The sequence below is a fragment of the Brienomyrus brachyistius genome, chromosome 14, assembly GCF_023856365.1.
Source record: "Brienomyrus brachyistius isolate T26 chromosome 14, BBRACH_0.4, whole genome shotgun sequence".
NCBI lineage: Eukaryota > Metazoa > Chordata > Actinopteri > Osteoglossiformes > Mormyridae > Brienomyrus > Brienomyrus brachyistius.
Window position 1 is genome coordinate 18,103,780 of NC_064546.1, and position 57,666 is coordinate 18,161,445.

A 57,666-nucleotide genomic window follows, 5' to 3' on the forward strand; every position below is an offset into this window, starting at 1 on the left:
TAAATCGAATAGAAGTGGAAGAGAATATTACTCCATTCAAAAGACTGATCAGTTACTTCTCACCATGGATTAAGTTAAAAAGAACTGTGGTGTAGTTCCAGAAGCTTAAAGCCTTATTATGGAGTCTGTCAAAAACGCAAACGGCTGTGTGTGACCAATGCAGAGGATGGCTTAGATCGAGGTCAATATCTGATCCAAAGTCAGATGGACAGTTTCAAGGCGAGTTTTAGGCATAGACAACTTGCAGTGGAAGAACGGGATCAAGTAGAACTTGACATAATCAAATTCTGTCAAAGGGAGAAATCTTCAGAAGAGATTTCAGATTTACATAAGGGGCAGAATATGTAATGTAGTAGTAATTTGTACAAGTTTAACCCTGTACTTCAGGATGATCTGTTGCAAGTTGGTGGGAGATTGACTCGGACAGCTATGTCATTAAATAGCAAGCAGCCTGTCATCTTGTCCAGAGACTTTCACATTGCTGATTTAGTCCTCCAACAGATACATAAAGCGACTGGGCACAGAGGGTGCAATCACATGCTCTCTGTACTGCGCCAGAGATTTTGGATTCTGAGAGCCAACGCGGCCTTTAGAAAAGTTATTGCAAAGTGTGTGACATGTCGCCGCTTGCATGGAAAGGTTGGAAAACAACTAATGGCTGGTCTTCCACAAGAGCGAGTAATGCCAGATGATCCACCTTTTACCTGAGTCAGTGTAGATTATTTCGGACCGTTCGAGATGAGTCCTGCACATGTGATTAAACTAGAGTCTGAATATATTCCATTACCAGTAAGTCACAATCCAGTTACCAAAACAGAAAATGAACATGGTGAATTTGTGGTAATGAACATGGTGTAGAATCATGCAATGAAAGCCCTAAGGATCATCTTTATTTTTTAGAGCAGTTCACTAGTGGACAGCCTAAGGAGCTGATAAAGAGTTGCCTTCATATGCAACTACATGAAGGCTGCCACAAAGCCAGACAGTTACTTATTTTGCACATTACAAAATTGCCGTAGCCTATATGAACAAAGTCTTGAACTGGACACCTATCAAGCCAGAGGATGCAGGAGCTCTGAATACGTTCTCACTTTTTTTGACAGCTTGCCGTAACACCATGGTTGTGATATTATTATGTAAGTGACTTACATGGATGAGCTTGATAATGTTGCAAAACTGAAAATCATTGTAACATGATTGTTCCATATTGATCATTCATTGGTCATTGATCATTGTTCCATATAAGCGACGTGACAGGAGAGTGAAGTTTAAGGATTTGGTGGAGTTTATTAATAAGCCAAAATTGCACTTCATCCAGTCTTCTACATCATCTACAATTAAAGAAAGTGATAACAAAGAACAGAAAAAGGGTGTAATCAAGAAGTCATTTACCACGAGTGCTATACAGTTGAACAATCGGGAGACAGACATAAAGCTAAAGGAAAACACAAATTCTGCGAAGACAACATCTTTTGTGATGTTGACCATCCTATAGCCTTGTGTGGTAAGCTTAACGGCAAGACACACGATGAAAAGATAGAGTTCTTAAAAAGAAAAGGACTTTGTTTTGGCTGCTTGTGTTATGATCCGAGGGTTGAACGGGCAGACTGGCAGGCAGGAAGCAGGGAAGGAAGAGGCAAGCTGGCAAAATACAGGGAAAACTGGGAATTTTTTGAAGGGGTGACGCAGGGAGACGGCTATGAACATCACACAACGTTAATGACAGACACCCAACTGAGGAAGGTGTGGACTGATGGAAGACAGGGCGAAATAACAGGGAACAGCTGGGCATAATCGGGGAAGCACACGTGGGTGATGAGGGAGCGTGGCACACATGAGGACTGGACGCGCAGGTCATGAAAGAACCTCTCCACAAAGGCACACACTCCGGGCGTGCCCCAAGGGGAGCAGCGGACAGGACAAGACCGGAAACACAGGACCTGGAAAACAAAAGCGAAACCATCAACGAGAGACGGGGAACAAAACAGACACATAGAACAGGCACAGGTGGAAAAGCCAAGACAGGACCTGACAAAGGACATGAAACACAGACAGACAGATGAAGAAAGGAGACACAGAGTAAACAGGCAGAACAAAAGGGCCAGGAGTGAACGGGTAGCAGCTGGACAGGCCGCAGGCAACCGAGAGGCCGAAGCAGGAGGGGACCTCGGAGGGTCTGAGAAGGCAGGGCGAGGGACCGGTGAAGGGGGCACCAGGTGAGGTGATGAGAGAGCTGAAAGGGACACCGGCAAAGGCAAGGAGGGAGGGGGAGCCACAGCCGGCCAAGGCAACGTCCCCCGACACGCCGGAGTAGGGGGACCCACAGGCAACAGAGGAGCCACAACGGGGGAACCCGCAGGCGACTGATGAGGCATCGGAGGCGGGACCGAGGCAGGGTGACAAGGCGTCGGAGGTGGACACGTAGTCGACCGCCGACCCGGATCCCCGGGACCTGTAGGCACCCCCCGAGCCCTAGCCAAAGGGGGCAGGGTGGGTGGGACCCTAGTCCTGCGCCTGTGTCCTCTTCCCTTCCGGAACACAGACATGCGGTGATCAGGCTGGGGTCGACCTCGCTGGGGCGAGGGAAAGGAATTCATCAGGGAGGTCCCTGAGGGTTCCCACTCGTTCTCCTCCTCCTCCAAGGAGGAAGGAGCAATGGTCAGATTTTCTGGGAAATCCTCGGGGACTGGAGCTGGAGGGACTGGAGTAGGGTCAGGGACCGGGACAGGAGTCACAGGGGTAGCCGGCGGAGCTGAAGGCGGAGGCAGAGGCTCAGGCATAGCAGACGGAGACAGAGGCTCTGGCGGTGCTGCGGGCACAGCGGGCAGAGGCGGCAGCTCGGGCGGTGTTGCTGGCGGAGGCGGTGCCTCGGGCGGTGCTGTAGCCGCCTACTCGGGACCGGCAAGGGGCGCCGTGGATACGGGAAGCTCAGGCAGATCAGGCGCCAGCAGGACAGGCAGATCAGGTGCGATGAAAACGGGGTCCTGGGGATTCATGGAATGGCGTCCCACATGGCTCTTGCTCCCCGATTTGCCAGCCGCGCTACGCGATAGTGCTAAGCCGCCAGAAGCGGCGGCTGCTCTACAGCGGCGAAATCAGGGATGAGCCATACCGGTGCATGGATCAGGAGGAATTCCTCCCGATACTCGGCCAGGCAAGGCATAGGAGGAAGGCAACCCAGGAGGATCGTCAGGTCTTCCACTGGCCTCCACTTCAGTCTCCTCCTCCTCTTTTCCGGCCTGCAGCGGTTGAGAGAGGCTGCGCAGTGTCCTCCGGGACGGGAGGTGGTACCGCAGCCACCGAGCGGTTAACTGAGCTCTCCGCTCGGTTAGCCACTGCAGCAGCCACCGGAGATTCTCGAGTACCTCCGCCAATAGGTACGTGTCTCCAGCCGGGGACGTCCGCGCCAGTAGGTCCTGGACCTCGGGCTGTTTGAGCCAATATATCACTTCTTGCAGCAGACCGAGACGTTGGCTCTCGGTCTGCTGCGGCATATTGGCTTGCTGGTCGGTCATTCTGTGAGGTTCCAAGGGGGACTGGAGGGGGCAAAGGACGAGGCAGACAGGCGGAACACACGCAAACAACGGTTTAATAGGACTGACGGGGGGTATAGTAACGCACATAGCCACAATGACCAACCTCAGACAGGGCAAGACGTGGACTGATATACAAAAGACAAGCCAAAAATAACTGGAAACAGCTGGGCACAATCGGGGAAGCACACGTGGATGATGAGGGGGCGTGGCACACACGAGGATCGGATGAGCTGGTTTAGCCAGTATATTACCTCTTGCAGCAGACACCGGTTCTCGGTCTGCTGCGGTGCTTCTTCTTGTGGGTCCGTCATTCTGTCATGATCTGAGGGTTGGACGGGCAGACTGACAGGCAGGAAGCAGGGAAGGAAGTGGCAGGCAGGCAAAATATAGGAAAAACCGAGGATTTATTGAAGGGGAGACGCAGGGAGACGGCTATGAACATCACACAACGTTAATGACAGACACCCAACTGAGGAAGGTGTGGACTGATGCAAGACAGGGCGAAATAACAGGGAACAGCTGGGAATAATCGGGGAAGCACACGTGGATGATGAGGGGGTGTGGCACACACGAGGACTGGACACGCAGGTCATGACAGCTTGCAGCAAGGTCACATGGGCAAATTCTATAAATAAAAGGTTAGTTGTCAGCTGTGTTCTCTAACTCATCCTACACTGCTGGATATTAAGAAAAGGAACATAGCTGCTGAAACAGAGAAGAAGACTAAGAGCAGCGAAACTCAAACAATCTTCAGTTCCTTCATTGCTGCAGAGCTTGATGGTTGTGACCTGACTGGGGCCGGGGAAGACGACTGCACCCTGGCGATCATTCCTGTTCAGGTAAAAGCCAAGAGGGGAAGTGTAGTGGTGCAGACTTACGCCTTTCTGGATCCAGGAAACTCAGCCACATTCTGTACAGAGACTATTCGTTTTGGAAGTATCCTACATGACCGGTGACATCTCTTAGTATCTGACATCCAAAGGGCGTCTTTGATCTTCCCGGCCTGTGAATGTGTCCACTGCCGACCTGTTGGCGACATCTTTCCATTTTTTTCTTTTTTTAAATGATAGTGATTGAAAATTACCACCTAGGAGGATACCATCTGCGCTGTCCTTTCACAGCTTATTAACTTGCTTTTTTTAAAGTTTAGCGGCGACGCAGAGGCTGCACGCGGGCAGGCGCGTGCCCCCCGAGCGTTTCCAAGATCTGCCGAGAAACAAGCTGTCTGCAGTCGAGATGGATAGACGCTAAGATAGAAAGACGGAAACAACCGTAAGTTGCTCTCAACGGAATATTGCGTTTTACTTTTCAATGCGGGACTATACTATAATATACGGGACGTTCGGCGACTCCACGAGACACGCCAGTCCACGCACACGTGACGATGATTCGTAAATATCAATCCACCTATACTGGTAGGAAACCAAAGTGATCGTAGTAAACACACTTGAACGTGCATCTGCACCCCCCCTCCCCCCCCCCCCCCCCCGGAGCAGGACTCGGACCCACTACCCTGGAGCTGCCCGGCCACCACGTTCCATCACTGCACTGCCCCAGATGGCCTCATATTTAATTCATGCTTGCGTTTAAAAATGATATGGCATACAGTACAGAGCGGCGTGCATTAATCTCAGCAGCCAGGCGAACAGCCCCCGGAAAGCCTCAACCTTCAGCATCCCTGATGTTATTAGCCATAATGTTGCGGTTAATTGCCATCCAGTCATGTGATGCATAGCTACCAGATAACATATTTACCCAGCGAGCGTTAGCCATGCAAACTAAGTGTGAGAACTAAGATACGGGATTTTATCATCTATTTGTTGGATGCATGAGACCCTTCTGAAATATATTCTTTTTTTTCTTTGGATGTCTGCGGCAGAAGCTATGCAAATGAGAGAAGGTCATTCCTGAGAGGGAGGTGTGGGTAGCCCAGGTCGGCTTTACTGGGCTGCGCCGCCGCCGCGCGTCGGCCTCCCAGTCCGAGAGCGGAGAGCAGAAGCTGTCATCGCGAAAGCCTCCTCCTGCTTCCTATAAAGTTTCAGAACTAAACTTACACAAAACGCCTGTCTTTTGTTGGCCATTTGGTATCTACATCGTTCTGCAGGTTATTTATAGCAATCATAAATTACACTTTAAATCTGTATCCAGGAACAAAGCCTGCGGAGTACGAGAATGAAGAAAATTATGAGTACTTTATATGCTGATCATTATGAAGAAAGTATTTATTTAACATCTACTGGCAGGATTAGTTTGCCAGAGACATCATGCGTGAAGCGTGTAATTAAACACACGTCAGTAGCTAAGTGCAGTATGTAGTTCATATATGAAAAGGAAATGTATGCTATAGACAGGTAAAACTGCCGGAATATGACCCCCAACTCCTTCGCCATCTGCATTAAGGGCAGAAGTAAATATTCCCATATTTGGTCGTATTCGGCTCCAAAGTGTTCAGGTCCCTCCGTTGGGGTTATAAACACAATCTGCCAGCCGGGTTGAATGTGAAGAGGTGGTTCATCTCAAAAAGGCTCTTTCATCCGCCTACCGTTGCCACAAAGAACGGGTATATAATAATAATAATGACAACAACAACGATGATAATTATTATTTTCATCACGATGTAGCTTGTCTGGTAAGGAAAAACATTTATCATACAAGAAAAAAGTTACTATTTAATTCTAGTTATTTTTAAGAACCACAAACAGCGCCTATTGGAACGACCGCTGAATCGTGCAATGACATTTTCTATATAAATTTGTCCTAAGTCAGTAATCCGTGGTTGATTAATATGAGTAGAGCGGGTTGCGATGTCTAGACAATCTTTTGACCGCGATTTCATCTGCAGTATTTTCTGTGCGATTAATACAGAATAAACAGAATGAAATGGTGAAACACAACATCCTGTCTTTGGGTGCAGCGGGACGGGGGGGCTGGGGGGTATTGAATTATACCTGGTTTCAGGTGTGGTCTCTGCGTATCACGCCGCTTCAGAATTCCCCTAAAAATGCACGTGTAATAATAATCGAGACATTTAATATTAAACCGTAAGACACCTCCGCCTGTCACTTTTCATCAGGAGGACAGTGAAGTGGCCAAACGCACCTAAACGTTCATTGACTGAAGTTTGTGAGCGACGACAAACCCTTTTTTTTTTTTTTTTAAAGCGATTAAAATCGATAACCGGGAAATAAAAGCAGGACAGACATGGAAGCCAAGAGGAGCGCACAAAAGCGAATTGCATGTCCTTGCTGACGAAGTGCTACTGCATTACCATAACAATATGCCGTGGCAATATCAGTGCGGCCGCATCAAATAATACTCTACAAAGCATATCATACACTGTAAGTAGGCAATACTAGAATCAAACCCAGCTTCTTTTCATTTTAAGCAAATATATATATAAAAAAAAAACGCGACTACGTTGCGCGATAATGCATGATAATAAAATTCCGGTGAATGACGCCTTAATTACACGCACGCCGTATATGAGCGTGTAAATTCCTAAGTGAAGGTTTCTCTTCATCCACTTAGACACAAGTGAATGGATAATCCTTTTTTCACTGCACATAAAACACACGAAAAAAGTTGTTTTTCTTTGTTCTTTAGAGTATTGGGGGTTATATTAATATTCAGAAATGATAGTCACCATAGAGACATGACATATATAGAATGTGATTATTATTGTAATCCCCAGGAATGTGCTTATCAAGAGATGAATTCTATCCAAAAGTCAGAATAGTTTATGTTGATAAAGGGGGTATTGTTTGGCATTTTTACATTTCTGGAACATGATATTAATTTAAAATGAATAATGAATCAGTCACATAAGAAATCAAAGTAAAATATAAAAAATATCGCAATATGATATGATGGTGCGGAGTCCGGTGGGGGTTTAGGGAAGCTGTCATGCCGGCTGAAAGTGCCAGAGACTAAGAGAGGCCCGATTAACTGCACGTACTGGCTTGTGCAAAGATCATTAACCCCCGGCCCCCAACCAGGAGGTCCCAGCTGCCTCTGGTCGTATCTCCATTTTGGCAATGACATACCATGGCAAAAAATAATCAAGAAGTCTGAAATAACAAAAAAAGGAAGGCCTTGACCAAATTACAACTACATTAATACTACAGTAAACTCCTACAATGGTTGATTAAATTAAGCTTCCTTCTTTGCAGATTGGATGCAGTAAGAAAGTAAATTATCCGCTCCTTAGACAGACCCTTGACAGACTTTACAGGATTTTGCTCATGTTCAGATACATCGAAACGATCTGCAATGCTGTGAATGTAAAGCTCAGCTATATCTGCTAGTTTGTACACTGTGGAAAAACAGCCGGAAGCAACATAAATATGTAAAAAATAGTTCAGGAATGTGAGGGATGGCACCAGACCGCTATCCTCATGTACGGGGTCCGTACCGTGCGTTGGGAACATAAAACCCGTGTTTTTGTTTGTGATGGTTGATGACGGGGACAATTCCTGCAAAAACTGAATTATTCAGTTTCTATTAATAATTACCTGGGTAAATTATATTGGCATTTTATTATACTAAGGATTTATTACAGATATGAATATTTATGAACGAAATATTATGGATGTACATTTATTTAATTAGCGAGAATGTAAAAAAAAAAACATGGTTTATACCTTTCATTTTGATTGTTGTAGAATCGTATAACATTTTAATGCGAGCAATTCCTTCACATAGCGATATAACTTCACATTGAAATAGCACTTTGCTGCCATCTGCTGGAGATTGTAAATGTTGCTGTTCGCATTCAAATATCCTTTACGCACGTTTTTCACGTGAACCAAACGAAAATCGCATCAAAGCTGGTAAGAAAACCAATTATAAGCCTCACCAGGTGGTTGGATACTAAGTTATTTGTACACACAAGTGAACCTCTCATCTCTTCTTCTGGACGTCTTTTTTTCCCCCAAAGTTTGGAAGTAATCGTGGCGACCCAGATGGTATGATACACGAGCAGACCCCAAGACAGGATAGCAGCCCTCCCTAGAGCTATTATGAATCCGTATGTGCGGCTCTGAGTTCCAGGAAGAAGAAGTAATGACATCGGTCAGTGATGGCTCTGTGCCCAGGCCGTGATCTAACACCGCGCCGTAAGGCTGTGCAAAGACATGGCTGTAGGGGGCGTGATTCTTCAGGAAGTTTGTCAGCAAGAAGAAGTTCAAATCTCAAGGGGGGCTGCTGTTAAATTTTTAGAAAAACTTTTGGATCGTTTTAGCCAATTTCAGTCTGCGTTAATGAATTTGTAAAAGTGAATCTTTAAACAGAATTGCTTGCTAAGTGAAAAGATGATAGAGATATTTGAGATGAAACTGTAAAGTCTTCGAGAGATTAATTAAGCTCCTAATCACCTGAAGCGCTCTTCCCTGTCACACATCGTTGGTCCTTAAACAAGTAGCTGAAATGACTCAGATTCTGCTAATCTGTGCGGCTCAGCTCAGAACATCTTTGGGATAATTAAAGCTTATCAGCTAATGAAGGTTGACGATTGGCATGACGCAAAAAATACGTGACGCTTGTTAGCCATGCAGAGGTATCATGTATACCCCTGATTCTCCACCCCACATTCCCCAGTACGTACCTGCACGTACCTGCACGCAGATATCATCCAGCCCTATTTGCTGCCCTATGTAGCGCCCCCTTGTGGTGGAACATGGAATGCCGTTGCTCTGACGTAGTCTCGCCTTAGAGGGTATATAACCTGCCAGGAGTTAATCAGAAACACAAACTCGGAAGCAAGATAACTGCAGAGAAAAGGGAAAAAAGTCAAAGACAGATTATTTTACTTAGTAATTAACACTAAAGGATACTTGTAAAGAAATGTAAAAATGAGACTACAGCTAAATGTGAAGAAAGGTTATGATGACAGGTAGATGGTGAAAGACCCTTTATAGACAGATTTCGCCTTTTGGGAACCATGTTGTCTTCCACAACGATCCAGCTGTCAAGAGATACGTCAGAGATTGGTGCTTGGCAGAGTTGCAGTGAGGGAATTAGAGAAAACATTCAAGAGTACCGATGTACTGTTATACTATCAGAAAAAGGGGTAAAAATGTTTTGCGTTGCTTGTCACTGGGACTGTACCCATTAAAGGTACAGATTTGGACTCTGAGGAACATCCCAAAGATACAAACAGCATTAATGTCCGCTGATGGTACAGATATGTTCCTCAGAGTCCAGTTATGCACCTTAAAAGGTACAGATATGTACAGCTAAGGGTACATTTGACAGACCCTTGAGGGTACAGCCCCAGTGACAAGCAAAGGTACAAATGTTTTCCCGTCCTTCTGAGAGCATAAGAGCAGATTGTTTAAAATGTGCCATTAAAGAACACTATGGATGAGTAGGAAGAAGTGAACTTTCACCACAATGACATGATTAAAAGATGCAGTGCATTGGCGGTGTCATGCCCCCCCCCCTCATTTGGGAAGGGAATCACACCTGACACATTCCCTTTGTAATCCTGGGCTGCCTCACACTCAATACCAGGTATTGTTGATCCATGTGGCTACTTACTGAGCTCTCTGGTTTCTGCGTGTCCCTCGTAAGCCTGATCCGACCGGCTCTCCGCCTCCAAATCCCTGTTGGGTGTCCCTCCCCCGGCCCCGTGTAGGACTGATCTCGCCGGCTTCCCGACTTACCTGCTCCGTTACCCCAACCAAGTCTCTGGTCCTCGATTCTGTCTTTGACTGCCAGCTCGCGTCCCCCTAGCACCCCCTCCCCGAGTGTTTCCTGGTGTAACAGGAGGAGACCATAATTCTCGGAATCTAGAAGGATCGTCAGAGCAGCAAGCGTCTTTGTAATGCCTGAAGGCCCAGTCAGGAGACAGAAGACTTCAGAGGAATTATGTCTACGAAGTGTGCTGTGGCAGAAAAAAGGTTGGGAGATGCTGGTCTACAGTGTCACCAGGAGTGAAGATTGACTTGATGGCACCTAACCGTAAAAATGAATTTGACCAAAATGGTGTTAATACTGAATGAGTGTTTCAGTAAAATTGCTAAATAAAACAAGCCAGTATTTGTAGTAGAAGTTGCACAGGCATCTTTCTGAACACTATTTTATACAGTAACTTCAGGCTACTGACCTCTGGTGGCAGGCATTGTGGGAAGATTAATGCACAGCACAAGACCTGACATGCACTTAGAAGCTCCAGAGACCGACGAAGCATAGATGACCTGGCCCAGCCTTTACAGATGTGGCCCTGCTCGTCTGTATTGTCACCGTGGTAACCCACGGAACCTTGAGCCCTGTCGCCATGGTGCTCCCAGCTGGCCTTCCTCGTGCCCTTCGCTCTCATTGGCCGATTCCCCTGGCAGCTGGGACGAGGTGATTCATGGCCGCATCGTGTGTGACACTTGCGCCTCCATTGTCTTATTTGGCCGGTACTGTGGCCCAACATCTGGCATGGAGGAAGGAGCCTTCTAGGGAGAGGCACAGGTGCAAGGCTGACAGGGACTCGACTCACATGGGGTTAGGAGGTGCTGACAGGATGGGAGCTAGAGCAGGTGGGAAGGCAGACATCGCTCTCCTGAGATTAGGCCCATCTGGTTATATATAACTTTCTATGCTCCTACTTCTATGCTCGTAATTGACTTGTTAAATGCAGAACAAATGAGGACTGAAGATCTGAGTGGCTTTGACAAGGGGTAGACCATTATGGTCGGAGTGGGTCAGAGCATCTCCAAAATGGCAAGGCGTGTGGGGTGCTGACGGGCAGCAGTACCTACTGAGGGTGGCCTGGGGAAGGAAAAAAATCACGGACAAGCGATAGGATGTTGGGCAGCCAGGATTTGTTGAAGTGGGATATGAATGAAGGTGATCCTCTTTGGTATGAACCTGCAGAAGGACTACTGGCACAAATGGCAGATAATTCTGATGATCATGGGAGCGATCAACTGAAAGAACAAACAGATGTTATCTTACAGTCTAATATAACCCAGACTTTGACACTTGGCGTTTTTACAACATAGTCAACATGATTCACTTCCTGTGGGCGTGGCCATAATGTTTTGTCTCATTGATGAAATGAAACTGAAACACTGGCCAAAATAGTGTTTGAAAGATTCGCGCCCATATATGCCTGGACTAGTGGCCAATCTTCACTGATTGGTCTTACTGATGGAATGTGTAGAGTGTGAAGGTTGAAAGAGCAGGGCGATAGCACAGCTGTACATAAAATACTGCAATCCATGCAATAAAATGAGAGACATATCAGAGTTCAAAACAGGACAAATTGTTGGTGCATGTCTTGCTGGCACATCTGTGACCAGGACAGCAAGTCTTTGTGGTGTATCGAGAGCTACGGTATCCAGGGAAACATTAGCATACCACCAGGAAGAATGGACCACATCCAACAGGAGTAACTGTAGACACATGAGGACGCTGTCTGAGAGGGATGTCTGGGAATCCAGTTTGTATCCAGAAATCACCAAACTTTACATTTGGCACGATACAGTCAGGCAGGTAACGTTCTCCTGGCATCTGCCAAACCCAGACTTGTCCATCAGACTGCCAGACAGAGAAGCATGATTCGCCACTGCACAGAACACATTTCCACTGCTCCAGTGTCCATTGGCAGTGTGCTTTACAGCACTCCATCCGACGCCTGGCATTTTGCTTGGTGATGTGAGGCTTCCATGCAGCTGCTCGGCCATGGAAGCCCATTCCACGACGCTCCCGGCTCACAGGTTTTGTGTTGGGATTAATGCCAGAGGAAGTTTGGAATTCTGCAGTTATTCAGTCAGCAGAGCACTGGCGACTTTTACACACTATGTTACTTTACCTAGTCTGACTTTCTGTTGTTCCTAAATGCTTCCACTTTGCAATAATACCACTTACAGTTCAGCAGCAGAAGAAATTCACGAACAGACTCATTGCAAAGGTGGCATCCAATGACAGTGCCACACTTGCATTCACTGAGCTCTTCAGAACAATCCATTCTTTCAGAAATGCTTGTAAACCTGCATGGCTCGGTGCTTGATTTCATACACCTGTAGCAATGGGTCTGAATGAAATACCTGAATTCAGTGATTAGGAGGTGTGTCCCAATACTTCTGTCCATATAGTGTGTGTGTGTCTATATACATTCGTACACACAGTACAGTGCAGGTCGTAGGCAGCCAAAGTAAATGATGTTTAAATGATGTTCATGCTGGTGCAAGACTATGATATTATGTCTGTCAAAGTGTGTCAGCTTAGCCGTTTCAAAAAATCTACTAAAGTCACCTCACTATTTGCAGTAACCATCCAGTGCACCTATGATTTTCTTGGCTTGGTCACTAGCACACCTTGTGTAGCCACTACATTTCTCCTTGACTTTTTAAATAAGCTTATTTGTTAAAATTTTAACAAATACTTAGGATGGCTGGGGTGCCGCTGAGGAGGTTTGGGAACTGAAGCGATGTTCATCTAGGTATCAAACAAGATATCAGCAGCTTTTTTGGAGAACAGACGAAATTCTTACTAGTTTTTTATTGCGTCGGTGTTCATTTGCGCATATCCTGATGCTAAATTGTTTTTCCTGTTCAGAGCATTTGGCAGCAATGCAGTTACTACCCAAATAAATAGCTTTAAACATTTCTTTGACTGCCTAAGACTTTTTCACAGAAAAATGTGCCCCATCCATTCAGATAGTACCACACTCTTTAGATATATATATATATATATCATCTTTTTAATATCACAGTGTTAGTGCCACAATAGAAACATGGAAATAGTTTTCCTTCAGAAGGAAATACATATCTTATATATACAAGACTTATCAACACATGCCAATATATGACAACATAGTATTATTATTATAATTATTATTATTTTTATTATTTACAGGTAAAAGTCCTTCCCATGTGCTGAAAGTTCAGACTCATTTACGCACGTTTCTTATCTACACAGGACGAGAACAAGTCAAAGAAAAGCTTTGTGTGACAGGCTAATAAATTAGCCAATAAAGTACTGGAAGTCTCTGCATCAAGATCCAGCACAATCAGAATGCAACCTCTATGGCCTTAAGGTACTTTTTCGTTTTTTGGTTCTTTAAGCATTTCTTACGGATACGGCATTTTGGAGACCCGGTTTACTTTAATGTTTACTGACTAATTTTAAATATATTATCTTAAACCCTTAACACAATCTCATTTGATAAAATTAACTCCATTTTGCTAAATTCTACATGTATTCTATATATTTTTTTTTAATCACCATGAATTGTTACACAACTTCACAAAGAAATTCTTATACTAACCGATAGCATTATTATTTCTGATGGAATTTCTTGGTCATTAAATTGTTCGACTTTTTTAGTATGTGCCAAAATTGACAGTAGTCAAAATCGAGGTATTACGTGTATTCCGATTGTGGAAAAGTATTTTATACTATAGGGGGAAATGGATCTATACTTGTTTGTAAATTTTAATCATCTGAATAATGTGCTTTTTTACATAATGTCACCCCTGCTAACTGAGGAATTTTGCGACACTAGCCTGAATGTAAAAAATTGCAAGGATGTTTTCAGAAACATACAATAGTGTGTGTGGTGCTCATTGCAGAAACATCTGAACTATACAAACGGTGCAAACGTAGAGTCCTGGGCTGATCCTTTTTAACAGGAAGAGCCAAAATGCACATCATCCACCGAGTCATTCCCATCATCACCGCCAATAAGATCCGCTGGCAATATGGCACTATCGTCAACCCCAATTCATACAGATTAGGGGCCACGTTAACATGTTAATCTTACAGAAAGATCCCGTTTTCCGTGGCTACAGGTCTCCAAGGCTTTGCCTTTCGATCAAACCGATGACAGTAACTGGATATTTTGGATCAGCATGGCTCTTCGGTGCTTTGTGTGCCCTTGGAGAAACAAGCTTTCCGGTCTATCCCAGCTGTGTCCTGCGGCACTGGGGTCTAAGCGTCTCTACAGTCCCTCCTTATTACCACTAGGCAGAATAACAGGAATTTAATGCGTCTGCTGGTCATGCAACTGAAAGGAAATCTAAGGGACTGCAACAACGGTGCGTTTGAGACTCCGCACAAAACCTGGAGATGTGTCTCTTACCTACAAAACTACATTTAATATATAAGGTCAAATATATAGTAAACATACTAGAAATTGTTCTAAGGAGCTACACATGAGCTGTGAGGGATTAAACGCAATAACATGAAATAACAAATTACTTGGCACTTTAAAAAAAATAATAAATCACCACCCGAAAATCTAAACAAATGCATACCGGACATGGGCTCCATGTTTGGAGGGCAGCCTGAACAGCGCGTGCAAATCCGGTAACACAGAACAGGGGGAGAGACCCGTGTGCTGCAAGTCAGGACCTGATTGGCTAAGTGAAATCCAGAACGTGCCCCAACTCCCAAATGGAAAAGTCTGGCAAGCTAAGATCGCGCTAATATGCTCACAGGCCAGGGATTCGAATGGGCTGCACTGCTTTGCATAGTAAAAGTGATGCAGATCGACAAAAAAAGGTCATTTCAGTTCTTTCCAGCTCTCTCTCTCTCTCTCTCTCTCTCTCTCTCACACACACACACTTTAATCTGACAATCTACCATGCAGGGGTTCATCTGCAAAATTTCGTCCTGTTTTAAATATGTGTACGTTTTTGCTCTTCCCCAGAATTCCAAGATTATCGAACCTTTCAGTCGTTTTTTTCTTTATACAAGCCCAGTAATTTACGCAAATGTTCAGGGTCAAAACGAATTAGTTCCCATACAAGGGTCAAACTCGCATTTTGAACCAAAAGTTAGGTCTGACTTGTGGTAACACATACCCGTTTCGGGGAACATTGCAATATCGAGAAAAAGAGATAATTAATAGTTTAATACAGACATAATGGCTAAACCTGGGGTTAAAAATAAACCGAAAGCAAACACAGAAGGACAATATTTGCATTCACCATGTGTAGTATCACCTGGGGGGGTTAGACTGCCGGCTCAGGCCGTTGGCTTATTTTACAGACAGCAAATAATGTCACCCGTTTTCCATTCGGAACGTCTAGCTTAACACCTCCTATGCTCCTGAAACAGTTACACCACTGCCTGCTTTCTAGGGCTGAAACCGGCCACATTGTGGTCAGATTTCGGAATGACTGGAAAGCAGGTAGGAAAATATAAACCGGTGGCCGTCAATCTTTGAGAAAGGGGTGCGGTCTTCACAAGTAGGACGCCGTGCGCTAAGGACATGCATCCGCGTCGGGGGCGGGGGCGTCACCGCCATCTTCTGGATCTGGGCCCCCACCCTCTTCTGGGAATTTAGATGAAAGCTAAAATAGTGCCGGGGTTACATCTGTCTGCACGGGACGACAAGGGTGAGGGGAGGGAACGAATACGGCAAAAACCGCCCCATCGGTGGCGTGGAGGAAGCTCCTCTCTTCTTTGTGGTTTTTTTTTAGGTGGGCAGGGGGTCATCGTCCCCTTTACTGCATTTGCATTTACAGCACAAGACGAAGGGCGTGGCGAGGAGGAGGAATGGTGATGCCACCAGGAGGAGAAGCCCGAAGCCTGCAAATATCCCCACCACCTACAGGGGGCAGCAGGAGAAAGAACCAGTCAGTGGGCGACACATCGGTCATAAACCTGGATTCCTTGATACAGCTACTTCAGCTACTGGGGAAAAACAAGGCTGCCTTTCCGATTAAACGGCATCTTCGAGTAACACTAGGTAGGGTTATCGTCGTTCGCGAAAACGAAAACGGTACGGAGACATTTTCGTAAATAAAATAGAATAAAACAACAACTAAACAAAAACTAAAAGAACTGCTTGCAAAACAAACTAAAATGAAACACAATCAAATACTTTGTTACCATTTTCAAATAGTAGTTTGCTAATCATTTGTTTATCTTTATCATTAATAAATGGAACACTTTGCCCACTTTGAGGGCATTATTACATAATGTGCTCTGTGTATTCTACGTGAAGTTACTAGAACTTTAACTGAAACTATAATAAAAAAAGAAAAACTCATAAAATTATTAAAACCACACAGAAAATGAACTAAAACTAAACTGGATTTCAAATCAAAATCGAAAATATAAAAAAAAACAAAAAAAAAAAAAAACTATAATTGCCCCAGGGTCATGCAAGACGAATATTAAAATGTACAACTGGCCACTAGGGGGGGCCACTGTATAGGAAATCATTTCCCGTTGCATGAAACGATTCCACCGCTAACATGCAGATTACTTTGTCCAGTCAGCAATTCGGGTAACTTAAGCCTATCCCTAATGGATGTACTGGACTTGTTCCCAATTTTCGACGAGTGGAGCTGAACGTTATCAAATTCTGCACTGGCCAATCTAAATAGCCTGGCAGTCAGCAACAGGAGAGCTTTGTTTAGATGGAGTCCATTTACAGTCATTCGAGCAAACAAATGTCGATGAGTCGGCCTTTTGCATGCTTGGTCACAGAAACAGCACTGGCACTATGCTAATCACGTTCACTGGCAGTACTGTGCATATGTAGGCGGGATCATCACCCAAGCCGAAGAACATGAGTATTGGAGTGCATCACTGTGATTCAAAGGTCTAATTTTTCACCCGAAGGAATTATGAGTAAGATTTCGATATGGGTAAAATCCCGAATTTGCCTCTGGGGATGGATGTATAGATGGACGGATGGACAGTTGGACAGACGGACAGATAGAATGATTCGTAGCTCATCCATCCATCTTCCAGACCGATTCTGCAGCACAGGGCCATGATGAACAAGGATGGACAGAACAAGGGATCGGACACCAGCGCATTGCATTATGGGAAATTTATAGACATCAATTAACCTAACTGGACATTTTCAGACAATGGGACTGAAACTGAAACCTGATTGGCCCCAGGAGTGCTCCTTCCCCTTTCACTCACTGATTCAGAACACATCATTGGCTGATGATAAAGTTGGTCCCTGTCAATTATGGCCCCTCCTTAAAATAATTCTAGAATCGCCCCTGTGTGAGACCATGATCATTCTTACAGAGTCGCGATTTAAGTTACCTACCTGTGTTCTGTGCCAGATGACAGAAGCCCTCGAGTGGCCTAACTTGTTGCGACAAGGTCCTTTGTCATAGTGAATCAGCAGGAAATCATCCTGCAGAGGACAGGAAGTACCGTCAGGTCATGACCCACCACCAAACCATCACTGGGGTGCAGCACGTTCCACTGAGGCTTGTCAGAGAGCTAGAGAGGCGTTCCCCACCCTCCCAGCCAGGGAGACTGCAGATCAACACAAGGGCATCACCTGCCCCCCCCCCCCCCCCCCCCGGTATCCATGCATATGCAATTGCGGTGGTTTATTCTGGGTAGGGTGAGGAACCCCAGAGACCTGTTGGTTCCTCCCAGTTCTACCCTTTTCTGTGATGCTCAGCTTGGAGTGGGCGTAGGGGACTGCAGTGACCTCATACTGACCGCCCCCTCCCAGTCACCTAGACAATGTCCTAGAGAGTTTCTCCCCACTAAAGGAATAGCACTCTGGCTGCCAAGTCTAGTATATTGGGGGTGGGATTTGGGTCACAAACAGGTGCTCAGCCCGGGCAGTGGCTCACGTCTCCAGATGGGGGTTGGGGGACTCACATCCAGCGATTCCAGGCAGTACCAGCAGAAGGCGTGCTTGCAGTTCTTGCACATCATCTGTGCGCAGCCCTCGTCACGCTCGATGTACACCTTGCACTTGGGGCAGCGTTTGATAGGGGCGTCGTCCTCGTCTGTCTTGTACAGAGCACTAGTTAATCGGGGGGGGGGGGGGGGGGGGGGGGGGGCGGCGGGGAGGTGCAGAAATGGACCGATTAGGATCTAACCATCACCTTCCGACTGCTTCTCCTGGTCAAAGTCACAGTGTTAGTTAATTCTTTCCATCCATCCATCCATCCATCCATCCATCCATCCATCCATCCATCTAACCTGATACATAACAGGAACAAACCCAAACAGCTTCACGTCCCAGGTGGCACCTCTGATACACGACACCTACAAGGGGTTCATGCGTGACATTTGGGATGTGAATTACACATCTTACAGACCTTACAGAGTTTGGAAATGTTTTTCCCCCCTAAAATAAATTGTCTAGTGGAAAAGAGAAGGGTGGATTCAGACTCCAATCCCTTTATTATGTTTAAACAACCGAAACAAGTAAAAATGCAGTTTTTTTTTTTTTTATTAAGTTCAATTTAACCAAACTCTCCTTGAGCTTTACAGTGCTATAGCTGAGCCATGTAGCTGTTACAGTATAACATTACAGCTCATAAAATCCACTCTGAATTATCATTCTTTTTGCTACTCGCAGTATAGAAAAGGCACTATATCTCAAAGGGATTTAAATAACGAAATAAACATTTCCCAGCTCTGGAAGGTTCGTGTAATTCATACGCCAAATTTCACCAAAATCAAAATCAGTGATGCAAAAAGGTTTCTGGGAATTTGTGAAATGAAAATGGAACGACCCATAAACGTTTGCATAACCCCCTTGTCTTCAGTGTGACATGCGTCCTTATTTGAGAAGGAAGTCTTCTCTCTTTTATTCTATTTCCTTTTCGTTTTTAATGACGCCAATCCGGCTACACCAAAGGGCACTGCCATTGCCGTAACTGGGCTGTCCGTGCTGGAAGCAGGTGGCCCACCAACCTAAGCACACCTTTCACAAAACGCCCACAATAGCTGACAATCTGAGGGCCACTCTACTTGCTTGGGTCATGTGACCGAATGTCGTGTATCTATGGTAACGGCACGGTCCCCTTAGGCGCCCATAATGGGGACAAAGCACCCAAAAGGCCAAGTGGACCACAGCCATATTGGGTCAGGGGGCCTCACTTTAGTCCGGGCTTCATGGATCGGGACACTAAAGCCAAACCATCCCAGGAAGATGGAAATTTGAGGAAAGACCCCCACCCCTGCCTTTATACTCCCACAATGCCGAGCTTTCCCGTAGGTCATCCAAAGCACGAGGTGCTTGACATCTTTCCCGCGGTGACCTTGGCAATGCAGACATACGGCGTCCCCCCCCCCCCAGGCAAGATTCCAGCTCATAATATTAATCTTCCTGAAAAGTAATTTGTGTTGAATAAATCCTAACCTTCTTTGTCTGTGAATCTGCACAAAATATACGCAAAAAACTGTTATTAAACAAGTGAAACACCTTCACATCCGGGAAATTCCGGGAAACCCATCACAAAAAAATAAACCTTAGCTCACTGATGCCCAATCCAGCATTCCGAGTAATTAATTCATTTATCTCTGCTTTCCTAATAATGTACCCAATCAATCAATCAATCAGTCAATCAATCTGTCTCTTTTTTCCCAAATGACTTATTTTGCCCCCAGTCTAACACTTGGCGTTCACTTGCATATTTATCTCATGCAGGTATTTACGCATGCGTACCAGTACCAGTAGGGGTCGACGGCACACTGCGGTACGGCAGTGGATCAGAATGATAGCGGTCACCATATGCAGGGTTAGTAACCGGGCAATTATGGGTAAATTATTAATTATCATGCTGCTTAATTAATGCATTCATAGGAAAAGACATAAAACTATCAGTTTATTCAGGATGGCATTTCCATTGGTGCTTTTTGGGTCATTAAGGCAGGGTCCCCTCTGGGATTTGAACCAGCAACCTTCAGAATATGTCCTTAGCCAGAAATATAAACATCATGCGCAATAATTTCCTGAATCGTTACCTCGTATTCCTTCAGTGACTAAGGGTGAACTGATCGACGAGGATGATGGTGGTTGGCATGAGGAGGATGATGAGAGGGCAGAGCCTACCTGGTCTCTCCAGGGAGGAAGGCGGATATAGGAATGCTGTCCTGGCAGGCCTGTCCTGGGTGCCAGGTGGCCTTGCAGGTGGAGCAGAACTCCAGGCCGCAGGCAGTGCAGTGGACCATTTGGGGGCGCCGAGCTTCTGTCTCCCTCAGCTGGCACACAGCCTGGCAGGACGAAGACGGGCACCACGTTCGGCACGGGTCCAGCAGCACCTCTGTTAGTGGGTGAGATGAAGTGGTGTTACTGACCCCCTGCACTTCAGTGTACGTCCTGTAAGGGGCGATCTCCACAATGGCTGGCTCTGTGGTCTCCAGAATGGGTGAGGCCAAGCCGGTTTGCACCCCTCCCCCTAACACTGACCCCACTGTCTGCCCGCACAATGTGCCCGTGTGCAGGATTGCACCCTGGCATGGGTGCAGGGGTCCCGACAAAACACAACCAGCTGTGTTCTTCCCCTCCCCGGCCCACTTAAATGAAGTCACTGGCCCCCGAGTTTGGCGTGCACGCCATGATCGTGAACAAAAGAATCACTACAGGCTGAGAGTGAGTCACTAGTCGCTGGGTTTCCCCATGTCAACCCAGCGCCGCTGGCTTCAAACCTGATCCACATGTACAGAGGCAACGCCCCCCCCCCACCCAACCTCCAGGATGCCCATCCCCCAACATGCCAGTCAATTGGGAACTCCCCCCTCCTTTCATAGCTTCCCCCAAAGCAGAGGTAAACATCATCTATCAGGTGTCACCTTCTGCATTTACTTATCTAGGGGGGTGACTCTCCAGGGCCATTCGGCAGGGGGGCACCCCACAGCACATGCGGCCCACAGGAAGCAGTGCAACGCGCCTAAAAACTGCACGCTCCGCAGAAAATCCACACGGGAAACACACAGCGGGACCCGAGAACAAGCTGTTCCGGTTGGCTGCTTATCGTCACCCTTTACTCAATGTGATTTAAGAGCCACGCTTTCACATGCGCGCGAGCCTTCTGACTCACGGCCAGAGCGGCTATATTTAAACGCTGTTTCACATATCCCTTTAAATTGTCCAGTATTGAGCACTATCTGGACACAGTGCGGTGCACAGCAAGTCTTTAGAAGATATACAAGTTATCCCTACAAATAACTACCTGCATGAATCTGTTCTTTTCTATAAGCTCTAGGGAAAAACTCTCCTAATTTATATTTTTTTAATACATAATTTAAGTGCTGGGATGGTAAAAAGCATACCTGTGATGTCATCTTAAAGCCCTTACATGTGATGTCATCTTAAAGTCCTTATTGTCCTTTATAAGAAACAACAGGACGTAACAGTTTGGCATGTATAGTATTGGAGAGATGGAGGAAAAACATAATGTCCTCTATAGAGGACAAAAATGAATTGCTGGATCTCAGGAGGATAAAGTAAGTTACTAAAAATGCTGTATAGGAAACAGAACATTTACAGATTTATGTAAAGAAGGTCCAGGACTGAGATGCAAAGGGCTCAAAATACTGTAAAATATTCAGAGCCAGACACATGCCTGACTACGCTCATCAACATCCAGAGGGCTGCTCCAGTGGCTGCCATGACGACAACCCGGGAGTGAGTTCCGCTTCCACGGCGACGACGTGGTTGTCACGGCGAGGTTGTCACGGTGCCACTGCCCACTTACCCCTTTCGAACTGCAGCTTTCTGTATCTCTGCATCACCTCCTCCGGTACCATGCCCTCGATCTGGGGGAGGAACCATGAGACAGGGATGGGGACTCAGATTGGATGCACCCGCGGCGATAGCTAATGTGGCCTTAGCAAGAGCGCTTTGTTTAAGCAGATCCCTTTGAGGGTGTGGGGGGCATCCTGACTGATTAAAGAACCACCAGTATCCTGAGGCCATGATTGGTCAGGATTTTGACTAAGCAAGGTTGAGCAGTGAGGCCCGGTGCATGCTGGGGATGCATGACACCCACCGGAAAGTGCGTCCACATACCATCTGTCTCATGCGGCCCATACAGCATGTGCCAAATGCCCACCGCAGTGCAAATCTCTAGTCGGCTTCACCTAACTGACCTAATTCCGTAGATCAGCCATCCATCGCGTTTTTAAATCATCGTTAACTGTTCCCAGAATACACATAATATGAGTACAATTGTCGACATAAAGTTAGACAAACAAAACCCAGCAGAATCAAACGATTATAATCCACCGCTACCCCAGTTCAAAAATGAAAATCATCTGGCCGAGTTTACTCTCTTTCCGAATGTCCCAGAATATTCCCAGCCACACAGGCCACGCCTCCCCCATGTCATTTCCACAGCAAAAACCCCTGACAGTTCCTGAACCGAGGCTGGATGTATGGGAACCTCAAATCCCAAAATAGCACAGCCTACTTCCTGTCTTGACTGCTAGCTGATACAGAAAGCAGGTGGGTTTTCATGTGAAAGGGGAAGTCTTAAAAGGCACCCGTCACTCTCAGCATTAATGAATGGCAAATTCAGCAGAAAAATGTTAACTGTCACTCTTTTATTGGTTTTGTTCAGGGAAGTCTTGGCCATTTCTAGACCAAATGACTTTTTTTTTTTTTTTTTTAACTTCCTCTGGAAATTTCCTCACATATTTACACATCATCCCCTGATGGATTTCTGCTGGTTCAAAAAATATCACGTTAAAAGGCACCCAGCACCAAGCAAACTACCAAATCTAAAATGTTCAGGGGGGGTGTTACCTCATTTTCCTGGAGGTGTCCTTGTTTCGGACAGGCAGAGTCTGGACAGCTAATAGCCGTTTCAAGGCCCTCTTTGATCAGGAGCTCGACGTACTGTTTCAGGCACTGACCATTAGAGAAAAAGAGGACAAGAGAGAAAGTAGCAATACATTTTACTCACTTCTACTGGAAAAGGGAACTCTGCAAAAGAGCTTTTAGTCATACCTCAAGATGTTACTGTTTAAGTGCCAGATTTATTATTTTAAATTACTACAATTGGGCAGCAAGTTGAGCTTTTGAAAAGCACAATCAGAAATCTGAAACAATAGTTGTACCATCAGAAATTATTGTTTGCTATAAAAGGTGCATTTAATGGTAGTAATTGGGACTCCGGTGGGACGAGCGCTTATCCAAGAACTAGCAATGAAAATGATGCTGATGTTTCCCGAAAATCAGAGGCGAGTGATTTTTCGATAGCGGTGCTTTACAATTCAGACAAGGCTCCTTCCATCCTGACCTCAATTACATAAGCGGGCTACTGATTTTTATCGCACGTGGTTTTGTGATATCTGACAGGTCAAACAGGCTGTACTTAATGCATCTGTTTCTCTCCATCACCAGAACACCACATTCCTTCCCCGTTACCGGATTAAATAATGCAGCTACAAACAAATAGGGAGCATTTACTTAATGGCGGCAATTAAAGGATTTTCCGGCAGAACCTCGACGGGAACAGCAGCACTCATTAGGGGTGATGTTCTGCTCATTATAGGTCGGGAACAGTACGTTTCGGAAAGATCCTGTTCTGCATGTAATCAGACAAGCGAGACGTGCAGTAAGGCCCTGTGGTCTTATCGTCGTTTCGAATCAGTGAGTGACAGGGTAGGGGGCACTTGGGGGGCCAGTCAGGGACCCATGCCCTGGGTACACCCCTGCTGATCTTAGGCAAGATCGTTAACCCCCAATTGCTCCAACATCACTATTAACGCATGGATCTGCTAAGTAACATTAGTGCTGATGGATTGTCTCAGGGGTCTGGCTCGAACAAACCAAATGATCATTTCATAGCTGCATGACCAGACAACAAAGCCTTACGACGAAATCATCCTTCATTTATATGGGTCTCAAATTGCTTTTACTTTATATGCTGGTATTTTGAAATCATGACTGACATTGTCACGGTTAGAATGCAGATTTAATCCCTCCCTCAAATACCTAAGAAGAATGGTATCAAGGTCCCTCACATGCCATTACATTATGGGTTCACATCTCGGGTATGGGTGCTCATTTCCAGCAGAAACACTTCTGCCTGTCCTCGTGCAGTCGCGTGGAACTGAAACCGAAGGGGGCGCTGGAACTGAAGGAGACCCGGGTCTCACGCCGACACCCTTACCAGCGTGCAGAAGACACATTGGCACTGTGTGATGGTGGTCATCTGCTCCAGGGGAAACTCCCCAAGGCACAACTTGCAGGAGACCAGCGGGTCCAGAGCCAGGTCCCAGGTGGGTCGAAACCTGGCCGTCGTCATGGCAATCGGCGGAGTTCTGGCAGGCAGCAGAGAACACAGCAGCCCTTTGTCAAGCGGGGCGGCCATCTGGATTGGCTGACACATCTGAGCGCACTCAGTAAGGACTAATGAGTAACTTGCAGATTCACATAAACAAAGCTGCTTGAGTCCGTGCCCTGATAGGGGGAGCGGGGTGGAGAAGCACAGCACACAGCGAACGAAGACAGCTGGTTGGTTGTCAGCACCAACCAATGAAAAAGACAAGAAGCTGAAATAGGCGCCAGGTCATGGAAAGTGATAGAATGGTGGTGGGGAGATGAAAGCAAACCAAAGGTGGGGGGTATAAGACAGGTCATATATATATGTCAGTAGCCCCGCCCCTATCTATACCCCACCCGGTCTATATCCCCGGGAAATTATGTTTGGGTAGGATGAATAAATGAGGTTTGGTCCACCCCCACCCAAAAAATATTTTTTTTATATTTGCATCTCAATGGCTGGTGTCCCGTCTTGGGTACTGCCCTAGGACTCCTGGGATACGCGTTGACTCACCACCTTCCCCCCAAGGATGTGGACAGGATGTTTGGAAAGTCAGTCCTTGCCCAAACAAATCCTCCTATGTTCTCCCCATGGAGCATCTCTCTGAAGAGTGGGGGAGGTAAAACCAAACAAAAAAAAGCCCTTTCTGACACCCCCACCTGTCACGTCGAGTTTTCCGCTCTCCCACCCGCTTTGCCGTCTCAAACGGGCACCTCCCCCCTCCAGGAAAGTGTAAACGCAGCTATGTGGCAAAGAATCTGCAGGAAGCACAGCTGAGATGAGTCACGTGTCGACACGTGTTCCACAGCTGCTAGGCAACAAGCCGGAGCCCCAGTGGGGGTCTATGAGACTCCCCTCGGAGAAAGCTGAAAGCTCGGCATGGGGGGGTGGGAGGGAGACAGGTATGCCACCCCCAGTTTGGGAAGGTCAGGGAACTGCTCCAATATTTACCAGTTCAATACCGCAAACATTTAAATAATTGGCAGGTAAAATAAATAATTAAGTCGGTGTTGACACTGACCAGCCGGTTGACATCCCAAAGCAATTCGCTGTGAATAATTAGTGAGTCTGGTGGAGGCACGAGTCCGACCTGGGAGGGGAAGAACAGTGAGTGGTACCACCCTCAGACAAAGTCTCTCCGGGACCAGGAGGATGTGGACAAGTGGGGAGCGCTTAGCGACTGGCTAACCACAGCACCCCCTGTCTGTCCGTCTATGATGGTGTCAGCAAAGAGAGGGCCAGGTGTACTGCAGAAGAACAGACCCAAGGGCCAAGGGGGGCACAGGTGCTCATTTGCAAAGCTGCTGTCATCGTCATCATTGCAAATCCCTCAGAACAACATGCCACAGACAAATATTCCTTAATGAGGCTTCATTAGGCTCTTGGGAGTTTTACTCCCACAAAATGTTCTGAAGGCAGAAAGTAATTGGTTCAGAGAAATAACCAATCAGGTTGTAGAGAAGGCAGAACCAAACAATCAGATAGTTAGTTGCTTGGACCCACCTCCTTTACAATCTGATTGGTTCTCTCTCTGAACCAATCATTTTTCCTTATGCCCTCAGAACATTATTGTGGAAGTAAAACTCCCATGAACCTCCATGAGGGACTTAACTAAAAAAAGACCCTGCGGAGGAACAAAAACCAATTTATGCAAGAGTACACCTTCGATAAACTGAAATGGTTCATCATCAGAGACAACGAGGAAACGAAACCTTTGCAGATATTACAGAAGGATCCACAAAGATAAAGCCATACTAAGATCAGGCTCAAGCATGTATGTTATAGGTGTGACAGAGAAACGAGACAATTAAGATGTAGTGATGTTGTGTCCACTGTAGGTAGACCGTAGGTAGAATATCGAACTCTGTATAACGTGATGGGAAAAAAATTCCCATACAACCTTTCGCTGAAGAGCCGATCGATCCGGCTCCCTCGCTTTGAGCACCTGCCCGCGTCTGTCTGCTCCAATACAAGCTTCCATAGAGCGCTGACACCGGGCACCATTGGCAGCCGCTCAGGAGTTCGGAATGAGCTTGGGAAACCGCAGGTGGACCACAGTGCCACGTGGAGGAGGCAGCCTTACCAGGGGCCCAGTGAAGACGCTTTCGGCATAATTACATAACATCGTATCGAGCCATTGCATAAGCCCTATTTATAACCTATCTAGGTTACCGTTCTATTACAACACTCGTCTTCCCCTGACGGGGGCATTCCTACCTATTATGCAGAAGCCGTCCAGGGATTTTGAGAGGATTTGCGAGTATAATTTTCAGTAACGGAACACTCTGGAAGCGGATCCCAGTTTGTGAGTTACGGAAAGTTACGGAAGGACTCCGTAGAACACTCTGAAGGACGCTGACGGCTTCGGAGCAAGAAGGAAGGCAGCGAAGCAGAACAGGTCACTTAGTGAGCGTGTCTCCGTTAACTGTCTATGTTTATATCAGCCCCCCGCCCCACCACCGCCTACTTTATCTTGGGTGCAGCTTGAGCCAAACGATCTGATGTTCACGGTACTGCAAACATAGGATGAATGACCGGAAAGTCATTCATCAGCTGCAAGCTTTTAAAGAGATTCTTAAAGAACTGAATTGTTTTTTTTTTCAGCGGGCGGCTCACAGCGTTTGAGGAACGCATTTGCTTGAAGCAAAATCAATTAAAGAAATAATATAGTCAAAATTACATTTACATTTCATCTTTTTAGCAGACGCTTTCACGCAAAGGGCTGTACAATTGACAAAGCAGGGGCACCCTGCCGCTGGAGCGACTGGGGGGTTAAGGGCCTTCCTCGGGGCTGTGAAATTGCTCTGCTGGCCCCTGGATATGAACTAGCCAAAGACATAGGTTTCAGTTCTATATCTGTACGGACCAAACTAACTCCCTAAACCCCCTAAATACACACAGCACTCCAACAATATTAGTAGAGATCCACACCCAAATGTAGGCCCTTGGAATAGTCCTAACCTGCTGAGGCACACATCACCCACTAAATGTCCCATTTTTGCATGTGGACATGAAAGCCAGTGGACTTCTCCACACTGAACAACAGGCTAGAACGCAGCTGCCGAACTCGATGGGGCGAGGTTGGAGATCCCGGCCTTAGACACATGTGGCGCTGTGTAGATGGGGAACAAGTCCTGGCAAAGTGTCCCGTAATTAGGCACCCAGAGCTGGGACCCAGGCGCTTCAGGAAGACTGGACAGCGTGAAGCTCCTTGTCCACAACGGCAGCCACGCCGACCTCAACAAACCGCCCCTTGTCTTCGGAAGAGGGGCACAAAGGGGCCACTTGTTCAACACTCACAAGCCTTCTTCTGCTCGCTCGGAGTTGGTTGGGGAACGGCTAAGAAAAAGAGCATTCATATTCGCCGAGTTTTATTGGGTCCCTCGAGAATCCCGAGCTATCGCGGGCTTATGGGCCGCTCGAAGGTAGCAGCCATCGTCAGTGCGACAAAAGTGAGGGAGGGCAAGCCTTCTGCACCTTATCTTCTTCCCATCCCTCCTGGCTAAACTTCCGCATAAAGCTCTTTAAGTTACACAGAATTCACATTTTGCCGGTTTTTGGTGCTTCGCTGGTATCGAAGCAAGTCGGGGATGACAGAATGCGAGCCTGTTGAGCTTCACTTTGATAATCTACGCTAGCTACAGTACCAGTGGCACAGATACAAACAAATGTACTTTAAACCACAGTTCTGCAAAAACATCTTTGATTCCCTTTGAGCATTTATTAGCCCAGGACTCGACCCATTCACTAAGTCAACTGAAACAAATCTTTCAGCGTGGTTTTCATCCAGTCTAATCCATTATGCTGCTCCAAAGTCCGCCTCTATATTTGTGATTGGTGCCTTGGAGTGTGAGTGACATCTGACCCCCCAATAGCTATCAACCCTCTAATCATTCATCTGAAGCATGGCACAGGTAAGTAGAACAATTTCAAAGAAGGAGAAGTAATGGAGTTCAAATGAAGGCTGGGGAAATAGTACGTCTTACATTTTTATTAACACATTAGTTTGATCTATTGAATAAATATATGCAAGTTTTAGCAAGAACAAATTTACATGCTACAGTAGGCACATGAAAAATGGCACTTTTAAAACACAATGTTTTAATTTAGCTTAGCCCGCTCTTGCTAACCGCCCACTAGCAGCTAGCGTTTTAGCATGTGAGCTTGTCTCATCAGGCTTATGTAGCTGCACACAGGGCACCAGACGGGACACGTCAGGCTCCCGTCAGCCGGCATCTGCATAGCTATTCACAAAGCCTGAATCATGCTGCTGCTGCCTGAACACCTGTTTGTTTTCACACATAATCCCAGCTAGCTGATCCAGATAAAAACACTAACCACGACGGAGCCAAAGGGTTGCCAATGGTTGGTCAACAGCTGCATTTTTTAATGTTTTGTTTTTTTTTTTTAACCCTTGTGCTCACGTGGGACAGATGCCAGGGGACTGTTTTCAGTGTCTCTGATCAGTGAGGCCTGTCAACGAGGTGAAACGTCAATTTAGTGCAGGCACTTAAACAAACCACCACGTCGGGTCCTAGCCTGGCTTGTACTGGGCTGTTTGGGAGGCTGGCCTTGGAATCTGTCATAGAGGGAGAGAGAAACTGGGATTTTGCCAGCCCCCTGATAGACAAGCAACCCTCCCCCCCCCGGCTTCCCGCTCGCCGGGAACAGCTAGCCCCAGGCCCTGATCACACACTGCACTGTGGTCTCCCTCGATCTGTCCTGATTTTGGGTTTAAAGTACAACAAAGCCTCTGACTAAGATTACTGCACATACAGCGGCATAATGAATATTATCAAACGTTAAAACATTGACTGTCCTTTCAGACGATTACGTTCACCCAGTACCTGAACTGTTTCCCAGTCCCTGAGGGTTGGCAGCCACCCAGATGCGTCGTCTCCTCTAGTGAGTGAACAGCCTGAAAAATCGACGTTCCTTCACTCAGGTGACTTTTGGCAGAAAGGGTCCAAATAAACCCTTTTGATATTTCCCGGAGCGCAGAACTTCACGCTCCCACTGTGTGCAAAATTGGATGGCACTCTGCAATAGGCTCTACCCAAGTTTGTCATGAAGCAACATGTTTGTTTGGGGATTTCAATTATTACCAGGCATTCTGGGAAAAAAAAAAACTCTTCCAATTTACCTTTATTAAATTACGTTTACATTATTAAAAGTCAGACACCGCCCAGTTCAAGAGCAAAGCTATTTTAGTGGGTGTTGCCTGCTGTCCAAAATAACACAACAAGACTCATCATCTGAAATTTTTATTTTTTAAATTATATAGCATGTGAGGAACGCTGATATTTCAGAGGACGCCATTATTGTAAGGGCAAGGAATGCCCCAATTCCTGATAAATTTAAAGACAGCATCTAAACACTGAACTGAAAGCTTAACATTGACAACATGCCGGAGTATGAAGCCGAACAGCTAGCAGTGACACCCCCCCCCCCCCCCCCCCCAATATAAAAGTTAAACCAAGTGAGCCTTGTGAAATGTACTGATGTCGACAGAAAAAACAGAAGACAAAAAGGCCTCTTTCTGGATATATACATTTACGATAAGCACAAGCAGGGAAAATGATCTATAAAGATGGGTCCAGGCCACCAATTACAACATGACCCCCCCCCCCCCCCCCGCCCCCTCAGATGTTCTGCTAAGATAACATCTTCCATGTGCAGAAGTAGAGAGGAGCAATGGAGTTTGTTCTCCGTGTTCCACCGGTTTCCTCTTGGTACTCTGGCTTCCTACCACAATCCAAAGAAAAGATGATCGGATAGATGGATGGAAAAATTGCAGTGAAGAATGCAAGAAGCAAATGGTCTTCAACACAAGCTCATAAATCAATAGGCGTAGTGCATTACATGTAGTATTGATCTTCATATACCATCCATCCATCTTCCCAACAACTTATCCTGCTTGTGATGCTTACAAGACCAAAATTAATCCAGGTAGTGCCAGTGCCTTAATCAGCACTCACAGGGAACAGTAACACCTGACTGTCGAGAATCACGTCATTCATCACAAAATTAACTCCAACAGAAAAATTGCGGTTCAGCAACCAAACTCTGCTGTTATTCCTCTTTACATCAAATTGTTTCACCTTTTATAAAAGGTGTTACTGAATCTCTAAAACCCATGAATCACGCACACAAACCGTCACTTCAAGCAAAACCATATTACAGAACAAGCTGAGTCCGGAAACCAGAAATTTTCATTTTCAAACGGCAGTAGCTCTGCCAACAACGTGCATGGAAATGCTATCGGCGAGACAGGAAAAAGATCAATAGTTGGTAGATAGAACCAGGGGCTTTCACTAGCCTGTGCTCTGAGTTTTGTTGAGTTCTCCCTGTGCCCTCTGGGCCCTCGATTGTCCCCCTCCCCCCAATGACATGTGGCATCCCAAAATTGCCTATAATGTGTGAGACTGTGCCCAGCAATGAACTGGCATCCCATCCAGGGTATATCGCAGTCCAAAGCTGCTTTGGATAGGTGCTGTACATCCCTGGTCCAATAATAAATGGGATGATCGAATAATTTGGGTTACAATTACCCAATTAATCACAAAAAAGTCAAAGGTGTCCCTGTCTCATGACCAGAAGTCCAGAGAGTAAAAGTCCAGACCAAGATTTTGTTTCAAACAATTAGTTAAGTACTCTGTGACTGTGACTCTTTATACTCAACTGGCTTTAAACTCTTGGTCTGGACTTTTACTCTCTGGACCTAAACTATCCATCTCTGCTCATGACCAGTGTTTCCAGTGATTCATATTCAACATGACCCCTGTGCCGGATGAGCAGCTATGGAATTTGGCTGGATAGATTCTCCACGTGAACCGTGACCGGCGCATTTGCAAGGCCCAGCTAAATCCCCAGCGATCAGCCAATCGGCTAGTCCTGTTCCTGCCAGACCTGCCTGGCAGATCTCGGGCGTGGGTCACTGCAGTGAACTCGCCAGACCTCTCAGCCTTGGAAGGGAGCTATTTAAAAACCACCAGCGGTCAGCACTTGTGTGCCGTGACAGATAATTCACTAGGGACACTGCTGTGCTTGAACAACACTGAGAAAGCGAAAAAATGTGTTTTGGGAAGCTTTCCCCTCCCACACATTTAAGTTATTGCACACACAGAGCTACGGGGCACAATTTTGCGCAACAACGCTCGTGGAATGTCTTGAATGTCGTCCTGCACGTTGGCTACCGTAACTAAGTTGGCTTAGAAATGACCTTAAGCATTTGGACATAGAACACAGCCCCACCCAGACTGGTTACAAGACCTCAAATAAATCCGGGCCCCTGAAGCGAGATCACGGCGGTAAGGGAGATCGTGGACGCATCCCTGCTGTAGCGCTTAGTCGGGCGGAGACGCCGTGAACGTGGGAGTCAGTTCCGTCTCCTGCTCTCCACAGGCACCGGTTACACGGAGAGGCCTGTTCCGAAGTCGGGAACAGGCTGGACCCTTGGCTGGCTGCCAGAGGGCACGGGGGCCCCCGACGCAGCCAACGTGTCAGCTTACCTACTCAGTAGTAGCAGAGAGAATCAGAACGGTCTACGCAAACAGGCCCATCGTGACTTCCCACCTGTATGGGCTCCAGGCAAACAGAGAATTGTATTTTCAATCGCAAAAAATAGAAGTATATTGTGAAATTCAGATCACATATCAGTAAATGTTTTTTTTTTCATTCAGGGCAATTTCTGTCTTTGCTGTCAAGTCGACCGGCAGAGCTTTATAGTCAGGCCTTAAGGGACAGGATGGATGGGTGGCTGTACCCGCAGAGCGTCCGTCCCGTCATCATTCTTGCGATCGGCAGATCGCAGCTTCGAACCTGGCTCAGTGCAGTTTCTTTCTTCGCTGTCGCGTCGACCGGCAGAGCCTTATAACGCGGCCTTAAGTGACAGTGGGTCAATGGATGGGTGGCGCGACCTGCAGAGTGTCCCTTCCTAGCGTCATTCTTGCGATCAGAAGATCGCAGCTTCAAACCTGGCTCAGTGCAGTTTCTTTCTTCGCTGTCGCGTCGACCGGCAGAGCCTTATAACGCGGCCTTAAGGGAAAGTGGGTCGGGGATGGATGGGTGGCACTACCCGCAGAGCGTCAGTCCCATCATCATTCTTGCGATCGGCAGATCGCAGCTTCGAACCCCACTCAGTGCAGTTTCTTTCTTCGCTGTCGCGTCGACCGGCAGAGCCTTATAACGCGGCCTAAGAGGGACGGTGGGGTGGCACTACCCGCAGAGCGTCTGTCCCGTCATCATTCTTGCGATCGGCAGATCGCAGCTTCGAACCTCGCTCAGTGCTGTTTGTCTTTGCTGTGGATTTGACCGGCAGAGCCTTATAACACGGCCTGAAAGGGACAGTGGGTAGGGGTTGGTCGGGTGGCACTACCCGCAGAGCGTCCGTCCCGTCATCATTCTTGCGATCGGCAGATCGCAGCTTCGAACCTCGCTCAGTGCTGTTTCTCTTTGCTGTCGATTCGACAGCCTTAATAACACGGCCTAAGAGGGACAGTGGGTCGGGGTTGGTTGGGTGGCACTACCCGCAGAGCGTCCGTCCCGTCATCATTCTTGCGATCGGCAGATCGCAGCTTCGAACCTCGCTCAGTGCTGTTTGTCTTTGCTGTGGATTTGACCGGCAGAGCCTTATAACACGGCCTGAAAGGGACGGTGGGTCGGGGTTGGTTGGGTGGCACTACCCGCAGAGCGTCTGTCCCGTCATCATTCTTGCGATCGGCAGATCGCAGCTTCGAACCTCGCTCGGTGCTGTTTGTCTTTGCTGTCGATTCGACAGCCTTAATAACACGGCCTAAGAGGGACGGTGGGTCGGGGTTGGTTGGGTGGCACTACCCGCAGAGCGTCCGTCCCGTCATCATTCTTGCGATCGGCAGATCGCAGCTTCGAACCTCGCTCAGTGCTGTTTGTCTTTGCTGTGGATTTGACCGGCAGAGCCTTATAACACGGCCTGAAAGGGACGGTGGGTCGGGGTTGGTTGGGTGGCACTACCCGCAGAGCGTCCGTCCCGTCATCATTCTTGCGATCGGCAGATCGCAGCTTCGAACCTCGCTCAGTGCTGTTTGTCTTTGCTGTCGATTCGACAGCCTTATTAACACGGCCTAAGAGGGACAGTGGGTCAGGGTTGGTTGGGTGGCACTACCCGCAGATCGTCCGTCCCGTCATCATTCTTGCGATCGGCAGATCGCAGCGTCGAACCTCACTCAGTGCTGTTTGTCTTTGCTGTGGATTTGACCGGCAGAGCCTTATAACACGGCCTGAAAGGGATGGTGGGTCGGGGTTGGTTGGGTGGCACTACCCGCAGAGCGTCCGTCCCGTCATCATTCTTGCGATCGGCAGATCGCAGCTTCGAACCTCGCTCAGTGCTGTTTCTCTTTGCTGTCGATTCGACAGCCTTAATAACACGGCCTAAGAGGGACGGTGGGTCGGGGTTGGTTGGGTGGCACTACCCGCAGAGCGTCCGTCCAGTCAACATTCTTGCGATCGGCAGATCGCAGCTTCGAACCTCGCTCAGTGCTGTTTCTCTTTGCTGTCGATTCGACAGCCTTAATAACACGGCCTAAGAGGGACGGTGGGTCGGGGTTGGTTGGGTGGCACTACCCGCAGAGCGTCCGTCCCGTCATCATTCTTGCGATCGGCAGATCGCAGCTTCGAACCTCGCTCAGTGCTGTTTCTCTTTGCTGTCGATTCGACAGCCTTAATAACACGGCCTAAGAGGGACGGTGGGTCGGGGTTGGTTGGGTGGCACTACCCGCAGAGCGTCCGTCCAGTCAACATTCTTGCGATCAGCAGATCGCAGCTTCGAACCTCGCTGAGGACAGTTTCTCTCTTTGCTGTCGCGACGCCCGCCAGGGCTTTATAAAACAAGGTCTATAAGGGACGGTGGGTCGGGGATGGATGGGTGGCACTACCCGCAGAGCGTCCGTCCATTCATCATTCTTTGGATCGGCAGATCGCAGCTTCGAACCTCGCTGGGTGCAGTTTCTCTCTTTGCTGTCGCGTCGACCGTTATAAAACAAGGTCTATAAGGGACAGTGGGTCGGGGTTGGTTGGGTGGCACTACCCGCAGAGCGTCCGTCCACTCAACATTCTTGCGATCGGCAGATCGCAGCTTCGAACCTCGCTCAGTGCTGTTTCTCTTTGCTGTCGATTCGACAGCCTTAATAACACGGCCTAAGAGGGACGGTGGGTCGGGGTTGGTTGGGTGGCACTACCCGCAGAGCGTCCGTCCAGTCAACATTCTTGCGATCGGCAGATCGCAGCTTCGAACCTCGCTGAGGACAGTTTCTCTCTTTGCTGTCGCGTCGACCGTTATAAAACAAGGTCTATAAGGGACGGTGGGCTGGGGTTGGTTGGGTGGCACTACCCGCAGAGCGTCCGTCCCGTCATCATTCTTGCGATCGGCAGATCGCAGCTTCGAACCTCGCTCAGTGCTGTTTCTCTTTGCTGTCGATTCGACAGCCTTAATAACACGGCCTAAGAGGGACGGTGGGTCGGGGTTGGTTGGGTGGCACTACCCGCAGAGCGTCCGTCCAGTCAACATTCTTGCGATCGGCAGATCGCAGCTTCGAACCTCGCTGAGGACAGTTTCTCTCTTTGCTGTCGCGTCGACCGCCAGGGCTTTATAAAACAAGGTCTATAAGGGACGGTGGGTCGGGGATGGATGGGTGGCACTACCCGCAGAGCGTCCGTCCAGTCAACATTCTTGCGATCGGCAGATCGCAGCTTCGAACCTCGCTGGGTGCAGTTTCTCTCTTTGCTGTCGCGTCGACCGTTATAAAACAAGGTCTATAAGGGACGGTGGGTCGGGGTTGGTTGGGTGGCACTACCCGCAGAGCGTCCGTCCCGTCATCATTCTTGCGATCGGCAGATCGCAGCTTCGAACCTCGCTCAGTGCTGTTTCTCTTTGCTGTCGATTCGACAGCCTTAATAACACGGCCTAAGAGGGACGGTGGGTCGGGGTTGGTTGGGTGGCACTACCCGCAGAGCGTCCGTCCAGTCAACATTCTTGCGATCGGCAGATCGCAGCTTCGAACCTCGCTCAGTGCTGTTTCTCTTTGCTGTCGATTCGACAGCCTTAATAACACGGCCTAAGAGGGACGGTGGGTCGGGGTTGGTTGGGTGGCACTACCCGCAGAGCGTCCGTCCAGTCAACATTCTTGCGATCGGCAGATCGCAGCTTCGAACCTCGCTCAGTGCTGTTTCTCTTTGCTGTCGATTCGACAGCCTTAATAACACGGCCTAAGAGGGACGGTGGGTCGGGGTTGGTTGGGTGGCACTACCCGCAGAGCGTCCGTCCAGTCAACATTATTGCGATCGGTAGATCGCAGCTTCGAACCTCGCTGGGTGCAGTTTCTCTCTTTGCTGTCGCGTCGACCGTTATAAAACAAGGTCTATAAGGGACGGTGGGTCGGGGTTGGTTGGGTGGCACTACCCGCAGAGCGTCCGTCCAGTCAACATTCTTGCGATCGGCAGATCGCAGCTTCGAACCTCGCTGAGGACAGTTTCTCTCTTTGCTGTCGCGACGCCCGCCAGGGCTTTATAAAACAAGGTCTATAAGGGACGGTGGGTCGGGGATGGATGGGTGGCACTACCCGCAGAGCGTCCGTCCAGTCAACATTCTTGCGATCGGCAGATCGCAGCTTCGAACCTCGCTCAGTGCTGTTTCTCTCTTTGCTGTCGCGTCGACCGTTATAAAACAAGGTCTATACGGGACGGTGGGTCGGGGTTGGTTGGGTGGCACTACCCGCAGAGCGTCCGTCCAGTCAACATTCTTGCGATCGGCAGATCGCAGCTTCGAACCTCGCTGAGGACAGTTTCTCTCTTTGCTGTCGCGACGCCCGCCAGGGCTTTATAAAACAAGGTCTATAAGGGACGGTGGGTCGGGGTTGGTTGGGTGGCACTACCCGCAGAGCGTCCGTCCCGTCATCATTCTTGCGATCGGCAGATCGCAGCTTCGAACCTCGCTCAGTGCTGTTTCTCTTTGCTGTCGATTCGACAGCCTTAATAACACGGCCTAAGAGGGACGGTGGGTCGGGGTTGGTTGGGTGGCACTACCCGCAGAGCGTCCGTCCAGTCAACATTCTTGCGATCGGCAGATCGCAGCTTCGAACCTCGCTGAGGACAGTTTCTCTCTTTGCTGTCGCGTCGACCGCCAGGGCTTTATAAAACAAGGTCTATAAGGGACGGTGGGTCGGGGACGGATGGGTGGCACTACCCGCAGAGCGTCCGTCCAGTCAACATTCTTGCGATCGGTAGATCGCAGCTTCGAACCTCGCTGAGGACAGTTTCTCTCTTTGCTGTCGCGACGCCCGCCAGGGCTTTATAAAACAAGGTCTATAAGGGACGGTGGGTCGGGGACGGATGGGTGGCACTACCCGCAGAGCGTCCGTCCAGTCAACATTCTTGCGATCGGCAGATCGCAGCTTCGAACCTCGCTCAGTGCTGTTTCTCTCTTTGCTGTCGCGTCGACCGTTATAAAACAAGGTCTATAAGGGACGGTGGGTCGGGGACGGATGGGTGGCACTACCCGCAGAGCGTCCGTCCAGTCATCATTATTGCGTTCGGCAGATCGCAGCTTCGAACCTCGCTCAGGTTCTGCTTTTGCTGTCGATTCGACCGGCAGAGCCTTATAATGCGGCCATCTCCCCCCCCCCCCCCAAACATTACAGTTAGAAAAGGTAGATGATAAATGGCCACACTGTTCACATGTCCGATACAACTGAAGTTTGTATACCTTTAAACATTAACAAAAAGTTAAAATAATGAAAGTGAAAATGTCTTTTCTTTAAAATTTACAAGTCTATTTCAGTCTGTTCTTTTGCGATAGCTTAGAAAACAATTATTTTTTGGGGGTCTGAATACACATTTCAGTCCTATACTTTCACAGACATAAAGTTAAACTCTAAAGCCGCCTGACCACCAGTGTGTGTGTGTTTGTGCATATGAGCATAAACAAATATTTACTTAAAAAAATGTGGGTTTATTAAAATAACTACGTCTTTATTCTGTAAAAGTTTTTTTAATAATGACGAGCGGTTAAATGGGGTGCTATAGTCACTGTCTGGTCTCACTGCATAGTGGATGACAGGGCTTTTGCCGTTAGAAAATAACGCATTTACTTAAAATAACACATTGACAAACACGACAAATGTTTTTTTATCCCTTAAATTATTAAAATAACTAAGGTGTTAGTCTAACAAAGATTTTAAAATGTTTTTGAAGTACGTAGCTAAACACCGCTCACTATAGTTCCTATCCAGGACTACGTACGGCGCCATCTCCTAATCGAACGCTCTCCTTGCGGTGTCTTGTTTTATGAAATCTGCTTGAAATGTTGAAGGTGTTTTTAATGTATGTTGCTAAATACCGCTCACTAATTCCTACAGCTATTAAATTAATAACAAACTGCAAGCATCTTATTTAAAATAAAACTAACAAAATACAGCTAGACTGTTTTATTACTTAAATCTTACTGATTTAAAATTTTACACTAATTTGTCATACAACCGTTTAGGTTACGGCACTTCATCCCGCTGATTAAACAACTGTAGTTAGATACTTCATCCAACCCCCAGGCCCGCAGCGGGGCGTCAGAGCCCCAGAGCTGTGGTGTTAGAGATCGACTTTTATTTAAATTAGAAATATGTTATTTTATACTATTTACAAATACGACAGATCAACAAATAGATGTAATGTGCTTACTGCCATGATGGGGCACTCAGGACCAGTGGTTAAACGAGATGTTACAGTCACTCTGCAGGCACCGTGCAATAATTTGTCAACCGGCGGCCATTTTGTTTCGCTGACGCTTATCGCTCACGACTCCAAAAGCTCTCGCGCCGACGCTCCGTTTCCCACTGCCGCGGACATTAGCTGACCGACATGTCTCGACATGCAACACGCATAAATCCCCCTAAAAACAGGATGGCTGTGTTTTACCGACATAAAATAGTGCATTTTTGTTTAAAGAATAACCCTTTAACAATACATAACTACTGCTTTTACCATTTAAAACTGCCAGACCCTCTTTCCTCTATAGCTAAAAAAGCTGGACGCATCCGGTGACCCCGTTAAAATTGTTAAAAGTTTTATTATGCCTTAAAACATACTTAAAATATCACATTAATAAATTAGCATTTGCTCTTCTCTTTTGTTCGGGCATGTTTGTACTTAAATTCTGCCTGCTTTTCTTTCTTTCTTTTTTTTTTTTTTTAAATAACACTAAAGTATATCTTCTTTAATACATTTTGGTGTTTTCTTCTTTTAAAATACGCCGTGACACTTGTGCCTCCTAACAGCCCGTGGCTGCGGCCGGACGGACCCCGCTTATATTCACCCCGCTATACGTTTCATCCTTCCTAAAAACGTAATTAAAAATAACACATAAATACATGGAAAGTATTTTTATTCTATTAAAGTTTTACGCCAACCCTTATCTCCCAAATCATATGCCCCCCTATCGGCAACACCTGGTATAAGCATGTATGTTATATGGAGATAAACCCTCGACCAATCAGAATAAGGGATACACCTGCTCGCGCTTATGACGTCAGAAGCGGTGCCAAATTTAAGCTCCGCCTATTGTACCAGGTAACATCTCTCCCCAGTTAACTTGACCCTCTAAATTAAAGTTCTCTGTACATTTCTCCATCCTACTTTCTCCCAGCAATATGAACATTACCTAAACAAATCCATCTTCTAACTGCTTATTGTGCTCCGTTCCCAGATGGACATGTAAATTTTTATAGATATGACAAATACCGCTTTGTTCAGTTAAGACGCCGAAACAATGAGCACAATGGAAACTTGAGGAGCGACCACCAAGACAATACAGCAGTCCTGTTCGGTCGCAGCTAGCGGACACAAATATTTGCGACAGACACTTCTGGATTAGCATGCCATGCTGCAGCACTGGGTAGCACTACTGCTGCCATCTCAAGGTTGCAGGTTTGGTCCTGTCCTCCTGTAGTCCAATTACATCAGTCGGCATCTCTATCTTGTACCCTGCAATAGACTCGTATCCCATCCAGGCTGCATCCCTGCTTTATGCCCTATGCTAGCTGGGATAAGATCCTGATTGATAACCCTGCATTAAACAAACATGAATGGATCGACTTTTGGATAAAATTTACCACATTTCTGAGACTTGCTTAATGGTGTCCCATCTCTTATTCCGTTCTCAGCACACATGTTCTCAATCGTTACCCATTAAATTCCAGTATTAACCAAGGAAATGTTTCCTTCTCGGAGGACAATCACGCGGCGAGAGAGAGGAAGACTTCGATCCCGAGCTAACTGGAATCACCGGGATACGCACAGAGAGCCAAGTAGCAGCTGTTTGGGTGGAACAGTTAAACGGGCCTTCAGGAAAGCCGATTTCCCCCCGTCTGCAGTCAAAAGCGCCCTAAGATTCTTGCTAGTGTTTCTCAATGCCAGTCTACCTGGTTGGAGAGGTCGGAGTCTCTCTTCTGTAGTCCATTTCCAAGGTTCCTTCTGTGAAGCTACCGATTCCTCATTCCACCTCCGTATTTGAATGACATACATACACACCTGAACCATCAGGAAAAGGACTATTAGGTCCAGGAGCATTTTTTCCACACCTGTTGCATTATATTGAAATTCTATGCTGAAAGTGTGTCTGTTTATTTGTCTCCTTATTTATTCCTTTTAAGCTGTTATATTTGTTAGGTTCTACCTCCCAAGCCTCGGGACATTTCAGAATTACATGTGGCCGACCTGCCATCAGCCTGAACAAAACAGAAACAAGCACACCATTAAAAATAGGTAGCGTTTGAGTCAGCTGGCACAGCCCGACTCCGGGGATGGGAGTCCGGAACGCCTGCCTGCCCGCTCACCCTGGAGGCATTTCTGCTATGTGAGAAGCAATCAGGCGTAGTAACCGACACCTGGGCTCCACCGAGATGCCAGCTTCTGTACACAAGCCTGCAGGAATTCCGGGTTCATTCGGTATTTCCAGACACATTCGAAGAGTATTATCAACCCTATATTCCACAGCAAGTACAGACCCTGCATAAGAGACGGCAAAAAGTTCCACCTTGTATTAAGCAGGTCTGCCGATTTCTCAATGTCCTGTGGTGGCTTTGGGAAGCAGGAGGAGATGCAACCCACGTAGATTGTCCGTGACGACGGTTTGAGCCTCGAGGAAACCTGATTTCAACATCCCTCTCCTGATCGCCTGGACCTTTTTCCAAATATATCGCCCACCCCTCCATCTTACAACCACTTATCTTGCACTATGCTGCCGGGGACTTGGTGTCTATCTAACTAAGCACAGGGCACAAGGCAGGGACTGCAAGAGACACGCACACAATCACATCTGCTGGCAAACTCCACACGCAGAGATTAAGGCAGGACTCAAACCGCAAGGCTGAAGGTGCGACGCTCCAGTGCTATCCGCAGAGCCACTCTACCGGATAAATTCCTAAGTTATGGCTGGTTTAACTAGCTAATTTGTGATTTAATTACGCAGGTAATTATAATCTGGGCAGCCGAGGTGACGCTGACAGTAATCCGTTGAATCTCTGACAATGAATTACAGCATAATTTCTCCTCTGCTTCTCTAACCAGCTTTTCATAACTTTTTTTTTTTAAAGATAAACAAAGTCACTGGAATTCCACCTCAACATTTGCCAGGTCAAGTAACCCGACCAGCAGTGGTCATGTCAAAGTTACACTGACACAGCGTGCAGTCAGGGGGGTGGGCAGGGCCGGTTGAAGCCCCTGTGGAGCCCTACGTAATTACCGCCCCCTCCCCCAGCAAGCTTCAATGCCAATAAAGCTGGCTCGCTAAATCGGCCCTTGGTGACAAGCCATGCCACTCAATGGGTTGACCAGCACTAGGTTCAAGATAAAACAGATGAAACTATATCAATAGCCTTCGCCCTAACCCACGATCTGGGGCAAATGGGAACTGAGGAGGAGTTTTTAGGGCAATACGGCAGGCCCATGTAGGAGGAGGAGGCGTGGATGAGCACGATCAGCAGCGCAGGCTGCTACTGCAGGCCGTAAAGTAAATTATAAGGGTCCCATATCTGTCACAGCTTCATTAAAGAAACTGCAGCACAGATACACATGGGAGAGCAATGTCCTGGAGGCTGGCTGGCTAACACAGCCCGATCCCCTGGGCCAGCATCGCGTCCAGTTCGGCGACATCTTTACCCAGGAAATCCAGTCAATTTTGCCATAACACAAATTCCGAATTTCCCTAGAAGGGAGATCACATGACCACCATCCAGGCTCTCAGTGCTGAGGTGTGACGCGAGAGCTTACTTAAGCGTGGAGGCGGACAGCTTCCTCGCCCGGCCTCAGATATCCGGCCTGTTTTTAGCCAGCATCTCGGCTGGGCTCCCGGTCGTCGTCTGTCACAGCTACATACAGCAGGCGTCTTCTCATGCGCAGCCATTTCCAAGGGCGCCTCCTCATTCGGATTGTTACGGGGCTGGGACAAGTCAACCTCCCCCTCATGCAGTATCGGTGAGGCCAATTTGCTTACTTACTGCCGCCCCCCCCCTCCGGAGCTCATCTTCGCTCCCCTCCCCCTGGCCCAGTTGGTATAACAAGCTTCCCAGGAACCTTTTTCACAAGAACAACTGCCACTTTTCCAGACTTTTCAGGTCCCTCAACCTGAATAAGTCTTCATAGTGATAATGTAAAACACACATATGGCCACAGAATTCTTCTGGACACCAAAAACACCTTATATTCCACATATTGAATATAAGGACAACTGTTGCACATACATAATCAACTAAAGAGATTTTCTGGGCTGAGAGAAGCTCTTGAAATGGATTTTTTTCCAAGGACCGGTGCCATGATTTAAGTTAAAATAATGAGGGTTAATAAATCTACCATTTAATTAAATGTTCCGAATAACTTCCAATGCAGTCCTACTTTTCTATTTCATATACATATGCAATAATGACTCACTCCAAGCTCCGAGGTTAAGTTTAACTGAAAGATAAATTATGACTGTATCACCCTGAAGGTAACTTCTAAGGGCATGATATAACTTGGCATTATAAGATCGATAAACAGAGCAGCAATTAAATACACTATATATGTTTTTGCCTATAGTTTCCTCTGGATAATTTATGAGCCTCTTATAACGTTTTGGCAATATAGCAGCAAAATGATAGAATGAATGCATGGACTACCAGGATATTTCAGGTTCACATCCCAAAAGGAACATGAACATATAAATTTAGTGTACCATCATTGAACATGCCCTTCCTTAAAAAGAATCAATGACAAAAAGGCAACTTAACTTCTAACAGAGATCTTAGCAAAACGTCAAATTAAAAATAAATCCGTGTAATAATAGCGTAAAGACTGTTGAGATAAATATAATTATAGCTACAAATATAATCGCAGAGCAATCAGTCTTAACCCCGTAATGCACACGACAATGTAGGAAAAGGAAGAAGTTGCCATATCTTGTAAAAAAGAAAATTCAGATAGTTCTGATTCCTTATATTATTCCATGTTTCCGTAAAGGCAGGCGCAGTATTACAGTTAAAAGGTCGGTCGTGTTGCAAGCATAAGTGCACACAACGCAGAAAGCCTTGGCTCTCATTTTATAATGCAAACCTCAAATAAACACGCAGAGGTACGGTAACTACATTCCTCAGCCCCGGCCCCCGAGTGTGTGGAGTTTGCATGCCCTTCCTGTACCGTCATGTTTCCTCCGAGTACTCCGGTTTCTCCCTCCACAGTCCAAAAACATGCTGAGGCTGACTGGTGTGACCAAATCACCCAAAGGCGTACATGTACATGTGAATGGTGTGTGAATGTGCCCTGCGATGGGTTGGCGCCCCATCCTGGGCTATTCCCCGCCCGCCGCCCCCGAACGCCCCGCTACCCTGTACACAGGATAAGGGAATATGGAAAATGTATGGGTGCTATTCTAGAAATATGCCGTAATATCCACATTTCAAACTTATGGCGTGGTATAAGGACGTTTTCCCACCTACCTGCGGATAAATCACCGGCACAAACACGGTTTTCTCCTAAAGGTCCCCGTTTTAGACTGAACAGTGCGAAATGCATTGATGACAATCGATGAAGTTGCAACGAAAAAAACTGGACACAAACACACAAAAAAGGAATCGGACAGACAAAAAGTAGCTTATTCATGGCCAAATCTGGTGTTGTTAAACAGCAATACGATCGCATGCATCACGCAGAAGACGCCGGGTCCTCATCAAACTGCCTGTCGATCATAAAACGGGGAAAAGCTAGTTAAAAAGACAGACATTACCTGGCCTCTGGTGTGCTTGCCGTTACCCCGCGTTAATGGTCCCCCGGCGGAGACGCCGGCTGAGTTTACCAAGATACTGCTTTGGATTAAAGGTGCATATGGCTCGTGCGTGTGACTATTTAAATAAGACGCTTTCAGCTTTTCCGCATTTCTTAAGCATTGCACATGATCCACTGAGTTATATGCCCATGACATCCACGAAAACGTATTAGTTCTATATTAGGAACCTGTGGGGAGGAAGAAAAAAAACAACGCGTTACACAAATAAAGCTAATAACGATCTTTGACCCATTTACCCCCAAAAGTAAATTTCAGGTATTTCAATCGAAATGCAATCCTGGCCAGTTAGATGTCAACCTAATATGTGCATGTATTTATCTGTGTTAATTTAGCAGCTTCTTAGTTTACAGATTCATGGAAAGCCTCTGATCCCTCCCAGGCGACGTAGCCTATTTTATAGCCAGACCATCGGCAATGTCTTACATAATAAATATTATATCAATATGATCGCCAAAGTATTCCTAGGTACCTTGACAAAAGCCCAACTTCGCTCACCAGGGAGAAGAATCAGTTGTTCCGTGACAGCCGCTGGACAGACGCCATTGAAATCGTATCCTTAAGCAGTTCAACCGCAATTCTGCTACACTGAAACGAAAGCATTGGGGAAAAACTAAAAAAAGGGCGCCCTCTTTCGGCCAAAAGCCGCCGTGTGCCAGACTCTTGCCTGTGATGACAGTCATGCCAAATTCTTGGGTCACAGACATCTAGGCGGTACCGGTCCTAGCCGATGTGGCGTCCTAGGTAAGCGTCCTTGCTGAGGCAAAGCGAAATTAGCAGGCAAGTCGACGCCCCCCCCAGAACCTGGCCACCTCTGTCGCCTATAGGACTGGCCGGCCCCTTCCCAGTTATAGGTGTTAAGGGGTGAAGTAGTGTAGCGGATGGAGCCCTTTTATTATTATTATTACCCAGCACATGTTACAATTATATGAAATCTGATTATACTTCATTTGGCAGAGGAAATTTCAAGTCAGCCTATGCAGTACAGTGAAACGAGACAACAACACAGGACTTCAAAATCTACGCAGAACGACATAAACTGCAGGTGCCTGCAACCACGTGCAAACATTGCCGTACAGTGCAGGAAGACAAGACAGTGGCACAAATAAAGACACTGCAGCACTGGCCAGTGCACAGTTCTCATATTTACAGGTGCAAAATGTAGGAGGCTGTGCAGAGATGTGACCGTATAATAATAAAGACAAGTGTAAATGTATGTAGCTAACAGAAAGAGCATCAACCATGTCATCTAAGGGATAAGGGGGATAATCTGCTTCTGCTTCCAGGGAATCTTTAAAAATATGCTCTTCATAACTGGTAGATCCCTGTACGTTATGAACCGGCTCATGTGGCAGGGTGGTGAATGGAGAAAAATCCAGCTAAACGATTCAGAAATATTATGATAACACTGCATCCATTTCCAAAAGTGATGGAATAAAGTGATAAACCATCGAGTGTGTCGAAATAGCCCTTTTAAAAGGTTTTTAAGAAGCAGAATTATTGCAATAATACACTTTATCCACATCTACAATGGAGGTGTCTTCTTTAAAAATGTAAGCGTACATCAGCTATATCGCTATATAGAAATGACACCAGTAATTATGACAGAGGTGGACATTTCAGGTGCAGAAAGTAAACATTCCGACGGACGCAAGTGGTTGGTTGAAAGGAAATCTTGGTCTGTAGTTTTTTTTAGTTCGTTTAGCTAACCCCAGGCGTCCTGCCCAGGGTGCCCCCAGCCTTGCGCCCTGTGCTGTCAGGGATATGTGCCAGGCCCCTGTGTCCCTGACCAGGGCAAGCAAGATACATGGAGATGAAAGAATAATAAAAATACTTTATTTTACATAAATGAAATGCAGAGAAATTAGCCTAAAATCAATATAAATAAATAAAACAAATAAAATTACTGGAAATGTACAACAGAAATTCCTGTAGACAATGTAATATACAGAAACATAAGTACAAGTTAAAAAGAGTATATTTCCATTTTTTTCTAAAAATATATAAAAGTGAATTTCAAAACACTTCACGAAAAAATGAAGAAAATAAACCTCAAGAACACAAACAGCTCAATCCACTGGCTTCCGGAAATCACCAGTCCAGCTTCATGTCGGCTTTGCTCCACAGATATCTGCCACCCCTCTTCAGAAACATCTTCTCGTCAAAACCGCTGAACTGAATGGCATTCTCCACACCCACGTCAAGGATGGACTTCGACGGGTCCTTCCGTCCTTCTCTGCAATCGAGAAAGCGCATCTAGAGGGAAGAAGGACATTATACAGTTAAGATGAGTTAACATAACAGCACTCTGTCACTGACACGTTTATTTATTACCGGAAAATTGCTGTTATCAGTATAGGGCGAGTGGCGGCAAGTTGCAGAGAAAGTTACCATGCATTACTCCTTGGTAGATTTGCAAATATCGCTTGTGCAAACTCGTGCAGTATAAACGAATGAGGGGAAAAAAACGAAACCCCGATGAGCTGAGCGCATTTTATGAAACTCAATGGCAGCGTGCCCAGGACGCAGTTCGGTTTTCAATGCGGAGACAAGCAGGGGCTTTGCTGCAATCAATACACCGCTAATCATGCAGTAACAATGTGCCTAACTTTATTACTTATTATAAATGACTTAACGCCGCTGCCAGGATATACGCAACCACAAAACACAGTTGAAGTTTTCCTGTCATACCGGTTTACAGTAAAGTAAAGCAGTTTATATGAGTTAAATCAAGGCCATATTGTCAAATACAGATTGCAACGGCTGTTTCAGATGAAACGAGATTAGGCGATAAGGAAGTGAGTATAGACTTAAAATTTCTTCCATCGTGTAATTCTAGAATGCTGCCATAATGTTTTTTTCCATAAACATCTGGCAGTCTGAACAGTCGCGGGGTCATTATAAATTACGTGGCGTCTATGTGAACCAGGGAAAATGCTGACGTGTGGTCAAGGTGAATGAAAACGATTTTGAATTTAAAGTGGCATGAAATTAAGTCACGTAGGAGCTTGTTATGTTGGCCTGTCTAACATTCATGATATAAAGGAGGTCACCATTTGCAAATGCTAAGATGATTAAAATGTATATCAGTTTCCAAAAGTTAAAATTGGAAAAAAAAAAAAAGTATAAAATTGCTTACGTATTCATCCAAGATAAGGTATGAGTCTTTCATCTGGAAAAACAAAAATTAAGATATACTATTAATTTAACAATGCTTGTCATATCTATTTTTAATCTAACCTCACAAAGATAAATTGTTAAAATTCATGCAGTACAAATGCTGTTATGTAGAATCTTTTTAACTACAAATCTAATTATTTCAGTTGCTCATTATTTATGTTGCTAATGTCACATTGTTTCTGTTAGTCACTATATTATTACGTACAGTTGCTATGTGCGTTGCTATGGCGTTAGAACTCTACCTTCTGATTGGATTCTGGAACGAGACACTGGATGTCTCTGTGCCGATCCTGGAATTCTTGAAATTGTTCATTGCTGATGACGAACTTCTCGGCGTCCCTGAGTGCACTCTCCCCGACGTTCTCTCCCTCGATGAGCAGACACTGAAATATCTATGTCACAAAAACGTGCACAAGTGAATCATTCAGTAGATGACTGGATACTCTAATGCCTCAAAGATAAAGTATTAGCAAAGGAATCACTGCTGATTGGCTGTCGAATCCCAGAGAGGGGGGGGTCCGCATACCTTCCAGCGAATGGGGTTCAGCTCCGCAATGTGCTCCCTCATGTCCTCCTCCACATTGTAGCTGCAGATGACGGAGTTGATCTTGAACGCCACCTTGTACTGCCGGCACCAGTCACGGACCAGTTTCAGGTTCTCCACATGACTTTTACGACCCTGGGTGCGGCCGATCTGAATGTTGGTGTCCTCGGTGAAGCTGTCGCAAGAGACAGCCAAGATGTCCAGGAATTCACCTGTCACATGGGGGGGGGGGGGGGGGGGGAGGGTGCACTTTTACCTTCTGATTAATAAAGATGAATTCACTCAAAGTCATGACATTTGGGCCATATGTTATGATGCCGCAAAGTAGTGGATCACAGCCGGGTCCTCTGCCCCAACCCTGCATGTCCACATTTTTTTAATTCCTCCACCTACATGCCAGATTTCTAATTGTACTTGTCAGCTAAAGATGAGTCATTGTTATCCTGGCTCTGATGTGCAGGTACTACAACAAAAATGACCTGCTTAGGGGTGGCTACAGGGACAGAGTTTAGATCCACTGCTGTAGAATACAAGGTAAGATATGAATAACTAACCCTCCCATCAAACTCCCTCGATCATTTTACCAACAAGTTCTGCTGTCATCTGGAACCTTAACTGTAACGCATAGGCGGTTCCACTTGAACAGGAAGTCAGTTCATTACAAGGGGGTGACTTGTGTTACAATGTGACATTTTGAATATTCCTTCAAGTTGCCTAGCAGCTAATTAACTGCTGCGCACTAAAACAACCTGCCACCTGCAGTTCATATGTGGCACTGCAGCTCAATTTTAAAAAACCCATCCATTTTCCAAACCGCTTATCCTATTGGGTCGCGGGGGGTCCGGAGCCTATCGCGGAAGCAATGGGCACGAGGCAGGGAACAACCCAGGATGGGGGGCACACTCACACACCATACACTCACACATCCACACCTATGGGCAATTTAGCGACTCCAATTAGCCCCGGCATGTTTTTGGATTGTGGGGGGAAACCGGAGTACCCGGAGGAAACCCCACGACGACATGGGGAGAACATGCAAACTCCACACACATGTGACCCAGGCGGAGACTCGAACCCGGGTCTCAGAGGTGAGAGGCAACAGTGCTACCACTGCACCACCATGCCACCCCCTTTTTAATAATAATAATAATAATAATAATAATAATAATAATAATAATAATAATAATAATAATAATAATAATAATAATAATAATAATAAAGCTGAGTAACATGGTGCAGCTTACCGTACTTCTGAAACCATCTCTCCCTGATCATGCTTCCATTGCTTACTATGCTGACACTTGGAAGTTGAAGATCCTGTTTGCAGTACTGGACCAGTTTTCCGAGAAAGTCGCCTCTCTCGTGTAAAAATGGTTCCCCGCCAGAAAAGTTAATCTTTTCCATCCCTGTAAAAGAAGATGCAAAACAGCGTTTATTAGCATCTATCTATCTATCTTTGAAGAAGGTGCTAGGTTTCGCAGAACTCACCTGCTTCTTTCAGCAAACGCAGCCCTCTCTTTGCTTCTTCGAGGGGCAGCACGAAAGACGTCTTGGCGGTATGAAAGCAAAACCCGCATTTATAATTGCACCGCCGTGTGAAATGGTAATTGACGCTGCTGGGAGTTGGTGCGTTTGGATTATTGCTTTCCCTCGGTATTCTGTCGATGTCCCCCTCTACTTTCTGCACATCCTTTCTTCCAGGACCCCGCACTTTTAGAAAGTTAAACCCCATCCAGGTGCGTGCCCATCCCACCACATCACTGACGATGTGAAGGTGGCTGACACACTCGCACACCTGTAAAACAAAATGCAAGAGATCGACTATAGCTGAGAGAAACATCGTTCAGTTTTCTACTCTGGTCTCGTGAAAACACGAGAGGAAATATTTATACTATCTGCCTTATCTCGGTCACATGGGGCCACACTTACGTTGCAAAACCTGGAGAGCAATTTATCTTTCAAAATACAGAAAACGAAAGACTGGGAGGGTCACGTGCCTGGAAGTCTGAAAACACGAATATTACAGATTACACTGCAGAGTTTGTTGCATCTGCACATATTAGCCTACATGAAATAATCACATATTACAATGCATGCCTGCGATTCAAAATAGTGAGTTTTTAGTCTTCCATACGTGGAAAAGTAAAGTTTCGGTGCTCTGTGAACGAACTTTCGTTTTCGTGTAAACAGTGTTTACTTTCGGTTTCTCGTCGAATGCGATCCGTAAGTTTCGGTTCGTTACAGTGCGTTTTGTAATCAGCCTGTGAATGAAACCTCATCGTGATCGTGGTCTACTTCGCGGAGCATTTTGCAGTAAATATGAGCAGACGTGCACTCAGCTGCCTGAGCCACTGGTCCTCTCGGCTCTTCGCCATCGAGACGAACCCAGCAATCGAACCCGTGTATTTTTCTCTTATTAAAACCCCACCGACAGACGCAGAGATGCCGGCGTTTCAAGAAATATTCAGACGAGAAAGAAGCTACTCCTTCCACGTCTGTGTCGAAGACAGAATCCAAAGAGCTCTTTTCCACGACGATCTTCGGCATGAGTTAATTTCGAGGTTTGGGGGAGATGCTGTGTTTGAAATGTCCTCCTTTCGTCCCAATGTGAAAAACTCTCTGGTCAAGGGTTTTTTCGTGAATGGCGTGCGTGGCACGCCGGAGACGGAGCAAATTCTAAGCAAACTGCTTCAAAACAACCGACTGGCCGTGTGCACCTACGTCCCCGGGGAGGGAGGCGGTCAGTGGCGCCAGGAGCTGCTGTGCCCCGCGAAGGACGGCGCAGTGGCCGCGGCTGACAGCTACGGCGTGGCACCCGTCCCGAGTCCAGATCATCACCCATCAGCGATGGACATCATAAACTCCAGCGTCTTCTACAGCTTCCTAGAAGCCCACCGTGTTATGGCGGAGGTAGCGTGAGAAAATCGGCTTTCCTAACGCGTCTGAATTCACTGCACTTGTTTGGTTTATTTAAGCCTATTTGCTGTAAATCGGTCATTTGCGCGTTTCGCTGAATCGCTCGGTGTATCCTCCATCAGGGATGTCCTTGGTGATTTAGAGTCGTTTTATGTTACAGTCAGGGACTGCTAAGCTTAATTTGGGGAACCCCCTCCCTCTCATCCACCGCGAAAAGTATATTGATGTACTTTCTCCACAACGCAGGTGATTCGGAGTCCCAAAGCAACTGTCTATTTAGCCTTTAGCTAGAACAGGTTACAGTGTAGTTTTGGTTTGTATGTAATGAAAGACTCAGTTTCTGTTTCTTAATAGTGTATATTTAAGATGTCTTACCTGACCGATCGAACTAGTTTTTTTTTGTATTTGGATATGCATTTTTCTGGTAACAAGACTGTCCTGTTTGCTTACATAAATAGAGATTAATTTGGTCATATAAATGCACGCATGCATAACATTCCTTTCATTCCTTTTTTTAATTCCCCGTAAGTGCGCTCACGTTATTCCGGAAGCGCAGCATGTGCTGCAGAGTGTGGATCTGACGTTGCCGGCGAGGAAGGGAGACCGCTTCCCAGTGATTGTCATTGAAGGGCTGGATGCAACAGGTTTACTGCACACATACCGCAAATATAAAATTCACAGATATTAAACAACAGCAGATCACTTGTAAGTCTGATATTTAACTGAAAAAGTCATTGCGCAACGCACCAAAGCTCAGACTGCATTATTAATAATGTCGTATACTTATAACGAATGGACATTATAGCCCTATTTGTAATATACGGCTTATTTATTTATACGGGTTTGCAAGACAGGTGGGTCGATGGTTTGCGCACTGTATAATTTAAAAAATTGCCGCTCCACTCGTCCAGGAAAAACCACCTTGACCGAGTCCCTGAAAGAGTCCCTCGGGGGCGTCCTGCTGCGCTCCCCCCCACTCTGCCTCAGTCCATGGAGAGCCTGCTTCGACGCCAAACCCGCCCTTTTCCGGCGGGCATTTTACGCCCTGGGGAATTACGTCACTGCCGCCCAGATCTCCGCAGAGTCAGCCCGGGCTCCCGTTATTGTCGACAGGTGCGCCTATACACCTCGTTTCTAGTTTCATAGATCTGATGTTCGTTTAGCTACAATGAACGTTCTCTAGAGACCCAGTCTAGGGCACAGTGTTAACTGGATAATAGGTTTAATTTTGAATGATACCTTTATCATCCTTTGGTACACAGGGATTACTCAATTTCACATAGCGTGATTTATGCAGAAGTGGGAGATTTTTTTGGTAAATGATTTAGAAGAACACTGAGATACAGCAAGACCATGCATATGTGACATATTACAATCATTTGCAGTCCATCTTACAAGCACTTTAAGTATTAAAAACAATAATGGCTAGAGTCTTTGTGTGACTTTTACGATCTATTTCATGCATGTTCCACCCAGAGGGTCACAGTGCCTGGAGCGTGTCGGTGGGGGTGGTGGGGGAACAAGGCTGGGGTGCACCTGGGACAGGATGCCAGTCCATCTCGGGGCACGTACACTAGATGGTGTATCAGTCGCTATAGCAGGTCACCACTCTTGGATTTTGTCATGTCCCTTCTTATCAGTTCGATTTGATTCAATTCAGTTCAATTCATATTCAGTTTTATTGTAATTAACACAACGTATAGGCACATACAACCAAAAGAATAGAACATGCAAACATGTGAGACATGGGGACAGCGGCGGTGGATGGAAAGGAACATGGATTACACATAAATTATACATAAATTATGCATAGATAGAATACAGATATACATATCAACATGTACATATCAAGTCTCCATAGAGAGTAGCTACATTTTAAATGTAGCTAAATTTTGTCTTTCTGTTAAGATTTTTGCTGTTTAATAGTATCAACTGATACTGTTCAGTCCTCGTTAATTACAATATTAATAACATGAACTGAAGCCTGTGGCGTCCATATTACTGACGTCTCAGGTACTGGCACAGCACGGCCGCCTATGGCATCGGCACGGCCGTGAGCGGCAAGGTGGGCAATCTGCCAGGCCGGGGGTCTGAGGTGTACCGCTGGCCGGGCGACCTGCTGCGGCCCGACCTGGTCCTGCTGCTGACCGTCAGCCCCGAGGAGCGGCTGAGGAGGCTCACGGGGAGGGGCGGGGAGAAGACCCGCGAGGAGGTGGAGCTGGAGGCCAACCAGCTTTTCCGCAGCAAGTGAGTGAGAGCAGAGCGCCGCCCTGCTGGACAAATGGTGCATGACGCTCCTTTCATCAAGAAAAAAGAGACATACGTTTATGAATTAAAAGAAAAATGAGCAGTGTAAGTTGCTGTAGCTAAAAAATAACAGCTAAATGCAATAAATAGATAGATAAATACACAGTTCCTGCTCATCTTGAATCATTGGCGAGGGGGTGTAGCTAAATTGAGGAAGGTTTTAGCACTGTAGGTTACCTGTGTGGATTAACATTTTAGCTGTTACCGCTTATGACTTAGTCACACCAGCTGCACATTTGTGTTAGAGGATTCAGCAGAAGTACCAGGCTAATAATTATTACCAGAAGTTCAGGTCCAGGAAGTACAAATCCAGACCAAGAGTTTGTTTCTACCAACCACTTGAGTATGAAGAGTAAATTCACAGAACTGATTGGCTGGAACCAAATAGACTAGAAAACTAGAAAAAAGTTTCCAGTTTTGAATGTTTTGAAACAAACCATAGCTGGTGTTTTTTTAAGGGTTCATTGTTGATTATATTATGATTTTTAATGTAATGCATTCAAAAGCTGTTGTTAGCATGCTGCTAAACTGTGTCTTCTGGTCCTAAGAGTGGAGGAGGCCTACAGGAGGATGGAGGACCCAGCCTGTGTGGTTGTGGATGCCAGCCCTTCTGCAGAAGAAGTCCTGCAACAAGTGCTGCTTGTAATTAAAGATAAAGTGCACTTGCGGAGGAGCTTGTAATACATGGATCTGCAGAGACAGGCTGCGATACTGTATTTGGCCAGCAGGTGGCAGCACACCACCACAGAACTGGTTCTCCAGCCCGCTCGCCTCACTCCAGACCCCTCCCATCCCCCTGCAGGAGATCCAGGTTGCGGCAGTGGTGTGACTGGTGCGTTGACGCAAAATTCTAAGACCAGCGGCTGGACATGCTGCTGCATTTCTGATGTCGACACAGAGCTAAAATGTTCGAACAGTCCCTAGGCTCTGAGTGTCAACGTTGGCACACAGCTGGAACGAGAGCAATGATCTGTCCAGGCTGAAACTCAAGGAACAAGGAATTGTGTTCACTTACAGGTTATGTGTGAATTTCATTTTATTTTATCAGTTTGGAATCTTTCATCAAGACACTCAAGTTCAATAAACAGTAAAATCACTCAGGCTATACATTAATTTAAGACGGTGTTTTCTGTATCCAATTACTCACGGCCCTGAAGCATTTTGCTCCTTTTCACACATCTGTCAAGCTCATCTTTAAACCAAATACTGTTTTTCTTCTCTCATTGTCCACCGTGTCCATTAGAGTCACATTTAGACGTAACCGGACCCCCTCGCAGGCCTGAGGACCACTGTGCCCCTCGTCCCTCGCCCGTAATCTGCCGAGGATGACCGTGAAATTCAAAGGGCTCAGGTTCACAACCATTTCCTCGCACAGGACTTGCTTTGATGACACAATAACTCTACGCCGCAGTGGGGTGTGTTTCTAGGGTGTGACGGTGAACTTAATCACATGACACAGGGAGGGGCGTAGGATTGGAGACTTTGGGGGATGGTCTTCAACACGAGGGAGAACGCAGAACCGAACCTTATACGACTGCTAATAAGGTATAAGCGACTAATGAATTTTCTCTGATTCGATTATGGAGGAAGTGGGGGACGAGGACTGATCCCAAATCTCTTCTGCATCTGTGCTGTATCTGTGCCCAACACCAACTTTGTGGGGGGGGCGAGGTCACTGAGTATCATCTGACCGTCAATAACCAAAGTCAAAGCAGCTCAAATCGAGTCAAGTGGGGCTCTAGAGTCTCACCCACCCTGTACATAACACAGCATGCGGCAGCGGAGGATGATGCTCGAATGTTTAGAATTTAGCTGCTGACTCCCAGAGGCAGTTTATTTGCGCTTAAACCCGCTGCCAGTGATCTTTGTTTACACCGATGACGCATTTAAAGGGAAAGGTTTTCTGCAGTCAAAAGGCCGCCGCATGCAGCAGTCTGCTGCATGTCGCATTAGTTAAAAGCACAGAATTCTCCTCCAGTCCTTGATAAATAACACAAAGGCCCTCGTTGGGTGCAAAATGAGTTTTTTTTATTTGAGTGAATATAAATCATTAGGTAATGTTTACTGGTTAATCCACACGTTGGCACACTTGTTAAAGTTATATAGCAGTTTAAGCCCACGTTTGAACATTAATGGCCATATAGAAGCCTGAGATCACACATACCTTGGAAACAGACCCTGTAATTTTCGCTGTTTTCTTGGCCTCCGTTTAACAAATTTATGTGCAATTACATAAAACGCTGATATCATATTTATGTAAATCACATGACTGCCACTGTAAATACTTGGATTATATCCTGAATAGCTTTTGACTGAATACATAAAACCTAAATCAAAGGCTTTTTCCAATCACCTATATAAGATTATATTCTAAGTTGGTTTTATTCCCCGTTCTGGAAGTTCCAGAAGTCTTGTTAGTGTAAAGTACTAATGGAGCACTAGCATCCTTGTTTCGACCAATCACTGACCATCCTGACTGTTTACAAATTCTGTGCAATCACTGAGCACTATTCAGCAACATGCCATCAATCAGTGGCTATACCACTAAACCAGTTATTATTTATTTTTTCAACCCGTGATCAGAAGACTCGGCAACAGTTGCGTCATCTCCCAGTGGGATGTAAATTGCGCATAAATACACAAAAGTATATATTTGAAGATAAAAATAGAAATTCCACAAATGACTTGAGTCATAAAATTAATTCACCGGTCATGGTATCGTTAAGCCACAGCAGAAGGGGCCTGCGGTTTAACACTTAGGTAATTCCTTTAAGCTGTCTGAGTGGTTTGTGGTCACATGACCTGTATGGTTAAATAAGGCGGGACCTGCGAAGAGGAGGGGCACCCAGGGAAACCATCCAGTCACAATTCACGGGGCCGCGGGAAGAGTGCATTCGTAGGCATGGTCCCCACTTACATGTAATGTATCCATAAACACTAGGTGTGTGCCTTAGCAAAGCATTTCAGAGACTCCTTTCAAAAACAGGTGCAAAGAGTATTTTACGGGACCTGCCAGGAAATATCACACTGGTCAGGATACTGCTGTACCACGGCCAAGGTGCACTGAAAGGAAGCAGCGAGATCATGGGAGAATGATACACCACTGAATGTCAAGCATATGGAGAGCCAGTGGGATGATGGGATACCGTGTGGGAGGAGCCACCAGGGAAGTCCGGCGCCCAAGGCCCCGCCCTTCATGCCTCATAGGCTGTCAGCGGAGGTCCTTGCGAGGGCGCCGAGCTGCCCACGGGTCAATGGGGATTTTGGGATTTTTTTTTGTGTTTGGGAGGGGGGATTCTCCACCTCCCCCTTGCCCTCCAGCTGGCAGGCGACGGTCCGCCTCCTCTCCCCCCCTCCAGCTCGCAGTGGGAGCGCAGCAGCTGCTGAGTGTCTCATCCAGGAGCAGCCCGGCCGGATTATCGTCCCAGCCCTGCCTTTGTTTGGGAACGCTGCAGCCTCGCCGTTTCCAGAATCCCTGGGAAAAATCGATGCGGAGTGCAATGCCAGGAAAATGTGTGAAATATCGCCTCCAGTCACACATCGGGGCAAAAATCAAAGCGGCGATCGTGTAAACAATTCCGGAGTGGGCGCTTTACGGAAATCCATTAAAAATGCCCGGGAAGGAGAGGTCCGTGACGCGCACTCTGTATTTGTAAACATCTTTTTCACCCGGGGCACAGTAGGATAATGTGTGTCGTGGGATTTTCATTTTTGTGACAAGCTGTGGCATTTTTGATTGTTGATAAAAAAATAGCTTCACTAGCATCATACAGGGGGGTGGGGGTGGGTCTGTAACCAAGGGTTGCTAAATATTTAAACATGTGGCATGATCTCATTATATTCGGAACTGGATCTTGTCCTCTGAAGAGCTCCACTTTCTCTGGCAAATTTGGCTGCAGACTGGGGTAACCTGGTCAGAACTGACACCCTGGGCACCGCTGCCCTCCTCCAGAAGTGGGACAGAGGGCCCAATAAATCACAGCTCCCCCTGACATGTGGCAGGTTTCGGCAGAACGCCGGCTCATCTGGGACGGGGTGCGGATCGTGGGGTGTGGGGGGTGGAAACATGACCGGTCGGCTACCAAAAATGTTTCATCCTCACCGCAGGCTGGGCTCCAGCAGGCTGCCGACCCTGACGATGAATTTCACACGGCGCGATTTGAACGCCCCAAAAGAGTTATGAGATATTAATCATACTCTTTGCCACAGACGAGGAGCAAAGGCCGAGCCTCATGTGCGTGTGACTCTTTAGTCTTTTTATACAGGTTATTTCTGCTGAGACAGTCAACGGAGTGCCGGCCCTTTAAATCTCACCAGGAGGCAGCTTGTTTTTCTACAGATTACTTAATTGGGACCCAGTGAAACCATTCCAGGTCTTTCCCTCATGCTTATCGGCGACTTGGCTTCTCGCTGTGACGAAACTGATAGCGAGCTTAAGAGCTAAACAGCCAGCCTACAGCGAAACCTTAACAAAATGAATGAACAATGCTGGAGCAAACTAAACAGTGAGTGATAAGACATGAGAAATGCCATGTTGTCATACTGATAAAGTCTGGTTAACCAGTTGTTGTTGTAAATAATTATACACCAAATGCCCAGAAACGACTTGTCAGTATAAACAATAGAGCTTTTTCTACCACTGTGGTTTTCTGACAAATAAATGAACCCCACGGTCCTGTGCCTAAAAGGACATTTTAAGTGGAGGAGAATGATTACCACACAATATAAAGTTACAATATAAACACGCATTTAAGCTTTGCATATAAAGCTTTAATGGGCCCGATTTTATCTGACCTTTCACGTAATAAGCCTGTGAATAATTATCTGTTTTCGCTGGGTGATTCACAAGCCATA

General features: G+C 46.5%; 3 protein-coding genes and 3 long non-coding RNA genes across 7 annotated transcripts; 2 read left to right on the top strand and 4 right to left on the bottom strand.

Moving 5' to 3' along the window:
* Nucleotides 1-13,202: 13,202 nt before the first annotated feature.
* Nucleotides 13,203-29,961, bottom strand: rnf144aa (ring finger protein 144aa). 2 transcript variants are annotated; one of them, XM_048974433.1, is made up of 8 exons: nucleotides 29,377-29,961; nucleotides 24,377-24,527; nucleotides 23,005-23,109; nucleotides 21,956-22,016; nucleotides 20,311-20,521; nucleotides 18,123-18,270; nucleotides 17,551-17,640; nucleotides 13,203-16,083 (listed from the first exon to the last, which is right to left on the bottom strand). In XM_048974433.1, exons 2-8 carry the CDS (start codon nucleotides 24,509-24,511, stop codon nucleotides 15,952-15,954), a joined length of 882 nt encoding a protein of 293 aa, XP_048830390.1. In that variant the 5' UTR covers nucleotides 24,512-24,527; nucleotides 29,377-29,961; the 3' UTR covers nucleotides 13,203-15,951. The 2 variants fall into 2 exon arrangements, with proteins under 2 accessions (XP_048830390.1, XP_048830391.1); XM_048974434.1 differs by lacking the exon at nucleotides 29,377-29,961 and adding an exon at nucleotides 26,747-29,368.
* Nucleotides 29,962-30,176: 215 nt separating this feature from the next.
* Nucleotides 30,177-37,182, bottom strand: LOC125707794 (uncharacterized). Its single transcript, XR_007382358.1, has 9 exons — nucleotides 37,115-37,182; nucleotides 36,803-36,962; nucleotides 36,332-36,642; nucleotides 35,868-36,179; nucleotides 35,263-35,716; nucleotides 34,800-34,951; nucleotides 33,728-34,185; nucleotides 33,270-33,576; nucleotides 30,177-33,113 (listed from the first exon to the last, which is right to left on the bottom strand). It is a non-coding gene; the product is annotated as an uncharacterized LOC125707794 (long non-coding RNA).
* On the top strand, nucleotides 34,348-36,448 carry LOC125707795 (uncharacterized). The gene is made up of 3 exons (XR_007382359.1): nucleotides 34,348-34,397; nucleotides 35,921-36,232; nucleotides 36,393-36,448. It is a non-coding gene; the product is annotated as an uncharacterized LOC125707795 (long non-coding RNA).
* A 789-nt stretch (nucleotides 37,183-37,971) lies between the features above and the next one.
* Nucleotides 37,972-44,478, bottom strand: LOC125707796 (uncharacterized). The gene is made up of 2 exons (XR_007382360.1): nucleotides 44,364-44,478; nucleotides 37,972-44,035 (listed from the first exon to the last, which is right to left on the bottom strand). It is a non-coding gene; the product is annotated as an uncharacterized LOC125707796 (long non-coding RNA).
* A 1,206-nt stretch (nucleotides 44,479-45,684) lies between these two features.
* On the bottom strand, nucleotides 45,685-49,521 carry rsad2 (radical S-adenosyl methionine domain containing 2). Its single transcript, XM_048974810.1, has 6 exons — nucleotides 49,078-49,521; nucleotides 48,834-48,995; nucleotides 47,572-47,801; nucleotides 47,288-47,437; nucleotides 47,005-47,037; nucleotides 45,685-46,121 (listed from the first exon to the last, which is right to left on the bottom strand). Exons 1-6 carry the CDS (start codon nucleotides 49,427-49,429, stop codon nucleotides 45,957-45,959), a joined length of 1,092 nt encoding a protein of 363 aa, XP_048830767.1. The 5' UTR covers nucleotides 49,430-49,521; the 3' UTR covers nucleotides 45,685-45,956.
* Nucleotides 49,522-49,588: 67 nt separating this feature from the next.
* On the top strand, nucleotides 49,589-53,919 carry cmpk2 (cytidine monophosphate (UMP-CMP) kinase 2, mitochondrial). Its single transcript, XM_048974809.1, has 5 exons — nucleotides 49,589-50,499; nucleotides 51,035-51,149; nucleotides 51,417-51,618; nucleotides 52,519-52,752; nucleotides 53,361-53,919. The coding sequence occupies exons 1-5, from the start codon at nucleotides 49,909-49,911 to the stop codon at nucleotides 53,491-53,493; spliced, it is 1,275 nt and encodes a 424-aa protein (XP_048830766.1). The 5' UTR covers nucleotides 49,589-49,908; the 3' UTR covers nucleotides 53,494-53,919.
* The last annotated feature ends 3,747 nt before the right edge of the window (nucleotides 53,920-57,666 follow it).

Excerpts from the sequence above, each read along its gene's own strand:
- rsad2 (XM_048974810.1), bottom strand. The coding sequence starts at position 49,429 with ATGTTTCTCTCAGCTATAGTCGATCTCTTGCATTTTGTTTTACAGGTG. Across the intron at positions 48,996-49,077 it reads GCGTTTGCTGAAAGAAGCAG|GGATGGAAAAGATTAACTTT; the intron begins GTGAGTTCTGCG and ends CTTCTTTTACAG. Across the intron at positions 46,122-47,004 it reads ACCTTATCTTGGATGAATAC|ATGCGCTTTCTCGATTGCAG; the intron begins GTAAGCAATTTT and ends TCTTCCCTCTAG.
- cmpk2 (XM_048974809.1), top strand. The coding sequence starts at position 49,909 with ATGAGCAGACGTGCACTCAGCTGCCTGAGCCACTGGTCCTCTCGGCTC. Across the intron at positions 50,500-51,034 it reads CCCACCGTGTTATGGCGGAG|TGCGCTCACGTTATTCCGGA; the intron begins GTAGCGTGAGAA and ends ATTCCCCGTAAG. Across the intron at positions 52,753-53,360 it reads AACCAGCTTTTCCGCAGCAA|AGTGGAGGAGGCCTACAGGA; the intron begins GTGAGTGAGAGC and ends TCTGGTCCTAAG.
- rnf144aa (XM_048974433.1), bottom strand. The coding sequence starts at position 24,511 with ATGACGACGGCCAGGTTTCGACCCACCTGGGACCTGGCTCTGGACCCG. Across the intron at positions 22,017-23,004 it reads GACACCTCCAGGAAAATGAG|ATCGAGGGCATGGTACCGGA; the intron begins GTAACACCCCCC and ends TTCCTCCCCCAG. Across the intron at positions 18,271-20,310 it reads TTCCTCCCTGGAGAGACCAG|TGCTCTGTACAAGACAGACG; the intron begins GTAGGCTCTGCC and ends CCGATTAACTAG.